Source organism: Dendrobates tinctorius, unplaced genomic scaffold (genome assembly GCF_039654945.1).
Source record: "Dendrobates tinctorius isolate UK_male_01 unplaced genomic scaffold, ASM3965494v1 ptg000020l, whole genome shotgun sequence".
In the NCBI taxonomy this organism is placed as follows: domain Eukaryota; kingdom Metazoa; phylum Chordata; class Amphibia; order Anura; family Dendrobatidae; genus Dendrobates; species Dendrobates tinctorius.
In genome coordinates, this window is record NW_027361688.1 from 45227880 (window position 1) to 45299968 (window position 72089).

A 72089-nucleotide genomic window follows, 5' to 3' on the forward strand; every position below is an offset into this window, starting at 1 on the left:
CTCAGTCCCATCAGTTGATCCCCTGATGTTTGTCCGGCAAGTTCGCCAGCTCTGTCCTCATTCCCACTACTGGTTATGCAGTCTTGGTTACAGGTACAGGTACCTGTAACTTTTCGGATTTTGGCGCGCACGGCGCACCGTCAAAGGTGCGCAGCGCAGTTCAAAGCGCAACTAGCGCACGGCCTGCGCACGATCTGCGCACCCTATGCTAAAGATAGGGTGCGCCGATCGCAGGCGCCGCTGTGCGCTAGGAGGCGGCGCTACAAGCAAGGGGCGGGCACGCCTGGCAGAGAGACGGCTTGGGGGTGGAGCCACCCCCGGCCGTGCATGCGCTTAAAAAGCGCTAATGTGAAACCAGCCTAATAAAGGGGTTTTCTCAAGAACAAGAATTCATTTTCATCAGTACATTTTGGAATAATAATGATTTCCACAATTGGATGTGTTTAAAAAAATCTTCCTGTGCTGAGATAATCCTATAAATGTGTCCCTGCTGTGTACTGTGTAATGGCTGTGTCTTACCGTGCAGGAACATGGTCTGATCATAACACAGCTCCTGGGCAAGGGAGGAAGCAAAAGAGTATACAGACAGGACACAATGGGATCTCAGATGATTCTTTTTGCGAGATGAAACATTTCCCTGCCTGTTTTTAAACAATGTTTTACACCAAAGAAACAATCATCTGTAATCCTTGCTGTCCTGCCTGTATACTCTTTTACATCCTCCCCTGCCAAGGAGATGTGGTATGATCACATCATGTCCGTGTAAGGTCAGACACGGCCACTACACAGCACACAGCAGGGACACATTTATAAGATTATCTCCGAACAGGAACATTTTATTTAAACACATCCAATTGTGAAAATCATTATTATTCAAAGATCTATTGATTAAAATGAACTTTTGTTTGTGGGAAAACCTCTTTAAAGCAGACGATGTCTAGACTATGGGGAGACTATGGGTCTTATTCCCTTTTTCACTGGTAGGAAAAACTATGTAAGACCTCCCTCCCTAGGAAAACTGAAATGATAGCAAACAAGAGGTGCAGAATGAACAGAATGAGCCCAAAAGACATGTTTAGAGTATAAAAAAAATATTTCCAGAATCCACCCCTTCCTCTGCCCTCAATCTACTAAAACTTTTGTACATGCTCTCATCATCTCCCGCCTTGACTACAGCAACACTCTCCTCTGTGGCCTCCATGCTAACTCTCTTGCACCACTCCAGTTTGTCCTCAACTCTGCTGCCCGACTAATCCACCTCTCTCCTCGCTACTCCCCTGTTTCTTCCTTCTGCAAATCCCTCCACTGGTTCCCAATTCCCAACGAATCCAGTTCAAACTACTAACACTGACCTACAAAGCCATCCACAACCTGTCCCCTCCCTGTATCTCTGAACTAATCTCCCAATATCTTCCCTCACATAATCGTCGATCCTCCCAAGACCTCCTACTCTCCTCCACACTTATTCGTTCCTCACACAACCGCCTCCAAGACTTCTCCCAAATATCCCCCATCCTCTGGAATTCCATGCCTCAACACGTCCGATTATCCACCACCCTCGAATCCTTCAAACGGAACCTGAAAACCTATCTTTTCAGAAAAGCTTATAGCCTGCAATAACCATTCTGCCGCCTCACCACCGCCTGAGCTGCCGCCTCATCACCACCAGAGCTGCTGCACCCCCGACCTTCTGTCTCTTCCCTACCATCCCGTAGAAGTAAGTCCGCAAGGACAGTGTCCTCTCCTCTCTGTACCAGTCTGTCATTGTAAATTTGTTTACTATTAACGATATCTATAACTTTGTATGTAACCCCCCTTCTCATGTACAGCACCATGGAATTAATGGTGCTATGTAAATAAATAAATAATAATAATAATAATAGGACAGGCAAACATTCATTGCTTGTGTCTTGGTGACAAAATTAGCTCATTTTGATTTTTGCAACTCTTTTTACAGTATTTACACCACTGTTATTTGAAATTATATTATGATTCTCTTTTGTAAAAGTTTCATTGTTAAATGTATCAGTTGTCATAAAAAATGCTAATTTTAAAAATAAATTTTGCTTTGATTGGAATATAAAAAACATAAAAAACCTGTTTCCAAACCAAGTCCTGTCAAACGCAGCTAATGCATCCTTCCTACCAGCGTTTGCTTGCTCAAACTGTTTCATGACTACATTTTCTCTGTTCCTAAGCGTACATTGGCCATGCAGCCTTTCTGGGCTGAAATCCACAATCACCTAACCAGGGAATTTTTGGCAAAGGACTACGAACACATCTTGGCATAAATAAATTGCTGCTTAGCTAATTAAAATAATGCAACTCAGCAGCAAACCGAATCGTCTTCACTTGATTTTGTGTTAAACAGCTGCGGGGTTCATCAGTTGCATTAGTAATTTATTTCTGCAAAACAGTTTTAACAGCCCAGAAAACACATCATTCAGTTACTTAAAACAGACTTCTTTTTTTATGTCCTCTGGATTAATTTGCTATGGTAATGTAATGTGTTCTATAAATAACAATACACATAAGGTGAACAGACTTTAAGTATTTTAGTCTGAAAGTTTATGTAAAGGGAAAAAAAAGGAAAAAAACAACTTCTGGGTCCTCGACAAACCATTTCCGATCATGCTATCATTCACTTCAGAGTACTTTTATAGATAATTTGATTTAATGACGTCAAGGCTTTTTTTTTAATTGAGGAGGAAAGTTACAAAGTTATATAATTCGACGGTATTTAGCCTTAACATTCTAGGCACATAGCCGTATTACTGGATTAGATCAGGATTTGTAAAAAGGAGAAAATAAAATACATAAACTGTGTGATGGGGCACTAAAGTGGTTCAGTGGTTATCACTGTTACTTTGCAGAACGAGCAATTCCCCTGAATATGCCAAACTTTACACGTTTCGATCAAACATGTTCTTAATCATAGTAGTTACCATACTTTGATTAAGAACATGATAGTTTGAAGCTAAGGTTGCACATATTCTCTGGAATTGCATTTGTTGCTTCTAATTTTTAACATTTTTTTCAATAAACAGTTGCTTTTAATTACCTCCCCAGGATCTGTTGTTGGATAACCTGTTTGAAATTGTTTTGCTCTGCTGCCGACACAGACAATTTTCTTTGCACTGCTGGTGGGACTACACCTTCACTTTTGGTGAGTTGGCTAACTTTTTTCTGTTGCTTTCCAACACTGAGGTCCTGGGTTTAAATACGACGAAGGACAACATCTGCAAGGGGCTTGTATGTTCTCACAAAACAGAAGAAAATCCAGCTCAATGAACTCGTGAACAAGCTTCTTTCTTTATTCACGGAAAGCTCCCAGAAGAGGATAAAACAGAATCAGCTATATAAATTGCATGGTAAGCGACATCAACGAGTTTCAGGTTGACTGCACAGCTGCAAAGCTTTGTCAATGGAATAGTGGTCGCAGCCAGGTACTGCACATTCACCCCATATTGATTTTAGCAGGGGGAAGACATGTAATATCCAGCCCACTATAGAGATGATGGAGCTGTGCTGTGCAACGCCACAACTGAGCAGTTCCTGCTCCCGTAGACAGCAGGAACAGCTGATTGGCAGGGGTGCCCAGTGTTGTATCCCCATCGATAACATTGATAAGTATATGCCATCTATGCCATCTATATGCCATCTACAGTATGTTAAAAACCAGGACAACCCATTTAACTAAAAGTAGAAATGCGAAAATCCATTAATTTAACATTTCCCACAATTCACGTATTTTAGTGAATCCAAATTTTTGGGGAATTTGATTTGTACTGGGTTTTTATGAACAAGAAATGGGTTAAAAACAGTACAATATCATACTCAACTAGCCCGTCACCTGTCCTTGCTACCAAAGCTTCACGCTGGACTTTCCATGGCTTACTAAGACACCTGCCCCCTTGCTAGACTCCTCTTTAGAGATGGGTGGACCCCTAGATATTCGGGTAAAGTCATTTTGGCCAAAGAGTTAAAAAAAAAGTTCGAGGTTCAGTAACTAGAACAGGACTCGAACCCGGAACCCATTAACTTGAATGGGCGGCCTGAACATCGGGTGTTTGCCATGTTGTCATGTGCATGACAGCGCATCAAACACTGCTTATGAACGATAGGAAAATCATTACCTCCGGTCAGACAGCGGTGATCGGAGGTAAAAGTTTACCTCCGGTCACTGTTGATGGCTGATGGGACTACTGCTCCCATCAGACTACGCCTTCTGCTGCTAATAACAGCGACAGCATGTGACAGTTGATGGGAGTATTCATCAGCAGGTGCCTGCAGCCTAAATATAGTTTTTTATTTAAAAATGGCTTGGGTAGCCCTTTATTCTTGATAACTAGCTAGGCAAAACTCACAGCTGGAGGCTGCAGCCCTCAGCTGTGAGCTTTAGCAAGGCTGGTTATCAAGAATGGAGGGGTCCCCACTCCAATTTTTTTAATTATTTAAATAATTAAATAAAAGGCTTGGGGTCCTCCCCATTTTTCCAACCAACCAAGCTAAAGCAGACAGCTGGGGGCTGGAGTTTTCAGACTGATAAGGAGCCATGGACATTGATCTCCCCATAGCCTAAAAATAGCAGCCCGCAGGCTCCCAGAAAATAGATGTGCCAATTCTTGAGCTTTGCCCGGCTCTTTCCACTTGCACTTTGGTCGTGGCATGTTCGGTTCATATTTGTGGTGTTGATGTTACCTTTGTATTGTTCAGTGACATCAATCTCAGGGCTCTCCATTTCTAGTAGTTGTATGATAAATAAACACGCAGCCAGTATAAAGTCTTTTTTTTTAAATAAAACAAAACACACTTTTACTTTTTAATTTAAAAATAACAAAGCGTTATACTCACCTAACACCCATTTCATTAAATCCCTCGTCTCCTGTAATAAAACAAAAATATAAAACAATCAATTCCCTCACCTGTTTGTCGTTCTGTCCCACACCATAATCCATTTCATAAGGTAAATAGTTTACAACCTGGATGGTGCCAAGATGCGATTGTACAGGCTGAGAACCACTGATGAATAAGTTGTTGTGAGCACCATGTCAGTTACTAGCAGTGACGTCATCGAGGCTACAGCAGGCTGTGCTCCCAGCTGGGCCCCTGAACTGCAGTGACATTGGTGAAATCCCCACTAGCACAAGGAGAAAAAAATCTCATGGTGCATTGTTCAGAGTTCATCGCAGTTCACTGCGAAAAAAATCTCATGGAGAACTGCAGTGAACTCTTTGAGCTCAGCGCTGCACCTTGTGACATTAACTAAATAAATAATTTTAAAAAATGACATGGGTTCCCCTGTATTTTTGATAACCAGCCAGGCAACCCTCAGCTGTCACCATTAGGAAGGTTGGATCCCCATGCCATGTTTAAAATATTTAAATAGATAAATAATAAAAAAAATGCATGGGATCCTCCAAACTTTTGACAACCAGCCAAGCTAAAGTAAACAGATGGGAGCTGATATTCTCAGGCTGGTAAGGGACCATGGATATTGACCCCCCCAGCCTTAAAATAGCAGCTGGCAGCCGCTCAGAAAAGGCGCATGTATTAGATTCGCTAATTCTGGAACTTTGTCTGGCTCTTCCCACTTGGTGGTGGCAAGTGTGGTTTAAATTTGTAGGGTAAATGTCAGCTTTGCTTTGTCTGGTGACTTCAAGCCCATGGATTAGTAATGGAGAGGGGTCAATAAGACACCTATCAATTACTAATCCTATAGTTGTAATGTAAATTAACACACATCCAGTGTAAAGTCTTTTAATTGAAAAAATTAAACAGACTCCTTTAATGATTGTAAAGTAAGCCATACTCACATTATCACCTAGTCTACAGAAGTCTGTCTCCTGTAATAAAACAAAAATAAAAAGCAACCATATCCCTCACCTGTTTGTCGTTCTGTCCCATGCCATAATCCATCCATGTCTGGTGATACATAGTTTTCTAGGCTGAGAACTATTGAGGAAAAAGTTGCTGCAAGCACAGTGTCAGTGACACTGAACTGCAGTGATCACTGCTAGCACAATGAGAAATAGTCTCATGGTGCAGCAGTGAGTTCATCTGGAGAAATTTGTCAATGGACAATACAGAGGTAACATCAACCCAACAAATATCAACCCCATTTTCCACCGCCACATGGCAAGTAGGAAGAGCCGGGCAAGGCGCCAGAAATGGCGCATCTGATAGATACTCCTTTTCTGGGCAGCTGCAGGTTGCTATTTTTAGGCTGAGGGGGCAATATCCATGTCACCTTACAGGCCTAAGAATACAACTCCACAGCTGTCTGCTTTAGCTTAGCTGGTTGTCAAAAATGGGAGGGGGCCCCCTTCCGATTTTTTAAATTATTTAAATAAATAATTCTTTGAGTTATTCTTGATAACCAGCCTTGCTAAAGCCGATAGCTAAGGGTTGCAGCTCCCAACTGTGAGGTTTGCCCAGTTGGCTATCAAAATTACAGGAAAACCCACTCTTTTTTTATTTATATATTTACAGCGTAGGCGCCGACTGATGGATACTCCTTTCAGCCGTCGCCTGCTCTCGCTGTTATTATTGGCAGCAGGCGTAAGCTGATGGGAGCAGTAGTCCCATGAGCTGACACCAGTGACCAGAGGTCAACTTTGTACCTTCGATCACCTGGGGGGCTCACGCTGTTATTGACAGCATGGGAAACCGCAGCTCTCTGAACAGAGGTAAGGATTTTACCGCTGATCAGAAGCAGTGCTTTCCATGCTGTGATGTACATATCATGTTCGGGGGGCCAAACCCGGACGATAACACAGACTTTCTGGTGAAGTCTGTGTGCGGAGTAACTGCCCGAACAGTAGGTGTATGGACGCTGAACTTTACTGTTCGGGTTCTCCCATCTCTACTCCTCTTCACTGTAAGGAAACACTTTTACAACCGGCTAGGCTTTAATGTATATTCTGCTGTTATTAACTTATAAAACGCATCTCCTCACACAGTCATGTGGGAGCAACACACGTTCATTCTTCATAAAAAGCATCATGGCCTATCCTGCGCCAAAAGCATCGGTAAAGAGTGACGAGGAGATTGGAGCCAAAGACTGTGCCTCTGAGGAGCTCTAAGGACATGGACAAGTGAGGGGTGAGGTAAGTATAATAATTTATTATTCTTCAACCCATTCCTGGCCCATGTATTTTTAGTGCTTTTTCTACATGCCAATCACTCTCATTCGATAAATCTCATGAAAATTTAATTTGAGTGAACCTTACGAATTTGAATTTTGACAGATTCACTCATCTCTATAAAAAGTAGAAAACACCATAAAACTGTTTGACAAACCTACAGTATGATTCAGCTAGCAGACAATAGAAGCTGTCTCTTGGAAGTGTCTACCAAGACGAATAACAATCTAAAACTTCTGATGTAGATGTAGACGCTCCGATGGATATGTAGATATGTAGACTTTCTCATGTATGTGTAGACATTCTGGTGTATCTATAGACTCTCTGATGCATATTTTCTTTCTAATTACATTTTAGTTATTGGGAGCAGAAACTTACTTTTCAAAAAAAAAAAAAAAAGAAACCAGAAACGAGCATTTAAATATATGTTTCATCCTTCCTGCCCTCTTCTAATGGTATGCCTTGGATGTTTGACTGCTGAATATGTTTCAGTTTAGTCTTTCAAACACTGTCAAGGATGTTCAGCAATTATATTACAGGTGCCCCCTGACTCAATAAGCATTTGTAACACTGAATCTCCAATTCTGAGCTGAAATTTTCCAGCATGAAATATGTCAAGAGCAAATATGTATTCATTGGCTGATGAATTGCCTGTCATCTTTGTTTTCATTTAATTAGCATTAGCTCTAGATTTTACAAGCAGAAATGTCTGGGATCCTTGAAATTTTAAGTTCCAAAAACAACTGCAATATCTACGACTGTGTCCTGCAAATGATGGCTTTTCCTCCGTCTTTAGTGATCTGTCACGTACTGTGCATATTATTTTACTTTTCCATGAATGTTATCAAATTTTACACTGCAGGTTTTCATCTATGAAGCTGGCAAGAAACCATTCGGCCTTCTTAGATACTGAGCTAAAAAACCTAACTTCAACAGAAGCAAAAGCCCATCTACAACTTTACAACTTTGCTTTCATGTCGTAAAGAAGTTGCATCTGATAGAAATTGCTTAATTAACGCCGAAAAAGATTTATATACTGTAAGGTAGCGCTGTCATTCGGGTAGGGGATACTCGCTTGGCAGCCAAATAACCAGATCCGGCACGAGTTTTCCATAAAACAATCACAGTCCATGCGGTTTATTTAGGCATCATATACCATGACCAGCAATATAAAGTTCATATCAACAGCATAGCGTCCATGACAGAGCTTCCCTCCGTTATCCCTGTGGTCACGCAGGTTGTGCACTGTTCCATATGCAGGCTCTTCAGCCTCACAGATACAGCCTCACCCCGTCAGGGTTTACCTCATGGCCGCTTCACCATGCTGCATATGTCCATTCCCTCCAGGGAACTATCAGGTACGTGCAGCCATTAACACAGCATTCACTTGCTGTCAGGAAGACAGCCCCATCTCTCTCAGATGGGACCTTCCAAAATGGACCAACCGGGTCACTGCATTCACCTCATGTGACCTACCCTGGCCACCTTATATGGTCCGTAGCCACGCCCACCGGGTCACATGGCTATGACCTCATCACAGGTCCTTCAACCACTCATACACACTTTACAATAGTGTTCTTAAACACACCCCCTGGGTGGGTTTGTAGGTATCTGGTCCTGCACGTCTCAACAGCTACCTGGAGACTTCTCCCTGACACATTGGAAGGAAAGATCAGCTCTGCTGATCAGCACATAAGCAAGCCTCCATCCCTGGGCCACCCACCTTGAGATACATAATGATCCTTTAGCACCCTGGTCCTGTTACCACTCTGGACAAGGCTATCCGTTCATCCTGGGACACCCACACAGCACCCCCTAGCGGACACAGTGGTCACTACACCACAATACCTTTCATACTTGCCACCTATTTGGACGAAAGTTGGATGAAGAGAGTTGACATTCTGGCTTGACTTTTTTAGCAGTTGTTAATTTGATTCGCTCCTAGATTCCATTTCATGTGTCAGTAAAAATATATGTTAGGCTATCGAAAAATATTAATATTTGAGAGTCTTCAGTGATTGATACCTTTTAATGGGTAACTGAAAAGATGGTAACAAAGAGCAAGCTTCGAGGCTACTCAGGTCTCTTCGTCAGGCTTAAAATAACACAATATCTGAAGAGTCCCATATTTATACACAACAGGACATAAAAGAGTGCAGAGTGCAGTAGTAAGACCAGAGACATGAAGCAGAACTATCAATATTGGAAAGGAACAAAACAGTTGTGGAAGTAAAATATTGGAGCAATTCATGGAAAAGGAGATTGAAGGTTTCATTGTCCTCTGATTCAGGTCTTGCTCAACGTAGTGATGCCCCCAAATGGTCTTTGGAGCACATTCCCTAATTGATGTAGGAAGATATATAGCCGTGCAACTTATCTCCTGTTTATCTCCTTCCCATATTGATAGTTCTGTTTCACATCTCATTACTGCTTTATGTCCTGTTGTGCATAAATATCTGACTCTTCAGTTTTTGTGTATGCCTGGTGAAGAGACCTGAGTAGTCACAAAAGGTGTTATCTGAGAATGCTTGTGTGCAAACCGAGTGTATTCGGCATGCTAGAATTATATGTTTAAGTCTCCGTGGCTGCATGTCTCATGACTGTTAGACAGCCACAACACTTGCAAGGATTGCCTAGCAAATAGGCAATCCCTGCATGTGTTGCGGCTGTTTAACAACCACGAGACATGCAGCTGTTTTGACTTGAACATATATTTTGAGTACACCAAAGACACTCGGTGAGCGAGCGAGCATGCTCACCTTAATGAGCACTTTCGCGCATCACTAATAGGCATTAAAAGATACAGTGAGGGAAATAATTATTTGAGCCCTTGCTGATTTGGTAAGTTTGCCCACTGACAAAGACATAAACAGTCGATAAATTTAAGGGTAGGTTAATTTTAACATTGAGAGATAGAGTATCAAAAAAAAATCCAGAAAATCACATTGTATAAATTATATAAATTTATTTGCATTTTGCAGTGAGAAATAAATATTTGATCCCCTACCAACCATTAAGAGTTCTGGCTCCTACAGACCAGGTAGATGCATTAAAGACAGCTGTCTTACATAGTCACCTTTATAAAAGACCTCTGTCCACAGACTCAATTAATCAGTCAGACTCTACCCTCTAAAACATGGGCAAGACCAAAGAGCTTTATAAGGATGTCAGGGATAAGATCATAGACCTGCACAAAGTTGGAATGGGCTACAAAACCATGCACAAGGCACTGAGTGAGTAGGAGACAACTGTTGGTGCAATAGTAAGAAAATAGAAGAAATACAAGATGACTGTCAATCGACATCGATCTGGGGTACCATGCAAAATCTCATCTCGTGGGGTATCCTTGATCATGAAGAAAGTGAAATATCATCCAAAAACTCCACAGGGGGAACTTTTTAATGATCTCAAGGCAGCTGGGACCACAGTCACCCATAAAACCATTGGTAACACATTACGCCATAAAGGTTTAAAATCCTGCAGTGCCCGCAGGGTCCCCCTGCTAAAGAAGGCACATGTGCAGGCTCATCTGAAGTTTGTCAGTGACCAACTGGATGATTCTGTGAGTGATTTGGAGAAGGTGTTGTGGTCAGATGATGCAAAAATTAAGCACTTTGGCATTAACTTAACTCACTGTGTTTGGAGGAAGAGAAATGCTGCCTTTGACCAAATGAACACCATCCTCACTGTCAAACATGCAGGTGGAAACATTATGTTTTGTGAATGTTTGTCTGCTAAGGGCACATGACTACTTTACCGCAGCAAAGGGAGAATGAATGGAGTCATGTACCGTAAAACCCTGAGTGAAAACCTCCTTCCCTCCGCCAGGACATAAAATACAGGTTGTAGCTGGGTCTTCCAGCAAGAAAATGATCCAAAACATACAGCCAAGACAACAAAGGAGTGGCTCAAAAAGAAGCACATTAAGGTCATGGTGTGGCCTAGCCAGTCTCCAGACCTTAGCCCATAGAAACCTTATGGAGGGAGTTTCCAAGTGACAGCCTCAAAATCTTAATGATTTAGATATGATCTGCAAAGAGGAGAGAGGAGCAAAATTCCTACTGACATGTGCGCAAACCTCATCATCAACTACAAAAAAGTCTGCTGTGCTTGCCAACAATGGTTTTGCCACCAAGTATTAAGTCTTGTTTGCCAGAGGGATCAAATACTTATTTCTCACTGCAAAATGCAAATAAATGTATATAATATAAACAATGTGATTTTCTGGATTTTATTTTTGATATTCTATTTCTTAATGTTAAAATTATTCTATCCTTAAAATTATAGACTGTTCATGTCTTAGTCAGTGGCAGTGACTCTCAAATTTTTATATTTTTCATTTTGTAAGTGTAATTCTAAATACTTGATTTGCCTAAAGGATAACCTAGCAAAAATATTCTTTTTCACAACTCTGCAAGGTGCCCTTCTTCTTTAAATTGACACCTGGGTGTTGCCATCTCCCTTCTCAGAGGGGCAGTATTACACATTCTGATAGTGTTCAATCGGTGCTGACAGTGTATGTAGAAACACGTCTTATTTACCCTAGAAGTTGTACCAATGAATTTTCAATTTTAGTCATTAATTTCCAGAAGGATTAACACAGTGATATCACAATGCAGTTAAAACACGTTCCAAAAATTATATTTCTTACAGATTATGGGCTTGATTCATAAGTTGCATTTCTTTTAAGCTCTATTTTTTTTGTCTACAGGTGTTTGCTGACATTTACTACACCAAATTCATCAAAATGTTGCACGCAATTCATAAATTTGGCCAAAAATAATAAAAAGAGAAAAAGTGCATCTTCCTTATCTCTGACCATTATTGTGACTCTTTGAGTAAAAAGTCACATCTTTTTCAATGACGTTGAAAGATGCAACTTTAAGGAAAAAGATGTATAAAACTACACCAAGGAGCCGAGTGGCGCCAAGTGTTGCAATTTTTTTTAAAAACACAAATATGTCTGGGATTACTAAACTCTACCAACTAAGCAGAAGACAAAAAAAATAACCGGGAGGCAACATATGAAATAGATTTCCAAAAATGCACAAGTGGAGTGATGAATTTGGAGTAAAAAAAAAAAGAAGCAAATCGAGAGAAACAAGTTATAAAACAGATGCAAAGGGGCCTACGAGTGTTCTATATAACAAAATTGTCAGGAATGAATGGAAGAACTTTTTTGTAATAGCATGGCTTGAAAGTCAAACATTTTGAGTATGTAATGGACATGAGTAGAGTGGAGCGAAACAGGTCGGTCAGATTCAAAAGTCGCCGACTTTCGCCAAAGTTGGGTTTCATGAAACGAAACCCGACCACAGTGTGAAGTCGGCCATGCGGTTGGCGACCCAAGCACCAAAGTCGGGTTTCGCCGAATGCTTGCATGTGACTTTTTTCAGCCAATGAGAGAGGCGGAGCAGAGCGTAGTGTAGTGTGTGTGGGAGTGGGAGAGAGAGGGAGAGAGAAGAGAGAGAGACGTTTTGCCGCCTCTAGGGTTAAAATTCATGCCAGGTGTGTTTACAGTCCTCCACTCACTGCTGACTTTTCTCCCCATTGACTTGCACTGGGTTTCATGTTTCACGACTTTTCCCGACTTTTCCCTATAGTCGGCCGATTTCATTCGACTCGACTTTTGAGAAAGTCGGGTTTCATGAAAACCGACTCGACCCTAAAAAAGGCAAAGTCGCTCATCTCTAGACATGAGGGTATTTTTACAAAAATCAACAGTTTTTGTTGTTTGTTCTTTGGTGGTCGGTCAAGAAAATGAAAATGAGATGAACTCAAAGTGGAAGAATTACTTCAAGGAAAGGCCATGTAGTAGGAAATGGATTGCACATGTTCTCATAAGGCAAATTCCATTGGAACTCTATGTCCTTTCATATAAGTTTTAAACCCATTGCTTTTCTGCTTGGATAAGGACTTTCAAAAAAAACTTGAGAGAAGACCTAAAACCTTGAACTATGACAAAATAGAGTCAAAGGACTTTACATGAGTTCAAACCCCTTTGGTGTTTCTCAGAACTATTCACATCACTATAGATTATCTGCCATTTATTTGATGTAACCTGGAAGTAACAGAATGTTACTATACTGGTGGAGCATGGATGGAATCCAATAGCTGGAGGAACTTGAGTAGGGAAAAGCAAACGGTAGTAGAAGTCTTTGGAGGTAGCAATAGGAGTTGTAGGAAACAATATGGAAAGGAGTGGGAACAGTCTGGGTAAGACAGTTCTCAGGAGCTGGAGACTGGAACTAGACTAAAAGTTAGGCACAGTACTCAAGCAGTGAGTGAGAGTTTCATGTGTCTCCAAGTAGGCCCAAACAAGAAACAAGGCAGCTTCAGAATCTGCCAGGAAGGGCTTAGTAAGGAAAGAATGCAGAACAAAACAGCAATCTTCAGTGGTAAGGAATGGAAATACAGCACATTTATCAAGGGGAATAATAGCAGTCACTAGTGGTCAATCCGTGGAAGGACAACAGAATCCTGCCACAGAATGAATGAAGCAGTGGTGAATGAGGTGTAGCCTTACTTCTGGAAATTGATGATGATCTGACATGAAATAAAGCACCAATGCAATCTTATCATATAGGTCCATGACTTGTCAGATGATCACTATCCTTGAATCTCCACTATTGTGCTGGCAAAAGCACATGAGATAGCTGTTAGCTGAGCTTTTGTTTGGCAGACAGCAATCTCTTCTGATTCCCCCGTATACATGAATGCTTGGCTTCAGCCTGGAGAGAGATCAGGTGTTGGGCAGCTGATTATCTGACCTGAAAACAGTATTCTAACATGTATGGGAGTATGATGAAAAGAAACATTCTTATCTGCCCTGAAAACAAAAGGATCTAGCTTCAAAAACGCCAATTTCCTGATCTTTCTACTGACATCATCAGTTGAATCAGAGTTAGGAAGCCCCAATTGACACCAGATGGTTCAAGTTCGGTGAAAATTGAGTTTGACCAGCATTGTTCTTATGTGTATGGGGCCTGAAAAATAGAACAAGAAATAGAATCACTCATAGAAATACAAAAGCGTTGGTCGTTTGGTAAGAACAATATAGAACCCAAATTTGACAATTCAAATCTTCCCTTTTGATAGAACTTTAAAAATATCACTTGTCTTTGCAAAAATTCAATTATGCAGTTTAATCCCCTTGACTTTATATAAATTGCTGACATTTTAACAGAATGTCAATGTTAGTCACTCCACTCACCGCTGACTAACTCATCATCAAATTACTCACTTTTTAATGATCACAGAGGTGTTAATGTTCTCCATACACTTTTCCTGTGATACTGATCAAGAAACTTTGAAGCTCATTTTAAACAGCTGGTGAATGATTTAAAGAGAATAGTTGCTGGGAACATCAGACTGGGATTTGCCACTGTTAGGGTATGTGCACACATTGCGGATTCTGCTGCGGATTTTTCCGTGTGGATTTTGCTAAATCCGCAGGTAAAATGACCAGCGTTTTACCTGCAGATTTAGTGCAGATTATCTGCGGATTTTCTGCAGTTTTTGTGCGGATTTCACCTGCGTTTTTACACCTGCAGAATCCTATAATGGAAGAGGTGTAAAAACGCTGCGGAATCCGCACAAAGAATTGACATGCTGAGGATTCAAAACCGCAGCAAATCTGAGCAGAAAAATCCGCAGCATGTGCACAGCATTTTTTATTTTACATTGAATATAATGGTACTGTAATTCGCAGGAGAATCTGCTGCAGATCCGCAGGACCAAATCCGCTGCACATCCGCAGCAGAATTCCTAACATGTGCAAAAACCCTTAGGCTGTGAGCCCACATTGCGTTTTTAATGCGTTTCCGCCTCGCTTTCGCCGCAGCGGAAACGCTTAAAAATGCTAATAAAACGCATCCCCGTGCAATCCTATGGTTGCTGTGCCCATGCTGTGGATTTTACCGCTGCGGAATCGCATAGTGGTAAAATCCGCAGCATGTCCTTTATTTCTGCGGAATCACGGCAATTCTGTCGCCATAGGATTGCATTGAAATGCTCACTTTGCGCATGTGGTTATGCCCACCATGCATAAAGTGAGCGCTTCATGTGTGGATGGTACCCAGGGTCTGGAGGAGAGGAGACTATGCGTACCCTGATTACCATATTCATGTTAAAAATAATAAAAAAAATTAAAAATAGAGGTATACTTACCCTCCGTCGGCCCCTGGAATCTTCCTGGCCCTCATGGCGCTGCCAGCAACTTCGTGAGACCGCTACTTCATCATAGGTCATTCGCGCGATGCATCCCTGTGAACGGAAGTTGCCGCCAGCGTCAATGAGACCCGGGAATACTCCAGAGGCCAACGGAGGGTAAATATATCTCTATTTTTTTTATTATTATTTTTAACATTCTATCTTTTACTATTGATGCTGCACAGGCAGCATCAATAGTAAAATGTTGGTCACACTTGTCAAGCGCTATGCTTGACAAGTGTGACCAACCTGTCAATCACTTTTCCAAGTGTTGCTTCAAATCGCTTGGAAAAGTGCTATCATTCTGCAAGCTAAAAACGCTTGAAAATCACTTGTGTTTAGCGGGAAAATGCATGCGAATTCCGCATGCATTTTACACATGATGGGGAGTTGCAGAAATGCTGCAGACATTTCTACAGCATTTCTGCAACGTGGGCACATAGCCTTAAAGGGAACTATCTCTGTGCTATCCACCCATTCTAAACTTTCAGAAAACTTTACTTACTTCTATAGCAACTCATGTAAAAATTTATCTGCTTGTTATGACATATACTAGAAGCGAAGCCCAATTTATGATTTAAGGTTTTTGTAAGTCACTTTACATTTTTGACTTTATACATTTTGAGTAATATAAAAAATTGTCTTTTTTTTCTGCCAAAAACCGTTTTTTATTTTACGTTTAAAAGCAAAAAATAGCAGATTTTGAAAAATAATTCTATTTTTAGACTGGTGTGTATAAATTCACTCATTGAAGTAGAGTTGCATCGGATTTTGTAACTTTTTCAAAATCTCACATTTGATGAGTCGAAACTTTCTGGAAAAGTCATATTGATATAAAACTCCCATCTGAACACAATTTGTACAGCAAAGTCATTTTCCACCTCCAAAGTCACTGGGTAAGTCTTTTCCTTCTGTAGAATGTAAGCTTTTATACTCAGCAGGGTCCTGTTTCTGTCTCTCCTGGAGATTGTAAGTTCTTATCATCAGTTGGATCCTATCTCTCATTCTCTTATGTAGAGTGTAAGCTCTTATGGTCAGCAGGGTCCCGTTACTATCTCTCCTGTAGAGTGTAAATTGTTATGGTCAGCGTGGTCCTCTTTCTTTGTCTTCTATAGAGTATAAACTCTTATGGTCAGTGCGGCCCTTAATCTTTCCTACAGAATATAGACTCTTATGGCCAGCGAGGTCCTCTTTCTTTGTCTTCTATAGAGTATTAACTCTTATGGTCAGTGTGGCCCTTAATCTTTCCTACAGAATGTAGACTCTTATGGCCAGCGAGGTCCTCTTTCTTTGTCTTCTATAGAGTATTAACTCTTATGGTTAGTGCGGCCCTTAATCTTTCCTACAGAATGTAGATTCTTATGGTCAGCGAGGTCCTCTTTCTATCTCTCTACTCCCCCACACATGTATTACTGAACAATTACAAGATTTCCAGTATTGAGTTTCGAGAAAATATATGCACTACAGATCAAATTTGTTGTGAAAGTTTATCTAAACTGGTGAATTTAAATACCCAAAGTTTTGCTCGTCTCTGCTAGTTATCTTAGTTCCTGCAGCATCTCAGAGTGAAACATACATAAATACATTAATGGAGCCAGTCTCAATAACTTGGATCCTTCATACTTTGCACACCAAGCTATCCTGTGAAAAACAAGTTGTACTAAGCATCCAGTTTTAGCTTCAATGACCATTTTGTGCTTCCAGAAAGAGGTGGAACTGTGCAAGGCTTTAGTCTTGCCAACATCCTAATTTAAGGGGGTATTGCTGAAGATGAGTGCATCATTTGAAATTCAAATTCAACCACTCTGCTGAATTTTGCTCATAAATATGATTTGCGGTGAATAAATTTGTGTGAATATCAATACTGAAAAGCTTGCAATTGCTTGGAAAATACACATGGGGAGAAGAGAGAGAACCCTGCTGACCATAAAAGCTTACACTTTACAGGAGGAAGAGAAAAAACTCTCAACAGTGTAAGAGTTTATGCTCCATGAGAGACAGAAAGTGAGAGAGAGAGGACTCCGCTAACCATAAAAGCTTATACTATACAGGAGAGAGAGAGGACACTGCTAACCATAAAAGCTTATACTATACAGGAGAGAGAGAGAGGACACAGCTAATGATAAAAGCTTATACTATACAGGAGAGAGAGAGAGGACTCCGCTAACCATAAAAGCTTATACTATACAGGAGAGAGAGATGACACTGCTAACCATAAAAGCTTATACTATACAGGAGAGAGAGAGGAGTCCGCTAACCATAAAAGCTTAAACTATACAGGAGAGAGAGAGAGAGAGAGGACACCACTAATGATAAAAGCTTATGCTATACAGGAGAGAGGAGTCCACTAACCATAAAAGCTTATACTATACAGGAGAGAGAGAGAGGACACCGCTAACGATAAAAGCTTATACTATACAGGAGAGAGAGGACACCGCTAACCATAAAAGCTTATACTATACAGGAGAGAGATTCATGTTGTATTTCCTGATGAAGAAGTCACTAGACTTTGAAACCCGTTTAAAAAGCCACCTTTCCTATGTTAATTACATCTGGACATACGATCATTCAGCAGTGCAGATTATATCCACATTAACCCGTTGATTTATATACAGGAGAGAGAGACATACCCAGTGACTTCGAAGATGGAAAATGTCTCTGATATATAAACCGTGCTCCACTGGCATCTCTGATGGCCCAGGTACTGAGCACCACTGTAAAAAGTATGGTAATACGTAAGATGTCATAGTTTCACGGCATAATGATGAACAAAAAATTATGTTAGCCCGCATTCTCATGCTTCAGCGTTGTGGAAAATGTTTCCTGGCAAGTTTTATTTTACAACCAAGCCACAAATATAACCTCGAAATGTTTGAATTCCCATGAAACAACTGAAACGTCCCCCAGGGCCGGGGGTACTCAGTACCGGGCCGGTCAGGCTCTTTTGCAAGGGAAGTGTGTCGCGGTGGTGATAGTGACCCGGTCCGTGGCCCTGGGTGTCCAATGTAAATGATGGAAGTTCACATGAAGGGGGAAGATGGTAGGATTATTAATAGGGGAAAAGGGGAATCGTGACGCCACCCGTGGTACTTGGCTAGGATATCTGACGCTGCGATGCAGACCTTCTGGGATGATGACTTAGCAGCTAAGATGGTGAAGCTCTCCACGGATAGAGCTGTGTCCCAGGGCAGTTGAGCCGGTGACTGATGGTAGTGTTTGCAGTGTGAGGCAGGCAGTGGTAAAATAACTCATAGGACACAGTTAGGTGCAGCTTCTGGGTTTTTACTCACAAGTTTCTTGTACACGTTGGTCCACTTAGTGCTGCGTCCTCCAAGGGAGGGGTCCGGCAAACTCCCAGGCAGATTGGGTACACCTTTCAGGACTCCTCCTTGTGTCTTCTCTCAAGGCCGTGTCTCTGCGCTGAATTCTCCTTACTTTCCCTGCCCTGCGCCTTCGCAAGTAGTGCCCCCAGCTGGCAGCCACGGATCTCCTCAGGCGACGTGGGTTAGGCCCCGATGTCCATTACTCATACCGTTGCCTTTTGGAGGGTGCTTGTGGCAGTGACAGAGGCACTTAAAGTTACCTCAGCCTCCGTCTTTCCATCTGAGTCCTGTAGTCCTCCACTAGCTTCAGGGGCCGGCTCCCTTGCTCTGGCCTGGTCCTTCCCTTCTAGAATGCGGGCACCACAGGTGGCCAGTCGCACTACCCGTGCCCCTAGGACCCATTCTTCCCAGTCCAGGAGCGTGGTTAAGATGTTTCTCTCTTTTCTACCCACAGTCCTATACAGCAATCCTGCTCTCTCACTGGTCCTGTCATCAACTGACTAGTTTCTGGAAGGATCTCTTTACCTCAGAACTAGCTCCTCCCCCCAACTGTCACCTTCCTCACTCTGATTGGATACCCAACTATCACTCCACTACCTAAGCTCCTCCCACTCTACCTACCTTCTACACTAACCCCCTCACACCCTTTCCTAGCCAGTCTGGGATGAGGCCATCCTCCCGAAAAGTGCGCCTGGGTGCCCTGATTAGCTAGTGTGTGTGTTGAGTACAGTGTTAGGACTCCTGGGTGGTAATCCCTCTTTACCTGAGGGTGGGATACCACACCTCTGGATGAGGTGCAGTACTTCTGTGGTGACCGGACCCTCAGGGGCGCCACACAACAAATTTCTGAAAATTTGGCTCGAAGTCGATCATCCACAAATCGATGCGCTCACCTCTAGGTATTGCCATTGTCATGCACTTAAAAGATAATTTGTAAAGGAGAACAAAACAGCTTATATTTTCTGCACTATTCTAGAGGACAACATCATTTACTCTATGTACCTAAAAGAACTGTACTTTTTGTCGCAAGCTTTATTTTTCTAACCTTTCAATGTATTTTTTACCTTGACATAAGAAGAACATTATTGTTTTGTTTTTTTTATCAGAATTCAATAGACTATCAGACTTTAGAATAAATGATTTGGATTATTCATTTGCTTTGGTTATAACTATATTTGTTGTATTATTCGCATTTCCTAACATTAAAAAGACAGCACAAGGTGATTCTCTAAAGGCCAACAAAATCACACTGTTCTGTTAAAAAAAATCCATAGTAGCAAATATTAGGCAATGTATTATCAGTTCTGAACATAACACGCCAAAACAGTATAACTACCTCCATAATATGTAACAGTTATCAGTGAGCAATACAAATGTTCAAATGACAGAGGATTGAAATCTTTTCATACAATGAAGAGGAAGGAAAGATAATCTCTGGCAAAGTACGTGGAGATAAAGACATATTGGAAGTTGCCAAGAATAAAACAAATTGTGGTGGCCCAGATGAGGAGATACGGAGGGAACTGGAGGATTTAAAGAAAAACATTGTTGATGTTGCAATACTGAGATTTACGTGTAAACGTTACAAGCAGCCATTTTCCAAGATGAAGATATTATAAGCATAATGTGCTAAAACGGAATTTCTCTCAAATTATTAATAAAGTATAAAAATTATTTTCATATTCAGAGCTTTGTTAATTTTTGGAAATCATTGTTTAGAGATAACTTGGACATGACAAAATGGATTTTTGAAGGTTGGATACGGACAAATTTGCTTGAGTAGAATTGAATTATACTCAAGTTTTCTAAAAATCTGCAATCTGGAGAATACAGTGGGGAAAACAGTATTTAGTCAGCCACCAATTATGCAAGTTCTCCCACTTAAAAAGATGAGAGAGGCCTGTAATTGACGTAACAGGTAGACCACAACTATGGGAGACAAAATGAGAAAACAAATCCAGAAAATCACCTTGTCTGATTTGGCAAGATGTATTTTGCAATTTATGGTGGAAAATAAGTATTTGGTCACCTAAAAACATGCAAGATTTCTGGCTCTCAAAGGCCTGTAACTTCTTCTTTAAGAGGCTCCTCTGTCTTACACTCATTACCTGTAATAATGTCACATGTTTGAACTTGTTATCAGTATAAAAGACATTTGTCCACAACCTCAAACAGTCACACGCCAAACTCCACTATGGTGAAGAACAAAGAGCTGTTGATGGACACCAGAATCAAAATTGTAGCCCTGCACCAGGCTGGGAAGACTGAATCTGCAATAGGCAAGCAGCTTGGTGTGATGAAATCAACTGTGGGAGCAATAATAAGAAAATGGAAGACATACAAGACCACTGATAATCTCCCTCGATCTGAGACTCCACGCAAGATCTCACCCCATGGGGTCAAAATGATCACAAGAACGGTGAGCAAAAATCCTAGAACCACACGGGGGGACCTAGTGAATTACCTGCATAGAGCTGGGACTACCGTAACAAAGGCTACCATCAGTAGCACACTACGCCACCAGGGACTCAGATCCTGCAGTGCTTGACGTGTCCCCCTGCTTAAGCCAGTACAGATCCAGGCCCGTCTGAAGTTTGCTAGAGATCCTTTGGATTATCCAGAAGATTATTGGGAGAATGTCATATCGTCTGATGAAACTAAAGTAGAACTATTTGGTAGAAACAAAACTCATTGTATTTGGAGGAGACAAAATGCTGAGTTGCATCCAAAGAACACCATACCTACTGTGAAGCATGGGGGTGGTAACATCATGCTTTTGGGCTGTTTCTCTGCAAATTGACCAGGAAGACTGATACGTGTACATGAAAGAATGGATGGGGCTATGTATCGTGAGATTTTGAGTGCAAACCTCCTTCCATCAGCAAGGGCATTGAAGACAAGACGTGGATGAGTCTTTCAGCATGATAATAATCCCAAGAACACCACCAGGGTAACAAAGGAGTGGTTTCATAAGAAGCATATGAAGGTCTTGGAGTGGCCAAGTCAGTCTTCAGATCTCAACCTCATAGAAAACCTTTGGAGGGATTTGAAAGTCCGTGTTGCCCAGCGACAGGCCTATAACATCACTGCTCTAGAGGAGATCTGCATGGAGGAATAGGTTAACATACTACCAACAGTGTGTGCCAACCTTGTGAACACTTACAGAAAACATTTGACCTCTGTCATTGCCAACAAAGGATATATAACAAAATATTGAGATGAACTTTTGTTAATGACCAAATGCTTATTTTCCACCATAATTTGAACAATAAATCTTGCAAAATCAGACAAGGTGATTTTCTGGATTTATTTTCTCATTTTGACTCTCATAGTTGTGGTCTACCTATGATGTCAATTACAGGCCTCTCTCATATTTTTAATTGGGAGAACTTGCACAATTGGTGGTTGACAAAATAATTTTTTCCCCACTGTATGTTGATTTTTTTTGTAATTTAGTAAAATGGTATTCAACTGTGGTTGCTATCTTGTTGAACAGTAGGGAGTCAGCAAAATATCTACATATATCATTGTCAGTGGCCGCTGTCCCTGAATTCCATAAGGCACTGCGGCAGCTTTATGTAATGGTGCTCGCTCTGTAGTAGCTGGGAGTGACACCAGGTGGCTCAGCGTCCCACATGACTGGCCCACTCCCCCATACGACACATCAGGATGGGAGGCAGAGCCAGCCATGCTACGGGCGCGTTGCCATGGAGACTCACAGCCCAGCTTCAGAGGAGAGCCCACACTGCAGTTTGAGTTGAATGGGGGGAGGGGCTGCATTTTCCAACTAAAAGTAGTTCACAATGGAAGTAGCAGCGAGTATTTGACCAGACCTCAATGTGGATGAGAGGACTGCAGGGTATATCTAAAATCCTCAGTGAATGGTTAAGGGGGCACTATCCTATAATACAATAGGTATCAAATACATATTACAAACAATCTACATAGATAATTGCCAGTGGCCACTGTCTCCGACTCCCATAAGGCACCGCGGCTGTGTCACTTGCACAGGCGCAGTTTGTGGTCTTGCGGCCTTGAACAGCGTCTACGCATGTGACATGTACGTCTCCGCTATTCGCACACAGATGCAGTAACAGCCGCATCATTACTATGCATGTGCGGGAATAGCAGTCTATGTCACTTGCACAGGTGCAGTTTATGGCCGCAGGCGCATGCGCAGGAACAGCCACAACTGCGCGCTCTACCCGCTATACCGGCTGTGGTGTAGTAACCACTGAGTCCGCTAGGGGGCACTGTGTGGATGTCCCAGGAGAAAGGATGAATGGCAAAATACGGAATGGCCGTTATGTATCCCAAAGTGGGTGGCTTTGGGATGGAGACTTATGTGTTGTTCAGCAATGATACTGCTGAGGTGTTGCTTCAATGTATAAGGGAGATGTCTCCAGGTAACTAGAGAGATGGGTGGACCTGGTTACCTACAAACCCACCCAGGGGTGTTTTTAAGAGTGTCATAATAAAGTATATGTGTGGCTGTGTGTAATAGGACCTTTAGTGAGATCATAGCCATGTGATCACCTGTGGGTGTGGTTATGGACCATATAAGGTACCTGAGGTCCGGTCACATGAGAGAGAGCGCATGGATCTGATTGGGCCATGTGGAAGGTCCTGGCAGGCCTAGGTGGAAGAAGGTGTGCTACCTTCCTAAAGACCACATGCTTAGGCTGCTGACCCGGGGAGGCCTATGTATATTGGCTGCATGTGAGGACGGATAAGCCTCCTGTGTTTGCTGAGGCTCCAGGACTGAGCCTGAAATAATGGACACGTATGCTTACTTTCGCCTGAGCTAAAGGCTATTCCTTGTGTTATGTGCTGCTTTATGGGTTATGAAGCAATAAATCCTGCAAACTTTTAAAAGGAACGTGCCTCCTGGTTGTCTCCTGTCGCACCTAAGCGAGTTGAATCCCTACACCGCGCATGCACGGTAATCACACGGCTGTTACTGTGCCTGTGTGGGGAATAGCGGTGAAGTCTATTCCCTGTAATTTCAAAGCATCGGGCCTATTTCTTGCATATATATATATATATATATATATATATATATAAATATATATATATATATATACGAAAAACATACTCACCTCACTGCTCAACTTTCCAGAAGTCTCCACTGTTTCCTGCCTACTATCCAGTGCTCCATGCCTCAGTCGCATCACATCTCCAGGCCAGTGTTTATTCTAGGCTGGACCTTCTTGATGCAAGTAGGCACTGGAGTTCACTTTGCTTGCCCCAGTCTAGAGTGAAAATTAGGTCAGAAATTAGATGTGATGTAGGCACAGAAGAGTGCGGGCAGGGAGCAGTAGGAGCAGAGCACCATGTGACCAATGTGACCGATGAGGTGAGTATAAGTATTATTTTTACATCTTGTATTTATTATGCTTCATGGTGTAGGTGAACCCAGAACATAATAAAGGACAATAAATTTGCAGATAATGAAATCTCTGAAAATCAAATTTTCTAGCCTTATCCGCTCCTCTCTCTTGATGGTATTTCAGACTTAGTGGCCAACTCTGCTCCTTGTTGCCATTAACTACATGTAACATGATTATTTTGCCACTTGAAGATTTTTTTCTCCTTAGGCCACATTCACACGTTCAGTATTTAGTCTGAATTTTACATAATTCAGGAGTGGGTGAAAAATACAGACGTGGTGCATGTGTTCCTATTATACGTGTCTTCTGATTGTTCCACTTCTAATTTTGACCTATAAATACTGCTGAAAAAAACGCACAAAATACGGAATATGTAAATATGACCTTATTTGGCTATATTTTAAGCTACTAAATACCTTGAAACATGCTATTGTACTAATACTGTCTATACAACATACTTGCCAATTTCGCCCAAATATCTTGGTGGCTTCCAGGCACAGGGGAGACCTTCTGTACTCCTAAAATAATTGACAGGTCTCGCTGTCACCCCTTAAACTTGGAAAACCAATGTTCCCTCTAAGCTTAGCTTCCCCTAAAGAAATGAGTTGTCACAACATGCTAATGAGGTCAGCGAGCCTAATTACAGATATGATTGTCTTCAGAGTTTGATATTATTTTATCTCCATAATTTCTATAGCTCACAGCTTAGAGGGAACCACAGGTAAACAGCCGACCACCCCAAATTTCCATCACTGTGCCAGAGCGCTTCAGTGTCTAGTGACACATTAAAGGAGCAGGGATTTTTACATGGCAATTGAGATGGTTGTCTTCTCCCATCTGATATGTTTATTATCACTCACGCAGGGCCGGACTGGGACTGAAAATCAGCCCTGGCACACAAACCAAAGCAGCCCACATGCAAATCGCTATTCTTAATGTATCTTCCATGCAACCTTTTCTGTACAGCTTGTAGGTGAGAACATTATGGCCTTTTTCACACTTCAGTTGCTTGACGTCAGTCAAAATCCGCCAGGTTTATGAAAAAACGGATCCGCCTTTTTTTTGGTGGATCCGTTTTTTTTTCCCATAGACTTGCATTAGCGGCGGATTATGACTGATGGTCATCCGTTGCATCTGTTTTTTTGACGGATCCGTTTGTTTTTTAGCATCCGCCGTCTGGAGTAGACGGACTAGGGAACTTTTTTTCAGCGGCGGACTCGCTATTTTAAACAGCACATGCCCGGAACATTTATTCTGTCATGCATTTTAACCCCAAACACCATTCTGTCAGCGGCGAATCTGTCTCTCTCTTCCGATGCATCCGTTTTTTGCATAGCGGAAGCGGATCCGTTTATTCACACTTTGGCGGTTTGCAACTGACGTCAAACAACTGAAGAGTGAAACAGGCCTAAGGGAGTTCAATAGGTGAAAAATGTATTTTTCTTTAAAATTTGGGAGATGCAGCATTCTGTGACTGCGCCCATGCCCCGTGACCCCGCTGGCAATTTTTGGTTTTGGAAGGTGGAATCATAATTAAGACGTCTTCAATGCCTTCCCTAGTTGCAGGAGGACCTAACGTCACTACATATTATTTATACACTCAGCCCATACTCCAACATTGTTAAAGGGGTTTTCCACCCAGTGCACGTTGTTAGCAGTGCAGCTTGCTGAACACTAACAGAGTATAATGTTGGGATTCGGCTTTACCAGGTGGTGCAGGCAGTTGTTAAATAACCATGACTTTGTGATTTGCCAACCACATTCTCAATACTTCTCCAATTCTCTTACTTTTCTATTGATGGAGGCAGATGAGAACTTGTTTGGCGCAGCGAAGGCTCGCTCACACTGGCGTATAATATGGCAGAGTGCTGTGTGATGTTTTATCAGATGCTATATTTATACACTCAGCCCAATATTATACTATGGGGCAGAGCAGATCTGCGTTATTTTCTTCAGTCCAAATAAGTCTGACATTTGCAGCATGCGGCGAGTGACTTCGGAATTTGGATCACCCGTACAAGTATATGGGTGCGTGAGACACATTGCACCATACTCTGACGTCATTCAACTACAGTCTGATTTAAGCTGATGTAGACAATGGAGAAGGGGCAACATGAAGTTCTCCGTCTCCTCCACACCTCTTGTACCATACTCTCATGTGAGAGAAGCAGATCACAGTAAACTGACACTGATCAGATGCAGATCAGAGTGTGACCAAAGTCATTACCATAATCCATCCAATTCTCGGGCAATCAGCAATCATGTGAACAAGCCCTTAATGTTATCACCACAAAGAAAATTAAAGCAGTTGTTGCCCTACTAAAAACGGACAGTCCTCCAGTCAGACCTCCACCAGGAGCTTATTTGGCCTAAAAGATCTGATTTATATAGGGACTGATTGTCCAGCACTTATAGAAATCATATGTTCTTGGCAAAATAAGCTCCTGGTGCAAAACCGATTGGAAGACTGGCCATTTTAGTAGGGAGAAAACATAATTATCATCAGCACCAAAAGTTAGCGATGAGCCAGGTTTGTACCAGAGCAAGGAAACATGAGTATTTAATGGGGTTGTCCACTACTTTAACACTGATGACCTGTCCTTAGGACTGATGATCAATGTCTGACTGGCGTTGCTGTGACACTTGGCACCATTGGCAAATCAGCTGTTCTCAGTGCCGGCAGGAACTGCTCAGTTACAGAACTGCACAGCAAAGCTCAATCTACTGTAAAGTGGCCACAACCGGGTTCTGCACATCCACCCTTTATTGATTTGAATAGGTCACGAATGTGCAGTACGCGGCCGTGGCCAGTATACAGTAGACAGCTGTGCCGTAACTGAGCAGTTCCTGCCATCACCGAGAACAGCCAATCGGCAGGGATGCCAGGTGTCACATCCACACAGATCAGACATTGATGAGATAAGGATAGGTCATCAATGTTAAAATAGTGGACATTCTCTTTAAATTTACTAAATTTGTCTCTGGGATGGGATAGAATCCTAACTAATCCAGTGACCCAGATTGCTGCAGATTGGTGCAGGCTGACTGATAGTCTGGAGCTACATGGGGTCCCAGAGAAAAAGTCCTAAAATCCCTGCAAATATTGTGATAGCCCCAGGTATAATGGCATCACATACAGTACGATGGCCCCACATATAATGGTATCACATACAGTACGATGGCCCCACATATAATGGCATCACATACAGTACAATGGCCCCACATATAATGGCATCACATATAGTACACTGGCCCCACCTGTATTCTCCCAAATAGTACACTGGCCACACCTGTAATCCCCCCATATAGTAAGCTGGCCCCACCTGTAGTCACCCATATAGTACGCTGGAGCCACCTGTCATCCCTCATAAAGTACACTGGCTCACCTGTGTCATCCTCCATATAGTACGCTGGCCCCACCTGTCATGCCCCATGCAGTACACTGGTCCCACCTGAAGTCCCCCATATAGTACAATGGTCCCACCTGTCATCCCCAATAAAGTACACTGGCCCCACCTGTGTCATCCCACATATAGTACACTGGCCCCATCTGTGTCATCCTCAATATATAGTACACTGGCCCCACCTGTGTCATCCACCATATAGTATGCTGGCCCCACCTGTCATGCCCCATGCAGTACACTGGCCCCACCTGAAGTCCCCCATATAGTACAATGGTCCCACCTGTCATCCCCAATAAAGTACACTGGCCCCACCTGTGTCATCCCACATATAGTACACTTGGCCCACCTGTGTCATCCCCCATATAGTACACTGGCCCCACCTGTGTCATCCCCCATATAGTACACTGGCCCCACCTGTGTCATCCCTCATATAGTACACTGCACCTTTGTCAACCCCCATATAGTACACTGGCCCCACCTGTGTCATCCCCCATATACTGCACTGCCCCACCTGTGTTATCCACCATATAGTACACTGGCCGCACCTGTGTCATCCTCCATCTAGTACACTGGCCCCACCTGTGTCATCCCCCATATAGTACACTGGCCCCACCTGTGTCATCCCCCATATAGTACACTGGCCCAACCTGTGTCATTCCCCATATAGTACGCTGGCCCCTGATGTAGTCCCCCACACAGTATAGTAGGCTGGCCCCATATGTCATCCCCAATACAGTACACTGGCCCCACATGTCATCCTCCATAAAGTACACTGGTCCCACATGTCATCCCCCATACAGTACACTGGCCCCACACGTCATCCCCCATACAGTACACTGGCCCCACATGTCATCCCCCATACAGTACACTGGCCCCACATGTCATCCCCAATATAGTACACTGGCCCCACATGTCATGCCCCATACAGTACACTGGCCCTGCATGTCATCCCCCATACAGTACACTGGCCCCACACGTCATCCCCCATACTGTACACTGGCCCCACATGTCATGCCCCATACAGTACACTGGCCCCACATGTCATGCCCCATACAGTTCACTGGCCCCACATGTCATGCCCCATACAGTACACTGACCCCACATGTCATCCCCCATACAGTACACTGGCCCCACATGTCATTCCCCATTCAGTACACTGGCCCCACATGTCATCCCCCATACAGTACAGTGGCCCCACATGTCATCCCCCATACCCCATATAGTACAGTGGCCCCACATGTGGTCCCCTACATAACACTATTTGAGTTATAAAAAAAAGAAAAAAAAAGACACTCGCCTTGTTCCCTGCTGCTCTGGCTGGGCCACGGCTGCAGCGTCACCAGGACCGTGGCTGCATCATCACCAGGGCCGCAGCTGCAGCGTCACCAGGGCCATGGCTGCGGCATTACCAGGACCGCGGCTGCAGCGTCACCAGGTTCACGGGCAGGACAGCAGAGTGTGCGCTCTCTGCCCACAGAACGCGCTGTCACAACAGAATCAGTGCATTCCTGGCTCCAGCCACATGTGCGCCGTGCCGCCCCCGTTTATGCAAAAGCAGGCACCTGACAAATTAAAGGGCCCAGCAGCCGTAAAAACTGGCTGGCGGCTGCCATACCACGTCCCGCCGGGCAAGTGCCCGGAAGGGCAGATTAGCAGTCCGGGCCTGCCACTAATGCGAATTCTACACATGCAGTCTTTCCTACAACAAATGGAGAAACTCCTCAGCTTGAAGAAGCTTATGAATCTGAGGTCCAATAAAGACTCCCTCCTTTATCGTTGCTTCATTCAACCTTGGAAATTTATTAGTGAGATACCTGAATGCTTTTGCATTTTTATCCATTGCTTTTACAAAGTTCTTCATTAAATCCAACTTGATATTCAACGGTGGTAAAAAAAATCTCATGTGGGTCAAATGCAGGACATTTTTACGCCCTTGCTAAAGTGAATATCAAAGAGGTCAGTCTCTTTCAATGTAGTGATATTCGGTTGTACGACTATTCTACTCACACAGAAAGCAGCAGTGCTTTGTGTATCCACCCTGGAAACCAAGTAAGAGGGCCAGCAACTTTAAGTCATCACAGAGGAGCCACAAATGTTGGTCATAGTTCAGGCACCTCATCAGCTGTTTCATGCTGTCATAGGTTTATTTCATATGGACTGCACAACCAACTGGAATTGGACCTAGTGCATTGCCATTGTACTGTAAAGTGTGTTCTTCTTTGAAACTGCTTTCCTAATGGGGGGCACCAAGCAGAAATAGCAATTGGTAGTGTGATCGGTTGGCTCTCTCCAGATCCATAGGACTGCAAAAGGCATAGATTGCCTCTCCCCATACACATCTATTTCAGCATATGTGTGGAGCCCAACACTTGTCTAAATCAATTCAGCTGCTGTCATATCATGGCAGTCAAGTTTCATCTTTGTGACACAAAAGTGATTTCTCCCCATATGTAGCAAAGACTATCTGCTTTGTTAATCCAAGAACAAGGCATATCTGAAAAAAAACCACATAGAAACATGTCAATATGCTAAAAACTGAGCTAAGAAATCATAAAACTGTATACCTTACACAGAGAGCATTTATAAAAGTAGGTGATGGAACTGTGATTAGGAATATGTCATCAGAGCTGAGTTGGCGTTTTTTGATAGGTCACCCTAAGATGATAGAATATTGAAGGCTCATTAGACTAAGTAGATGATGTAATAGACAAGTTACTAACAATGCAATAATGATGATGAAAGAATAAAGACGCAATTTTTCAATAAGCCTGCACGAAAGATGTCATAAGTAGTGTTGAGCATTCCGATACCGCAAGTATCGGGTATCGGCCGATACTTGCTGTATCGGAATTCCGATACCGACATCCGATATTTTTTCAATATCGGGCATCGGAATCGGAAGTTCAAAGTTGATTGACAGCCGAAATGACGTCATCATGATGCGCGGTGTGTGCGCATCATGATGCACCGTCATTTCAGGCCTTCCGGGGGTCTCTGCCGGCCTGCCGGGGGGCTGTGTGGACTGCCCGGGGTCTGTACCGGCCTGCCGGGGGGCTGTGCCGGCCTGCCGGTGGTCTGTGCACCCTGTGGGGGTCTGTACCGGCCTGCCGGGGGGCTGTGCCGGCCTGCCGGTGGTCTGTGCACGCTGTGGGGGTCTGTACCGGCCTGCCGGGGGGCTGTGCCGGCCTGCCGGGGGGCTGTGCTGATGTCCGGGGGTCTGTGCAGGCATGGTCCGATGGGACTACAAGTCCCATCGGGCGATGCCTGCTACCATGACAGTGATTGACACATTAGCCAATGATGGGACAGAAGTAGTCCCATCATCCGGCTAATGTGTTAAATGTTTTAAAAAAATATATATATATACTACATACATACTACATACATACTACATGCATGCTACATGCTACATACATACCACATATATACTACATGCATGCTACATACATACTACATGCTACATACATACTACATATATACTACATGCATGCTACATACATACTACATGCTACATACATACTACATATATACTACATGCATGCTACATACATACTACATGCTACATACATACTACATATATACTACATGCATGTTACATACATACTACATGCTACATACATACTACATATATACTACATGCATGCTACATACATACTACATGCTACATACATACTACATATATACTACATGCATGCTACATACATGCTACATACATACCACATACATACTACATACATACTACATGCATGCTACATACATACTACATGCTACATATATACTACATACATACTACATGCATGCTACATGCATGCTACATACATACTACATGCTACATACATACCACATATATACTACATGCATGCTACATACAGACTACATGTTACATACATACTACATATATACTACATGCATGCTACATACATACTACATGCTACATACATACTACATATATACTACATGCATGCTACATACATACTACATGCTACATACATACTACATATATACTACATGCATGCTACATACATACTACATGCTACATACATACTACATACATACTACATACATACTACATGCTACATGCATGCTACATACATACTACATACATACTACATACATACTACATACATACTACATGCATGCTACATACATACTACATGCTACATACATACCACATATATACTACATACATACTACATGCATGCTACATACATACTACATGCTACATACATACCACATATATACTACATACATATTACATGCATGCTACATACATACTACATGCTACATACATACCACATATATACTACATGCATGCTACATACATGCTACATGCTACATACATACTACATACATACTACATACATACTACATGCATGCTACATACATACTACATGCTACATACATACCACATATATACTACATACATACTACATACATGCTACATACATACTACATGCATGCTGCATACAATACATTCATACAATACATACATAGACATACAGTACATATAACATAGAGTAACATACTTACCAATACTTGTCACATTGTTCCCCAAAGCCATTGTCGTCTACGGAATAAATATTAACATAACAAACCACAAAAATACTCACCCATGATCCGAAGCAGTCCACGAGTGTGTCCCACGACGATCTTGGGTAGAGAACTGCAGCATCAGCTGATGCTGCCGCTCTCTACGGGCTGCAGGAATCCAATGACGGAAGGTAGGTATCCTTCCGCACTGTATTCCTCCGCCACTTAAAAAAAAAGTCCCTAGTCTCACTTTATGGTAAAAGCTGTGTGGGAAATTCCTACCTTCCGTCATTGGATTCCTGCAGCCCGTAGAGAGCGGCAGCATCAGCTGATGCTGCAGTTCTCTACCCAAGATCGTCATGGGACACACTCGTGGACTGCTTCGGATCATGGGTGAGTATTTTTGTGGTTTGTTATGTTAATATTTATTCCGTAGACGACAATGGCTTCGGGGAACAATGTGACAAGTATTGGTAAGTATGTTACCCTATGTTATATGTACTGTATGTCTATGTATGTATTGTATGAATGTATTGTATGTAGCATGCATGTAGTATGTATGTAGCATGTATGTAGTATGTATGTAGTATATATGTGGTATGTATGTAGCATGCATGTAGTATGTATGTAGTATGTATGTAGCATGTAGCATGTATGTAGCATGCATGTAATATATGTGGTATGTATGTAGCATGTAGTATGTATGTAGCATGCATGTAGTATGTATGTAGTATGTATGTAGTATGTATGTAGCATAAATGTAGCATGTAGTATGTATGTAGCATGCATGTAGTATATATGTAGTATGTATGTAGCATGTAGTATGTATGTAGTATATATGTGGTATGTATGTAGCATGTAGTATGTATGTAGCATGCATGTAGTATATATGTGGTATGTATGTAGCATGTAGTATGTATGTAGCATGCATGTAGTATGTATGTAGCATGTATGTAGTATGTATGTAGTATATATGTGGTATGTATGTAGCATGTAGTATGTATGTAGCATGCATGTAGTATGTATGTAGTATGTATGTAGCATGTAGTATGTATGTAGCATGCATGTAGTATGTATGTAGCATGCATGCAGTATGTATGTAGCATGCATGTAGTATATATGTAGTATGTATGTAGTATGTATGTAGCATGTAGTATGTATGATGCATATATGTAGTATGTATGTAGCATGTAGTATGTATGTAGCATGTATGTAGCATGTATGTAGCATGTAGCATGTATGTAGTATATATGTAGTATGCATGTATGTAGTATGTATGTAGCATGTAGCATGTATGTAGCATGCAAGTAGTAAGTATGTATGTAGTATTTTTTTTTTTTTTTTACATTTAAAACATTAGCCGGATGATGGGACTACTACTGTCCCATCATTGGCTAATGTGTCAATCACTGTCATGGTAGCAGGCATCGCCCGATGGGACTTGTAGTCCCATCGGACGATGCCTGCACAGACCCCCGGACATCAGCACAGCCCCCCGGCAGGCCGGTACAGACCCCCACAGGGTGCACAGACCCCTGGACATCAGCACAGCCCCCCGGCAGGCCGGTACAGACCCCCACAGGGTGCACAGACCCTGGGCAGTCCGCACAGCCCACCGGCAGGCCGGTACAGACCCCGGGCAGGCCGGCAGAGACCCCCGGAAGGCCCGTACAGACCCCCGAGAGGCTGTACAAGGGCAGGAAAGGGTTTTTCCAATTCCGATACCGGAAGTCTCATAGACTTGAATGGGACTTCCGGTATCGGCATCGGCGATACCGATACTTTTTTTAAAGATCGGCCGATCCATTCCGATCCGATATTTTGAAGTATCGGACGGTATCGCTCAACTCTAGTCATAAGTAATTGCAATCTCCTCTGGATCTTGAAAATTAGAGTCAATCAGTACATTTAAGCATCATATTCGTTTTCAGCAGCACAAAATTAGTTAGGTTCACCTATTGTTGTCTCTGAACCAATTTGGCTGTAGAACAGTGTACTATTATTGGTATCACATGATGGCCTTGATATTTTTCTTTTAGTTCTTTTATTGGCGTAAAGGAAAGGAAATGCCAATCTCCGCCGGGCCATTGGGAGGGCTGGAGCCAGACCGGGACTGAACAACAACCAAGGGATCAGTATTTAATTATCAAACAGCTACTAAACAGCTTTTGTTTTGCCTTTTAAGCATGTTATACTAGTACTCAAAGGATTACTATCAGTTTTAACCAGAGGCATAGCTAGGGGTTTGGTTCATGGGGGGGGAGAAACTTTGGAGGTTGCCCCTAACCAGGTAACCCTGATTACAACTATGGTGGTGTACACTGGATGTAGGAGAACCTCAGTAGATGACCCTACTACTACTAAAAAAAAACTCTATACAAAGACCAACACAGGTAATACTGTCATATAATGAATACAGTGAGGAAAATAAGTCTGTAATCCCTTGCTGATTTTGTATGTTTGCCAACTCACAAGGACATGAACAGACTATAATTTTAAGGGTAGGTTAATTTTAGCACTGAGAGATAAAATATCAAAAATGAAATCCAGAAAATCACATTGTTTAAATTATATAAATGTATTTGCAATTTGCAGTGAGAAATAAGTATTTGATCCCTCTGGCAAACAAGACAATGCTTGGTGGCAAAACCCTAGTTGGCAAGCACAGCAGTCAGATGTTTTTTGTAGTTGATGATGAGGGTTGTGCACATGTCAGGAGGAATTTTGGCCCACTCCTCTTTGCAGATCATCTCTAAATCATTACGATTTTGACGCTGTCGCTTGACAACTCGGAGCTTCATCTATCTCCATAAATTTTCTATGGGATTAAGGTCTGGAGACTGGCTAGGCCACTCCATGACCCTAATGTGCTTCTTTTTGAGCCACTCTTTTGTTGCCTTGACTGTATGTTTTGGGTCATTGTCTTGCTGGAAGACCCAGCCACGACCCATGTTTAATGTCCTGGTGGAGGGAAGGAGGTTGTCACTCAGGATTTTACGGTACATGCCTCTATCCATTCTCCTATTGATGCGGTGAAGTAGTCCTGTGCACATAGCAGAGAAGCACCCCCAAAATATAATGTTTCCACCTCAATACTTGACAGTGTGTTCTTTGGGTCATAGGCAGCGTTTCTCTTCAACCAAACACTGCAAGTCGAGTTAATGCCAAAGACCTAATTTTTTGTCTCAACTGACCAAAGCACCTTCTCCCAGTCTCTCACAGAATCATCCAGGTGTTCATTGGCAAACTTCAGACGGGCCTGCACATGTGCCTTCTTGAGCAGGGGACATTGCGGGCACTGCAGGATTTGAAACCTTTACGGCATAATGTGTTACCAATGATTTTCTTGGTGACTGTGGTCCCAGCTGCCTTGAGATCAATAACAAGTTCCCCCCGTGTAATTTTAGGCTGATCTCTCACCTTTCTCATGATTAAGGATACCCCACAAGGTGAGATTTTGCATAGTGCCCCAGATCGATGTCGATTGATGGTTATTTTGTATTTCTTCCATTTTCTTACTATTGCACCAACAGTTGTCTCCTTCTCACCCAGCGTCTTACTTCTGTTTTTTTAGCCCCTTTCAGCTTTTTGCAGGCCTATGATCTTGTCCCTGACATCCTTATAAAGCTCTTTGGTATTGCCCATGTTGTAGAGATTAAAGCCTGACTGATTGAGTCTGTGGACAGGAGTCTTTTATAAAGGTGACTATGTAAGACAGCTGTCTTTAATGCAAGTAACGAGTTGATTTGGAGTGTCTAACAGGTGTGTAAGTGCCAGAACTCTTAATGGTTGGAAGGGCATCAAATACTTATTTCTCACTGCAAAATGCAAATAAAATTATGTAATTTATACAATGTGATTTTCTGGATTTTATTTTTGATATTCTGTCTGTCAGTGTTAAAATTAACTGACCCTTAAAAATACAGACTGTTTATGTCTTTGTCAGTGGGCAAACTTACAAAATCAGCAAGGGATCAAATACTTATTTCCCCCACTGTATATAGTGGTAGTTACCAGTACCAGTCCTGCAGAACATATAAAGGGATTACAGTACAGTTATTGATGCTGAGTTACAGCTGACGTTCTTTCTGCTGGAGTCCTTTACTTTTTCCATATTTTCCATCGGGCCCAGACCAACATAACAACTGCTCTAGCCAGTACTCGGCTGCAGAGATTACAACAAAAATACATATGATTTCTCACATTTCAGGCACCATCCACATCTAACCCTGACCTGCACAAACTCCTTATCCTGCTGATAACCCAATGCTGAGCCACTGCTGCCGTATGTGTCACTATTTATGCACCTGTTTGGTACTGTGTGTCCTCTAATATTCCTCCAAGCAGATGACAATTATTCTCTTACATTGGACGATTTAGTGAACATGTTACACATCACACTTCTCTCATGACATGACTTTAGTATCATCATTATTACATGGGGTTTTCACTGCTGCCATTTCCCAAACATCAGTTAATAAATGGAATAACATGACAACTTCCCAGAATTACACTCATTGGAATAAAGAGGGAAACTACAAAGATAGAGATAAAAGTCATACACTGTATCTCCTTATAACATTACTAGAATGCGCTGTCCCTTTAAATTTAGCGCCGCATGCATCATGTGTCTCAACCATCCACCAATCACATCGCAGGATTTGAATTCAAAGAAAGAAAAAAAACGTCAGTTGGTGCCAGTCTGCGATTGCTCTATTAGAGAAGAGACCGGCTCCTTATTGATTCCTAGAAGCGACACTTTGCATTTACAGTATACCCGGATCGTTACCTGCTGATTGGGAGAGAATCATTGTGTGAGGAGTAAACTGCCGATTTATCTCATCCCGGATACTGACAGTTGGGATCTATACTGAAAGCAACACATAGAAAAAAGGAAATGATTTCACCATAAAAGCCCAAATATAGATAACGGGGTGATAACGGATAAATGGGATAAAATATAGTGATATTGAGTAAATATTTAAAATGTGGATAATGTGTAAGTATTAATCTGAAAAATACGGGGCCACATATTTCTCCTAGAAATTCCCAGATCCAATATTTATAAGTGTATGGCCATTATTAGCCTGTATATAATAGTTATATAATACATATAGTGGAGATATGGAGAATATTTTACTGGATCATCAGTTACTATACAGGGAGGTAGCGGATATATGCAGAGGTTTATATGGCGGGTCACAGTGCAGTCAGGATAATGTAGATATGTGTGGTCTTTTCTTACCATAGGGCATAAAATCAATCTGGTTAGACATAGATGACCGATTATATATATATATATATATATATATATATATATATATTTTTTTTTTTTTTCTTAAAGCACCACTCCAGCGGTTCTCTTTCTTTTTAGTGCACCGCTGGAGTGGTGCCTTATATGTAATTCTCCTGGCCCCTGTCTCATCCTCATCTGTCGCTACTTTAATCCTTTTCCATAGTTGATCCTATCAGTCTCTGATGAGAAGTGACCTACCATCAGCTCCAGTGTTTCATGGAACGGCGCAGAGGTCACTTTTCAATACATCTGTATGAGAGCCTAGTTCTGGCGCTCTTAGACTTGCCTTGAGCTCTTGTGACGTAACTTCTCACTTGCAGCCAGTCAGAAGTTATGGGCATGAGATGGCGCCACAGGAGCGGAGCACCGTCGGCATAAGAACGTGGTCAGGGAGTTTACATTTAAAGCGCCACTCCAGCAGTACAAACAAAACGCTAGAGTGGTGCTTTAAGAAGAAAATAGGGTTTGCTTTGTTTACTAGCTACAGCGCCACTTCTGCCAGTGGGTCATGTTGGGTATTACAACTAAATACCAATCAAGTCAATAAAGCTGCAATACTGCAACACATGCAATGCAGGCTGTGATAGTTACGTTTTGGGTTACACATTAGGTTGATAGCATTACTCTACTAGAGATCCTATAGAAAGCGCCATCCTCTGCATATTCAGGTTTTCCTTTTTCTGTATGGTAGTTTCCAGGAAGAAGAGTAAAAATGGCCATGAGGAAGCGGAAGAGAGAACTGATCGCCCAGTATGAAGAGGAGTGGTAAGTAGATGAGGTTCCATCACTGCGGTCATCACAATCCATACACTTACACCGGAAAGTCCATAGTGACCCTTACACATCACCACTACACATATGTATCCCATGTACAGCTCCAAACTAATGTCAAATCCCCATGAGGAGAACACCCATCAGGATGTCAGTGACTTATGTGTAGCCGCAGTACAGCCATGAGTGTGAGGCCTAATACTATAATATCTACCTCTTCTACTACAGTTCACTGTCTGCGGCCCAGCAAGAGGCCAAGAGGAGGAAGACAGAAGAGGAAATCCCCCAGCCGGAAGAGTGGGCAGCTTTCACTGCACTCCTTGGTAAGACTCATTGCACCTTCCAAGGTTTCCAGATACACAGTGTTAGATTATATGACACGTATTGTTATATTAATCTATTTTATGTGTATTATGGAAGATAAACATGTAGGGAAGTGTTCTCCCTGCTCCTCTTATAATTACACCTAGTATGATACAGCAGGCAGGAGCGGTCGCTATGTGGTGAGCAGTATCGGGGCTTTGGTGTCTCCTCAATACTGATGGCATCTCTTTAGGACAATTCTTCAGTATCTGATCAGTGGATGTCGGGTGCCAAATCTCCACCAATCTGATACTGATGAGCGATCCTGAGGATAAGCCATCATTGATGAAGAGCCCTACAACCCCATTAATTTAGAATTAATAGCATTAAAAAGGTTTTCATTACAAAGTTCATAGTGAAATAATTCTTTTTCCCTCATTTTTGTAGAAGAAGAACACATCAGATGTTTTCTAGCCAGGGACAACTGTCTTAAGATTTCGGACAAGGTATTATTGTAGTGAAGGATAAGAAATCATCCAGGTCTGAGAAGATCCATCATAGGGAAATAAAGGGCTTATTCTTATGTAATAGTGGCCAGATATGAGCAAACCTAGGAATCTACTGACAGATATGTGCTGTGTTATATATCCCTCTAACTCTGCTTCTCCTCCCTCCAGTATCGCCTCGCCATGGTCGCCGCTTACTTCAGGAGAGCAGGACTGCCGTCTTCAGAATATGGAACCTTCTTCTTTCCAGCTCTGTGACTCTCTTTTATTATTACACATTCACGTCTATAAATAACATTGTTTTATTTTATTGTAAAACCAAAATCCCTTTTCTGACACTCGGCTAAATACATGATAATGGCATTTGTTGTTGTGGTTTGTATTTTCTTCTGAAGTGGATTGTAATTTATTTGGTTTCATTTCTCTTCCCTCCAAGGTTTTTAGCCAACCAGTTTGAGCAAGAAGAGGTGCGATATCGACAGGAGATCTACCGCTGGGCCCTTGGACGGAAGTGGAGGATGAAGAAGGACCGACTGCTACAATGCCGCAATGTTCTGCTCACCAGGATGGGATTCCGGGCTTGGGTGGATCGGGACACGAGTGATCTGGTTAGCAATATAAATAATAGTGTAAAGCTGATCTGTAAACAGATATCACAATATAAACAGTATGCTTAAATAAATCCCTTAGACCTGATGAAGCGCTTGTACTTACTCTGTAAAGCCACGTCAAAATGGTCGTGTAATTCTGATATTAGGCAGAGCATTTTATGAGTGCAGCCATAGCTGGACTCATGAAATGCTTGTTTTAATATCAAGCAATACAACTTTAATAAGTGATTATAAAGTCATCCTGCCATGCATTTTCAGTCATCACTCCAGTATCATCAGGTCTAAAATATATGCAAATTGGATTATGATTAATGGTGACATATGCCCTTTACACTCTGATTATAATCACTTATTTTATTCTAGATCATGGCAGAAGACTCTGACCACTGGGCATGGAAGAGAGAGAGGGCTATCCACTGATGCCTGGAAACCGGTGAAGAACATGGCTGGAAGGGGAACATGGCTGCCAGTCCTAGAAGAACAGCTAGAAGACGTGATGGATGAAGAACTGGAGAAAGTAGAGATGTACAGTATGATGGTATGGTGTATTAAAAAGACATAGCTGTTACAGGGTATATATACTAGATTCCTTGCTATTGCGTTGATCCAGGGAACTAGTCTGATTGCCGTATGTGGAGTCGGGAAGGAATTTTTTTCCCCAATGTGAAGCTTACTGTTTGCCGCATGGGATTTTTTTTGCCTTCCTCTGGATCAACATGTTAGGGCAAGTTAGGATAGGATATGGGTTGAACTAGATGGACTTAAAGTCTCCCTTCAACCTTAATAACTATGTTACTATGCTTAATAGTCACACACAGAAAAAGAACATCCCACTGTACATAGACAACATACAGACACCCCATAGACTGTACTCATAGACACACTATATACTTGACATATAATTGTTATTTTTTTCACACATGTATTTTATAGTGGTAACCTCCCTTAGTATGCCTAGAGGAAGGGCAGTAGTACAGCAGCCATGGTTTCCCTATAGGTTTCCACCACTGGGGTTTTTTCCTGTCCTGAGTGTTGCTGTATGCTCTTTGTGAGTGATGGAAGGTAACCAGCACATAATAAAGAATAAATAATAATAATATAATTTAATATAATATATAATATAATAAATATATAATATAAATATAATATGTTAAATATATAATATATTAATATATATTAAATATAGATAATACAATAAATATATAATATATAAATGTAATGTAATATAATAAATATATAATATAAATATAATGTTAAATATATAATATATTAATATATATGCTAAACATATAATATAATAAATATATAATATATAAATATAATAAATAATATATAATAAAACATATCATAAATATAATAAATATATAATATAAATATAATATGTTAAATCTATGATATATTAATATATATATATTAAATATAGATAATAAAATAATTCTATAATATATAAATATAATACAGTATAATAAATCTATAATATAAATATAATGTTAAATATATAATATATGAATATATATTAAATATATATAATATAATGAATATATAATATATGAATATAATATAATAAATAATATATAATAAAGCATATAATAAACTTCCCACTATTTAATCTTTCCATGATGTGTCTGAGTCTTTATTTTATACTTTTATGCGTGGACAGGACTGCCGTCAGAGCATTACTGCCCTCACTGTTGTGAGGGACCCAGTGAGCAGAAGCACAAGAGGGGGACCCGGATTCAGTCTGTGTCCCTCCTTGTGCTTTTGCTCACTTCCATGTAATCTTGCTCTGGCTCTTCCAGGCATGATTTCATCACGAAGATTTAGCCTTCATAATACAGAGACAGAGTACAAGACAGAGTACAACAGCGCCTAAGCGTTCACCCTCTGCTCCTCAGACTCTCTATCTGCACAGTGACTGCCTCTAGGCAAAAGATGAAGATGGTGGTAGTAGATGGAGCATTTAGCACAGTCATGAAGCTGCCATAACAACTTTAAACTGAATTCTTTTTACCGACATCTCCCACTGTAAAATGTGGCCTGTTTTTTAAACAAAAGCAACAAAGTGTTATATATAACTGGAGTAACAGACAGGAAAATACTGGAATACCGGCCTAAAATACCCAAATTTTAATTACACGGACGTATGACACGTGTCACAGATATACCACACTGTAAAATATATATATATATTTATTGGATGCAAAAGAGTGCTGGATATAACGAGAGTGACAGACTGGCAAAAAAAGGGAATTTAGGCCAAAAATGCCTCAATTTTTGAGACACGGATGTATGAGGCGTGTCACAGATATAGCCCACTGTAAAATGTGGGCTATTTTTTAAAATAATGCAACATAGTGCTGTAACTAAGTCCAGTGACACCCCTGACAAAAAAAGAAAACAGACATAAACTGGCCAAACTTTGAGCACACACAGATATGAGATGGCACACAGATACCACACCGAAAAATGTGTGGCCTGTTTTTTTAAATTTTTTGGCTAATTAGTGCTGTATATAAGTACAGTGCCAGACAGCAAAAAAAAATGCATTTATTGCTAAAAAGACCAGAATTCTTAGCAGACGGATGGATGAGGCGTGTCACAGATGTACCACACTGTAAAATATGTGGCCTGTCTGTATTTTTTGGGGGGTTCAGCAAAATATTGTCAAGAAATTGTGTAGGAATGTTGCTGAAAGACCCGGTCTGCGGGGCGCAAAGGACAGGATTCTATTGATGCAAAAAATTCTTCATTTATTAAAAACAATATGAACAAAAGAGTCCACAATGCGTTTCAACGGAGTATATCCGTCTTCCTCAGGTGGCATCTGAGGAAGACGGCAGAGTCTTTCATACAGTGCCTGCAGCCGTTGCACTGATGTGTATACAGCGACGTACACTACCCTGCCTGTCTAACACTGGAACCTATATACTCCAGAATTAGTCCTTAGAAGGACTGTTGGTTTAGCTGAATTTGAGTTGTTTAGGATGGTAGACCCCACACTCACTAATAAATCCCCAATTCTGACCCTATCAAGGCAGCAGCTCTCCCTACACTATCTCAATCCAGAGCTGAATACAACGAGCAGGGCGTCGTCCGGTCTCTTATACCCCTGATGATGCTGTGTGGCCAGCCAATCACTGCACGACCACAACAAAGATGGTTGTAGTGTTTCATTGCCTGGCAGACAATCCCTGTATCATGATTGGTTCTGTAAAGTCCACCAAAAAAGCTGGGTGGAGACCTGAGTTCCCACCTAGTAATCCCGGAAATGCTCGGTGCTCCCCGAGTACACAGAGTACAGTGATACTCAGGCGAGTTCCGAGTAGTGGCGAACACATTCGCTCATCACTACTCTGGACCATAGACTTGGCCAAAGGTTCACCCTCCAACAAGACAATGACCCTAAGCACACAGCTAAAATAACAAAGGAGTGGCTTCAGAACAACTCTTGTCTGGCCCAGCCAGAACCCTGGCCTAAACCCGATTGAGCATCTCTGGAGAGACCTGAAAATGGCTGTCCACCAACGCTCACCATCTAACCTGACGGAACTGGAGAGGATCTATAAGGAAGAATGGCAGAGGATCCCCAAATCCAGGTGTGAAAAACATCATTCCCAAGAACACTAATTCAAAAAGGGTGCTTCTACTCAATACTGAGCAAAGGGTGTGAATACTTATGACCATGTGATATTTCAGTTTTTCTTTTTAGATAAATTTGCAAGAATTCCTACATTTCTGTTTTTTTTTCTGTCAAGATGGGGTGCAGGGTGTACATTAATGAGAAAAAAAAAGTAACTTTTTTGAATTTACCAAATGGCTGAAATAAAACAAAGAGTGAAAAATTCAAAGGGGTACGAATACTTTCTGTACCCACTGTATACCTACCTATTCTTTGTGTATTTACTGTATGTAATCCATCCCTTATATCCTGTCGGCTCCTACTATGATTTCACACTACAGTACGTGGCTGCTGAATTTACAGCTTTTATTCTATCTATCTATCTATCTATCTATCTATCTTTCTATCTATCTATCATCTACTTTAAAATACTTTATTGTCAGCACAATTATTTTCCTGCGCTGTTACCGACTTTTTCCGATTTTAAGAAAAATGCTCGAGTTACCATTCACCAATCCGAACGTACCATATTCGTGCCAAATTTATGTTTGGCGATCGTTTTCCAAACATATTCTCTCATCTCTAATGTGGATATTGTGTCAATGAGATGCGATTTTAATCTATATTACACTTTTATATACAGTAGTGCTTTATAATTGAGGAGATAAAAAATAAGTGAAATGACGAGCCATAGAAGCAAATTACCAAACAATGAGACAAAAGAACGTGGTACATCCAGTAGGTACAGTATATGGTTCAGTTCTAAACTACCAAAGGAGCATCCACTTATGGAGGCAAGAGGACGATATAGAACACTAAATTAACTTATCACAAGCTACTGAGCCGATATGGATATAAACTATGCAATGATATAACTATGGCAGGCAATTCAGGGAAGGTTGGACTGGAGATATTTGGAATAAGGTCAGGCTTGTGTAAGGTCCATAGATAATAGGTAGATGACATCAGTGTCCTAGTGTGGGTTGCTAGCGCATGGGGCTAGGCAAGTATTCTGACCTATCCTATCCCCTAACCTATCTCATATCCCTTCCACGAATCCAACATTTGAAACCCTTAGTCCCTATGAACATGGGTTGTATTTTAAGAAAATATTGATTTATTAAAGTAAGGCCATGTTCACATTTCTGTATATTCCATTTGCCTGTCACATTTAGAGAAAGAAACGGAATTCATGTATACATTTACATCACTTGTGCAAAGGCCCCATTGATTATGTTCTACATATTTTCAAATCTCGTCAGGTACAGTTATGAGATGAGCCATTTCTTAATAATTTTGACATGCTGAATCAAAATCTGACTATAAAAATTTTTAGTTGGCTTTTGGTTGTATCAAAGAATTTTCCCTTTAGGCTAAGTTCACACGTACCGGTTCCATTCCGCGGGAAAATCGCATTTTAAATTCCCGCGATTTTCCCGCAGAAAAACTAGCATTTTGCAAGCGTAATTAGCTTGCAAAATGCTAGCGTTTTCCAAGCAATCTGTAGCATCGCTTGGAGAACTGATTGACAGGTTGGCCACACTCGTCAAACATAGTGTTTGACAAGTGTGACCAACTTTTTACTACTGAGGCCGCCTATGCAGCATCAGTAGGAAAAGATAAAACGTAAAAAAAAAAAAAAAAAAGGTGTTATTCTTACCTTCCGATGTCCCGCGCAGCCGTTCCCAGTAATCCTTTGCGAAAATGCCCGCGATAACGTACGTTCTCGCGGGATCACGACATCTCGTGGCAATTCGCGATGACGTCGCACGAATGACCGCGAGACTTCGCGATCCCACGAGAACGGCCGCCATCGCGGGCATTTTCGCAAAGGATTACTGGGAACGAGAGCGTGGAGAGAGGTGGGAAGGCTGCGCGGGACGTTGGAAGGTAAGAATAACAATATTTTTTATTTTAAATTCTATTTTTTACAGGGAAATGGTACCCAAAGCCCGGAGGACAGTCTCCTCTCCTCCGGACTGTGGGTACCATCCGCAAATGTTCTGCTTACTTTCTGCATGGTGTGCACAGCCACATGCGGGAAGTAAGCGGAACAATGCATTCCTATGGGTGCGGGATCGCCACGATTCCGCAAAATTAGTGAGCATGCTGCGGTTTTTACTGCGAAGCGATTCTGCCGCGGTAAAAACCGCAGCATTAGCACAGCATTGCGGAATCCCATAGGAATGCATGGGATGCTTATTTTTCGCGGCAAAATCGCGCGGTTAAAACCGCCGTGGAAACGCGAAAAAAATGCAACGTGTGAACTCAGCCTTACTGCTACATATCATTAATGCATAAAACTTTAATTACTTTGAAACATGCAAGGAGTTTGTATGTCCTCCCCGTGTTTGCGTGGGTTTCCTCCGGGTACTCCGGTTTCCTCCCACATTCCAAAGACATACTGATAGGGAATTTAGATTGTGAGCCCCATCGGGGACAGTGATGATAATGTGTGCAAACTGTAAAGCGCTATATAAAAATAAAGATTATTATTTTTATTATTATTATTTTTGCAAATATAAAGATTGTGCCCTGGCACACAAACCAAAGCAGCCTACATGCAAATCGCTATTTTTAAATAGTAAATAAATGTATCTTCCATGTACAGCTTGTAGGTGAGAACAGTAAGGGAGTTCAATTGGTGAAAAATTACTTTTGCTTTAAAAGTTGGGCGATACAGCATTCTGTGACTGCGCCTATGCCCTGTGACCCTGCTTGGCAATTTTTGGTTTTGGATGGGGGAATCTTAAGACGACTTCAATGCCTTCCCTAGATGCAGGAGGGCCTAACGTCACTACATATTACACTGTGTTCCAAATTATTATGCAAATTATATTTTTCTCTGATTTTCCTAAATAGTCCATGCAAATGACAGTCAGTCTAATAAAAGTCATCACCCGTTAGAGTATACATCGAATTTTATTGAAGAAACCTCCCAATGATAACAGTATAATCTCCAAAATGAATAAAAACTCAAATTGCACTGTTTCAAATTATTACGCACATTAGAATTTCTAAACATTTGATCTGTTTTAAAGAACTAAAAATGCTCATTTGTGGAATTTGCAGCATTAGGAGGTCACATTCACCGAACAAAAAAGCTATTTAACTCCAAAACATCCTAACAGGCCAAGTTACATGTTAACATGGGAACCCTTCTTTGATATCACCTTCACAATTCTTGCATCCTTTGAACTTGTGAGTTTTTTGGAGAGTTTCTGCTTGTATTTCTTTGCATGAAGTCAGAATAGCCTCCCAGAGCTGCTGTTTTGATGTGAACTGCCTTCCACCATCATAGATCTTTTGTTTGATGATACTCCAAAGGTTCTCTATAGGGTTGAGGTCAGGGGAAGATGGTGGCCAAACCAAGAGTTTATCTCCTTTTATGCCCAAAGCAGTCAATGACTCAGAGGTATTCTTTGCAGCATGAGATGGTGCATTGTCATGCATGAAGAGGATTTTGCTCCTGAATGCACATTTCTGCTTTTTATACCATGGAAGACAGCTGTCAGTCAGAAACTCTATATACTTTGCAGAGGTCATTTTCACACCTTCAGGAACCTTAAAGGGCCCTACCAGCTGTTTCCCCATGATTCCAGCCCAAAGCATGACTCCTCCACTTCCTTGCTGACGTCGCAGCCTTGTTGGGACATGGTGGGCATCCACCAACCATCCACTACTCCATCCATCTGGACCATCCAGGGTTGCTCGACACTCATCAGTAAACAAGACTGTTTGAAAATTAGTCTTCATGTATGTCTGGGCCCACTGCAACCATTTCTGCTTGTGAACACTGTTTAGGGGTGGCCGAATAGTAGATTTATGCACCACAGCAAGCCTTTGAAGGAACCTACACCTTGAGGTTCGAGGGACTCCAGAGGCACCAGCAGCTTTAAATATCTGTTTGCTGGTTTGTAATGGCTTTTTAGCAGCTGCTCTCTTAATCCGATGAACTTGCATGGCAGAAATCTTCCTCATTCTGCCTTTATCAGCACAAACATGTCTGTGCTCACAATCAACCACAAATCTCTTAGGCCTCTTTCACACATCAGGTTTTCTGCTTCAGGCGCGATCCGGCGCTTTTGACTAAAACCGGATCCGTCGAAATGCAATGCCGGATCCGGTTTCCCCCCCATTGACTTGCATTAGAGCCGGATCAAGCCGGATGGCCATGCGTTTCATCCGATTTTCGCCGGATCCGGCAATGTGACGCGATCCGGCGTCTGGAAAAAACGGTGACTGTAACGTTTTTTGTATCCGTCGAAAAAGCCGGACACGCCGGATCCGGCGTGTCCGGCTTTTTCATACAATGAAAGCCTATGAGCGCCGCAATGCGCCGGATCCGGTTTCTTTGGTCTGAGCATGCTCAGTAGCTCTGCCCACAGGACATATATAAAAGCAAGACAATGGGACCCTCAGCCACACCCAACATGCCACCCAAGCCAAGAACCAGGAGCAGGAGAAGGCAGCAGACATCTGCAGCAGCAGCACCATCAGCACCACCCCAAATGGAGCAGCATGCTGAACAACGGGAGGGAGTCCAGCAGCAGATGAGAGACGGTAATTATCAAATCCCCCATTCCTCCAAACTAGGGCTATGGAATATCAAAATATTCATTGGCCCTTTGTTTCTCTTTATTCAACAGCCGCCCAATAGATGCAGCAGCAGCAGCAATGGCAGCAGCAGAAACACCACCCACAGCCATGGAGTCTGGCCATGAGGAAGACAGCACATCTTCTGGGAGCCCTCCCTCGCATCGTCAGCGTTTGACGGTAAGTTTTTATTTCCAAAACCCATCATCTCTGTAATATATGTGTATTCATTGCCTTTTATTTCAAAACAGGATTCACAAGATGAAGAGGAGCTCCCAGAAGAAGAAGGAAGGGGTGGACAGACACTTGGAGTGGGCTCACAATTGGTAAGTTTTTTGCATCAAACGCAGAAACACAACATCACACTACACACAACACATAGAAAACAATGTTCTGCAGACCACACACAGCAAACAAATGCCTACATCCAAAGACATAACATTTTTTGTTTTCTTCTCTAGTCTTCCCAATCTGGTGCTCGGCCAAGACGTCCTCGCAGTGCCTCCCAGGGTCGTCGGCGACAGCAACGCGGCGGTCACCAGCGTGTAAGTATAAATATTTTTGCTTTGTTTTTTTTGCACTTTTTATTTCATTTCTTTTGTTGAGGCTAATTATGTTATTTTTGTCTTTTTCTTTAACAGCCTTCACAGCGTGCTCTCGACTCTGACGGTGAGGATGGAGGGATTGATGTGGACCGCCTCATCGATCTCGTCAGAGAAAGGGAGCCGCTCTGGAATATGGCTGACCGCCGCCACGCTGACCTGATCGTTACCCGACGACTCTGGGAGGAAATCTGTTCGCTCCTTGTGGACCGCTGGGAGGACCTCGAAGCTCGGGCCCAGATTAAAGAGCGTAATTATATACAGTACCGGTTGCTTGATTTAAACCAGTGTTTCCCGAATTCCAGTCCTCGTGGTCCCCACGGATCATGTGTTCAGGATTTCTATTTACTTTGGAAATCCTGAAAACATGACCCCTGGGGACCATGAGGACTGGAGTTTGGGAAACACTGATGTTGTATACTAACCACTTTGTCCTTTCTCGTTTCAGGGGAGAGAATTGTGAAGCGGTGGCGGTCTGTGAGGGATCGTTTCAAGAAGGAGTTCAATAAAGAGATGCGGGCCCCGAGTGGATCTGGAGGACGCAGGAGCAAGTACAAGTACGCACGAGCCCTGTCGTTCCTCCGGGAGACAATGCTCACCAGAAGGTAAATATTACACACCACATGTGACAAAAAAATGTTTAGATGTAACTTTTTTTTTTCAGCCAGGGCCATACCATGTCACTATTTTAATTTTTTTTTTTCTCTTTATTCCACAGCACGGTGAGCAGCACTCGGGAGCCTGCACGATTGGACCCTTCTGAGGCGATTCCTGAGGAGACCGGCACCGAGGGACACTTCGACCGCCCCGGTACATCTGCACCTTCCCAGCCTTCCCACACATTCGACCCATCTGTCCCATCCACCAGCACAGGAGCATCGTGGCCGCCTACATTACATGAAGCTGCTGGTGAGGAGATCGCTTTCCCTTTACCCCACCCTTCTGCCCCTGCCACCTCTAGTACACCTGCGGGTACTGGGCGGCAGCGGCAGAGGGGTCAGGAAAAGACTTATGCGCCAGAGTTCTTGCATCTGAATGCATCTTTCCAGAACTGTCTAAAAGTCTTGTCAGAGCAAATCTCCGCAGGCTATCAGCAGATCAACTCCAGCATTCTGGAGGTGAAGACACTTCTGCAAACCATGCATTCAGAAGCAAGATCTTCGCCAAACCACACCTTTTTCAGGTCTGTTGTGGAGCGCATGGAAACGCTCTCTCCTGCCCAGCAGATGCATGTAATGCATTCATGCCACGCTGCTCTCCAGCAAGTTACCTCCCAACCTCCTCCTCCCACCACAGTAGTTCCTCCACCTGCACCCCCTCCAGCCACTTTCCATCCTCCCCCTCCTATTACATCTACACCCCCTCCAGCCACTTTCCATCCTCCCCCTCCTATTACATCTACACCCCCTCCAGCCACTTTCCATCCTCCCCCTCCTATTACATACCATCCACCTCCCCAGCACCATCCACCTCCCCAGCACCATCCACCTTCCACCTCCCCAGCACCAGCAACCTCCCCAGCACCAGCAACCTCCCCAGTACCATCCACCTCCCCAGTACCAGCAACCTCCCCAGTACCAGCAACCTCCCCAGTACCAGCAACCTCCCCAGTACCTGCAAACTCCCCAGTACCAGCAACCTCCCCAGTACCAGACATCTCCCCACTTCCAGCAACCTGCCCCGTACCAGACATCTCCCCACTTCCAGCAACCTGCCCCGTACCAGACATCTCCCCACTTCCAGCAACCTGCCCCGTACCAGACATCTCCCCACTTCCAGCAACCTGCCCCGTACCAAACTCCTTCCCCATACAACTTGCCATCAACATCATCTGCTCCTACAGTCCCTGCCCAACCCTCCACTCCACCACCCACCACCTCTTCTGCTTCCCACATGTCCACCCATTCTGTATTTTTTTCCACACCTTCACCTCTAACTGTTCCTTACCCACCACGATCCCAGTCCTCTCTCCACACTCCCAGTGTCGAAGTGTCCCGCAGCCCCTACAGCAGTATTTCCACCACACACTACACAGATTTATAATGTGTGTATTTAAATAAAAATGACCAGTTTTATGGTTTCAAAGCTTTATTAAACAAGTTTATTAAAATTTTAAAAAAGTTTACTAAAAAAAACATTTTTCAATAAAAGTTAAATTATTTTACACTGGTTGTCTGTCATTTCTTTCTGCGGCGAAAAAGGTTAAATACAGGGTATTTAAAAGGTGAAATGGTATTCAAAACTAGGTATATAACTGTGGATAAAATTTTAGCTTTTTGCCACAGTTGTGTTCCTGGTTGTGTTTGAAGCAAAGTATTTCACCTAAAAAGTTGTGTTTATTGTTGGTGATTTCCTAACAATGTACACAACTTTTGTTAAAAGGTGAAATACTTTGCATAAAACACAACCAGGTACACACCTGTGGCCTAAAGCTAAAAATAGAGACCATGACAAGATAGCCAACTTTGGTTGGCAAAGGTATATACTGTTGGTACAGAAGGTACACAAGTTTGGTTGGGCACAAATCTTTCACACTCTGTCATCCTGCCAGTGTACTCTGCCTTGAGGTGACATAAAGTATAGTGCAAAATTGTCCCTCATTACTGAAACCGTCACAGAACTTCTAGTGGTAATGTCATGGTAATCTTGCAAGGTGGTTTCTTCAGAGGTGTCCTCAATGGAAATGGGTTCCTTGCAGATAACAAAATTGTGGAGTACCACGCACGCTTTGATCACCTCGTCCACAGTTTCTGTCTTTGAGGTTGATCGCAGTCAATAGGACCCGCCATTTGGCTGTCAGAATACCAAAGGTACATTCAACCATTCTTCTTGCTCTTGTGAGGCGGTAATTAAAAATGTGTTTTGTTCTTGACAATCCTCTGCTAGAGTACGGTTTCAAAAGGTGTTCTGACAGCTGGAAGGCTTCATCCCCTACACAGACAAATGGCATAGGTGGACCAGATGTTTGCGGCAGCGGTCTAGGTGGTGGGAACTGGAAGGTGTTTCCATACAGTTTACGCCCCATGGCAGACAGTTTGAAAACTTGAGAGTCATTGGAGCGGCCATAGGCCCCAATATCAACCGCAATAAATTTGTATTCCGCGTCAGCGATGGCCATGAGGACAATTGAAAAATATTTCTTGTAATTGAAATATTCCGATCCCGATCCAGCTGGCTTTACAATGCGGATATGTTTCCCGTCCACAGCGCCCAAGCAGTTGGGAAACTGACATATCTGTTGAAACTTGTCAGCAATTTCAATCCACCTCTCTGTTGTGGGCTCTGGTAAAAACTCTTCAGCTAAGGAGTCCCACAGTGCACGGCATGTGTACTTCACTATTCCAGATATGGTGGAAATCCCGAGTCTGTACTGGAAATGCAGTGACGAAAGGGATTCTCCAGTTGCAAGAAATCTGTGGGGAATTAAAAAACAATAAATTAGTTTTAAATCACAGCATTACATACCAAAACTGAGCTATAACACTTGGAGATACAAACTACCACCAACAAGATTGCAGTGAAAGTGTGCTCTGATGCGATCACATCCAATAAATGTGGCTTACCTTAAAGTCACCATCAGACGCTCTGTGGGTGAAACAGAGAAGCGGCAATAGGTGTCCGCTTTTCTTATGAGGTGTGCAATGCGCTCCACCAAGTAATCAAAATTCTCCATTTTCATCCTAACATATCCAAAAAATTTATCCGGGTTTCGTCGAAGGTCCATGCAGAGTGTAGAATAGACCCCACGCGTCATTCTCTTGGCTGTGATGGGGTGGATCCACAAACGTCGTCTACGATGCCTGATGCGCTGCTGTCTTGCTCTCTCCTTCTCCAGAACAATCACCCTCAAACGATTCGCCTCCGCTATAAAATCCGCCAAATTCTTCAAAATATTTCCATGACAACATCCATCTTCGCCAGTAACTTGCTCTTCTCTCCAACCTGCACTTTCTCCTCTACAACCTGTCAAAGAAGGGCTGTAGGAACATGCTATATATAGTTTTCCAGTAGCCAATCCCGTTCGGAAGGCCACAAGGGTCAATTTTAAAAACCGGATCCGGCGTAATCCGTCAAAAAACGGATAGAAAAACGGATGAACCAGATGAGACGGATCCGGTTTTGTCTGTCAAGAAAAAGACGGATCCGGCAGAAAACCGGATCCGTCACATCCGGTTTTACTAAACATTTGCCGGATCGCGCCTGACGCCGAAAACCTGAAGTGTGAAAGTAGCCTTAACAGTACGATGGTCACGTTTAAATTTTTGGGAAATATCTAATGTTTTCATCTCTTGACCAAGGCATTGCACTATTTGATGCTTTTCAGCAGCAGAGAGATCATTTTTCTTTCCTAAATTCCTTGAAACCTGTGCCCTGCTTAATAATGTGGAACATCATTCTTAAGTAGTTTTCCTTTAATTGGGCTCACCTGGTAAACTAATTATCACAGGCGTTTGAGTTTGATTTCAGTGATCCAAAGAGCCCTGATACACAATACCATCTATGAGTTTATTTGAAAAACAAAAAATTATATCTTTATGACACTTAAATCCAATTTGCATAATAATTTGGAACACAGTGTATTTATACACTCAGCCAGGTACGGTCTGGGGCTGAAATTCAGCCCTGACATTTGAAATCACACAGGCCCATACTGTCCCCATCCCCAGCACCAGTTGGAATATATTACCCTGGATGCAGGAAAGCAAGTTTTACTACAAGACCAATATTTCTAATGATAAGTAAGTAAGTGATGAAGTCAGCTGCTATGTAGTTCATCACAACTCAACAGTATGGGTGTCTTGAGAACAATGATTCTGTTAACAACGTAGCAACCAAGCGGCCAACGACCAGACAGGCCCTTCTGGCATTTGCCAGAATTACCAGATGGCCAGTCCGGCCCTGCACTCATGTCTATGTATATGTTTCTGTAATACTTGATGTTCACAATATTTGAAAACTTAAAAACTCATTAACCTCAGTTCCAAATGCACAACTACGGTAAATATTTTTGTTCAGTATGCTCTAATGATGGAAAGAGTCAAACTGCCGACAGCATTATGTGATTTCCAGTCTAATTTTAGTGTAAGTGAGAAATTCTGGTGCAAGTGGAATTTTTCATCAATTTCAATACAGCCCTTTGATGTAAAGCACAAAGCAGAACAGATGGGTTAGGGGTTAGTAGCAGAGAGGTAATAATAAGCAACAAGCTGGTAAGGGTATGCATATGCTTTCGGCATGGAGCATATTATAAAATGTAAATCTCACTCTAAACATAAGTGGGGTCTTCTCATCTTAAGCATTTACAAATTATCCTCCATACAATAAATGCTTCAATTGTGAGTAACCCATCTCTATGACGTTCACATTTAGGAAAAATTGTGACCTATCACTTGTCACTGCAGTCTCCTTACATATTAATGAGGAGGTAGTCACTCTTTAAGTCTATGGGACGTACAAAAAGATGTGAGCCCTGGAGCAATCTCAACATTGAAGCATGAAACAGACATTGGCCAGGAATCAGTGAAAAGGCATCATGGACCTCCTCTCTCCAAATTCAGCCACTTTATCCCTTTTTTTTGGCTCGGCTTGACATTTTCCAAGATGATCATCTTGTTATATTCTGTTAGGAGTTTTTTATTCTACAAGTTTGTCCACCCAATGGTTGTGAACAATCACTGGATTAGAAGTCCTCGCTGAAAGTGAAGAGGCTGGAGATGCAGAAGGAGAGGACAGCATGAGGTGTTAGCTTTTTTTTTTTTTTTTTTTCTACATCTTACATTTAAGGAGAATCTGTCACCTATTTTTTTGACTATCAGCTGCCGGCACTGCCATCAGGGGCTTATCTACAGCATTCTGTAATGCTGTAGATAAGCCCCGATGTAACCTGAAAGAGAAGAAAAATGAGTTATATAATAATCACCCAGGGGTGGTCCGGGTCCGGTTTGGGTCCGGAGGGTGTCGCGGTCCGGTCCAGTGCCTCCCATCTTCTAATGATGACGTCCTTTTCTTTGCTTCCCGTCGCGGCTCATGCGCAGGTGCACTGCTCTGTGATCAGGAGCCGCGACGGGAAGCAAAGAAGAGGATGTCATCGTTAGAAGATGGGAGGCGCTGGCCCGAATCGCGACACCCTCCGGACCCGAACCGCCCCTGGGTGAGTATAATATAACTCATTTTTCTTCTCTTTCAGGTTACATCGGGGGCTTACCTACAGCATTACAGAATGCTGTAGATAAGCCCCTGATGGCCGTGCCAGCAGCTGATAGTCGAAAAAATAGGTGACAGATTCCCTTTACTATGCTTCAAGGTCAAGAGAGACCTCAGAGCAAGAGAGTGAGGAGTTTTATTTCAAATAAATGAGTCTGTGTATTAATTTCAAATAAAGGACTTTTTGTGGGCTGTGTCTTCTCTATTAAAATATGACTATAGAGTTAGTAATGGGGAAGTCTCATAGATGCCTCCCCATTACTAACATGTGGTCTTGATGTCAGCTGACATTACAAAGCTAACATCAACCTCACAAATTTTACCCCACTTGCCACCGCACAAGGGAAAGTGGGCAAAAAAGGGCAAAGAGCAAGAATTGGTGCATCGAATAGATGTGCTTTTTGGTGGGGCAGCTGTGGGCTATTTTTTTAAGCTGGGGTGGCCAGTATCCATGTCCTCTTATGAGTCTGAGCATAGCATCCCCAAGCTGTCTGCTTTAGCTTAGCTGGTTGTCATAAATGGGGGACCCTACTCCATGTTTTTAAATTATTTATTTAAATAATTAGAAAAGATGGCATGGAACCCTCTATTCTTGATAACCAGCCATGATCAAGCTGACAGCTGAGGGTTGCAGTCTGCAGCTCTCAGTTTTCCCTGTGCTGGTTTATCAAAAATAGAAGGTACCCCACATCATTTTTCTTTTTATTTATTTACTAAATAGAGGCCCGATGCTATCGCATCGGGAGGGCGGTAATATCACGATGGGGGCAGGCTTTGCAAAGTTGAGAAGCTCTCCCCCCATGTGCTCACCCACCTATCCACTCTCTCATTTCCCATGTGCTGACTTCTCCCGTCTGTGCTCTGTTCTTTGACCTGTCTATCCCATGTGCTATTCCCCTTGTCTGCTGTCTCCCTCATTCCTGTGCTATGTTCTCCCCTCATGTGCTGTCCCATTTGAGCTGTCTCCCCCCTGTGCTCTGTCTCTCTCACCCCTGTGCACTTTCTCTCTTCCCCATCTGCTATCTTCTCCTCTCATGTCATCTCATCTTTGACCTGTGTACCCCATGTGCTCTGCCCCTTGTATGCTCTCTCTCTCCACCACTGAGCTGTCTTTTTCCCTCATGTGTTCTCTCATTTGAGCTGTCTCCCCCATGTTTATCCTTTTTCCTATGTGCACTCACCCCTCCCCCTGTGTTAAAATGAAAGTAAAGTAGGCAAAGGTAACATTTTATTAACATGGAAAACATCTGCAGCCGGGATCAGCCGAATGATTCACTGTGCCTGCACGGAATTCGCGCAGGCACAGTAAATCGCACCACCTCCATCTTTGTGCAGACAGATAGCGGCGGTCACATTAAAACTGCGCATGTGCTCCTCTTGTTCAAAGATGGTGGCGGTCAGTGAATCATTCGTCTGATCCCCGAGGTGGCATGTTTGTGTTCCGCTGATGGTACCGCGCAAGAGGCTACGTACAGCGTATACAGTGTGTGTGTGTGGTGCATTCGGCATATACAGTGTGTGTGTGTGTGGTGCGTACGGCGTATACAGTGTGTGTGTGTATGTGTGTGTGGTGCGTACGGCATATTCAGTGTGTGTGTGGTGCGACGGTGTTCCGCTGATGGTACCGCGCAAGAGGCTACGTACAGCGTATACAGTGTGTGTGTGTGGTGCATTCGGCATATACAGTGTGTGTGTGTGTGGTGCGTACGGCGTATACAGTGTGTGTGTGTATGTGTGTGTGGTGCGTACGGCATATTCAGTGTGTGTGTGGTGCGACGGTGTTCCGCTGATGGTACCGCGCAAGAGGCTACGTACAGCGTATACAGTGTGTGTGTGTGGTGTATTCGGCATATATAGTGTGTGTGTGTAGTGCGTACGGCGTATACAGTGTGTGTGTGTGTGTGTGTGTGGTGCGTACGGCATATTCAGTGTGTGTGTGGTGCGACGGTGTTCTGCTGGTGGTACTGCGCATGAGGCTGATACCACCAGCAGTTTCCATATTGAAACACCCATCACTTGGGTGTCCCAATATGACAGTCGGTGAACTTCCGCCGCTTAGAATTCTTGGATCTGGACACATCTGGACGGAATAGGATGTGAAGACATTACAAGGTAAGTATATATTAGATAGCATAGGAGCAGGTTGATAAATACTCATCATTATTTCAAATAATGGATTTTATTCCAGCTGTGCCTTTTACAGTCTAACTATGGGGTTAGTAGTTCAGGTCCCCTTCCGGTAATAATGGCTCTAATTCTAGGCTTTTCCTGATATAATGTCCCCCTTCGTGTGCCCCTTCTTGTTGTAATGTCCCTAGCTCTTGGTATAATGTCCCCCTTCCTTGTATATTGTCTCAATCATGACCCCTTCTTGTTATAATGTCCCTTGCTCTTGTTATAATGTCCGTCTTATTGGTATATTGTCCCTATTCATGGACCCCTTCCTAGCATAATGTCCCCCATCCTAAGCCCCTTCCAACGATAATGTCCCCCATCCTGGGCTCCTTCCTGGTATAATACCCCCTGTCCTGGGCCCCTTCCAGTTTAATGTTTCCAACCCTGGTACTTTCCTGCAATAATGTACCAAATTCTGATATAATGTCCACCATCATGGGCCCCTTCCTGGTATAATGTCCATCATCATGTTACCCTTTCTGGTATAATGACCCTACATTCTGTGCCCCATTCTGGTATAATGACCCAGTTCCTGGGCCCCTTTCTTGTACAATTTCTACTTCCTGAGCCCACTTTATGGTGTAATGTTCACTATGCCAGTGTTTTTTAACATATTAGCAAGAATAAATAACTCTTTTATAGCATGCAGATGACTTTGGCATGTCCGACATGGGCAACACATGATGTCACTGACATGCCCTAATCGTAACGTACATGCCGACATTAACTGCCGGCCTCTGATTGGCTGGTGGTGTGTATGGCAATGCAGAGAGTCTGTAGGTCTCTACACCATAAAGCACTTCCTAGGATGAACATCCAGCTGAAATAGAATCTGGCATCAGTGGCCCCCTTCCTCCACTGGCCCGGTTATGGTCGAAGCCCCTGTAGCCACGATCGTTATGCCCCTGACTGCTACCTCTCCATTTACACCAAAGAAGCATGCTGACAGGTTTATGAGTGAGGGTAGATCCCAGGTCCCAGATTGACATCAAACATTATGGCATGTCCTGTGGATATACCATCGATGACTAAGATGAGAATACTGCTTTAAACTGTTGCCTGTAAGTTCCTTTCATCAGTCGTGCTGCGTTTCTTTTCAAGCACTGTCTTCTTCCCTTTCCTTTCTCTATGCAATTATTATTCCCTTCAGAAAGCCTATCTTATTACTACTGCGATACAAATTGTTTTTGAAGCCATCCGCTGCTTATGCAACGTATTGATTCGGAAAGCATATTTCAGCCATTTTCTTGATAAAAGGGACACAAATGACACTTAGATTGACAAATGTGCAAAATAAGACAGCTTATTAAAGAAAGACGCACTGATAGAATTACATCTCTTCCTCTTAAGCCGGTTAGGATTAGTAATATAGGGGAAATATGGAGTGCATGTTGTCATAATCAAGTAACTGGACATTTTTATGGATTGTCTCGGGCCGGCTTTATGATGATATGTTTCCACGAAATCCCAGGCTTTAAGGTTTTAAATCAAGCAACATCTTGGGGTTAAGTTATCTAATGGTAACTCCAGTTTTATAGGTCTTGTTGTCATAGTGATAATAATGAATATAATTCTTAAGGCCTTAACTTGAGGTATATAGTAGACGACAGTGGCGCTCCTATTGTTAGTCTCCCTCTACATGAGGAATTAGATAGCTCTCTAATCATGAGAGATGGACTGCCTGGGTATATCCCGAAGGCCCTTCATTAGTATCCTATTGCAGTGTGTAGGTCTAGGCTCCTCAGCTCAGCTCCTCCGGGGAATTTTGGCAGTACACTTTTCAGGATTACATTGAATTTTACCTTAAGAGAAGCTGGCACCATCAATTTCGATAGGTTATTTAGTTGATTAGATGGTAGTTAACCCTGTAGTTGCTCCAATATAGTATTAATAATATACGTGTCATTATTATTCCAGACGTCTGGCTAGGCACATAGAGAGGTAAGCCACTAGCGTTAGGGTCCATCGAATAAGTTCACCTTGTCGCTGGTTGATGGCTTATATATTTATTGATCAAAAAATGTTAACCCATTTTGTGGGAAGCAAAACTGCAATTCATATATTCATTAATTGCTTTGTGCACGCTCAATTTATTAATATATATATATATATATATATATATATATATATATATATATATATATATATTGCAAGGTAGCGCTTGTCATTCAGGTAGGGGATACTCGCTAGGCAGCCGATAACTCAGGTCTGGCACAGGTTTCTCAACATAAACTCAGTCCATTCGGTTTATTATGCAGCATAAACCAAAGCAATATCTAACAAAGTTCATATCAAATCATCATAGCGTCCATGACAGAGTTCCACTCTGTTAACCCTGTGGTCACACAGGCTATATCCGGTACGCAGGCTCTCTAGCCTCACAGTCATATCCCCCGTTCCGGGTTGCCTCATGGCTGCTTCTCAGTGCAGACATTCATTCCCTCCAGGGAACTATCAGACACACGTCTCCACGTGCACTCAGAAAGGCAGACACATCTTCCTCAGTCGGCCTCACGTCAGCCAGACGAGACCTTCCATATGGACCAACCGGGTCCAAGCATTCACTCATGTGACCTACGCTGGCCACCTTATATGGTCCGTATCCAATCCCACCGGATCACATGGCTATGACCTCATCACAGGTCCTTCAACCACTCATGCACATACCTTACTATGGCATTTTAGACACCCACCCCTAGGTGGGTCTGTAGGTGATTGATCCCACCCGTCTCATCAATCACCTGAAGTCTTCTCCCTAACATATTGAAACAAAAGATCAGCACTGCTGATCAGCACATAATCAAGCCTTCATCCCAAGGCCACCCACCTTGGGATACATAACGGTCCTTTAGGACCCTGCTCCTATTACCACTCTGGACATGGCTATCCGCCCACCCTGGGACACCCACAGAGCGCCCCCTAGCGGACACAGTGGTCACTACACCCCAATATATATATATATATGTTTATATATTTGCCATGTCCAACAAACAAATATGCATTGATTTAAAATTAAGGGAGTACTAGCCTAGTCCTGTCTATGTCTGCAATAATATTCCAATAGTCACGGGCTTTTAAGAACCATACATGGTCTCTGCTTTCTTACTTCTAGATCCAAAAATAACCTTAATGCCAATTCAAGAGGACATGTCACCAAGTCAAAAGTGAACAGTTTGTGTTCTTGTTATATTCCCTTTGCTCCCCTGAGTAATTAATTGTTTTGATTTTGTTTTGTTTTTTTAAGATTCATCATATATAGGCAATGAGCTTAATGGTCTTTTAAAAGGCAACCTTCTTGGTGGCTGCAAACATTCCTGCATGGAGCAACAATGGTAGATGATTGGTATGCAGTGAGCTTACATTGGGAACACTTTACACAGCCTGCTAACATATTCTCTAGATCGCTCCTGATAAAGCACTAAACTCTTATTTTAGGTGCTCAGAAAAGTCCCTCTCTGTCACAAAAATACACTACAATTGCAAGTTTGAAATTTGAACCCAGGACCCCGGCGCTGCAGTGCTAACCACTGAGCTACCGTGCTGCCCAACTAGCTATCTCACTGCCTCTGTGGTGGCAAAATTCTTCCTTTATAGTCATCAGCATACTTCACCTACCTTGGTTGATGCGCTCTATAATCACTGGTTATACCTCAATATACCTCAATGCTCTTCTTCAGTATGGATATCCTCATTATCTCTTTAAAATAGCATGCCAAACCTATGCAAAAAAAAAAAAAAGTAAATTGAGCCCAAGAGTAGGTGCACATGACCATTTTCTCTCCATCATCAATTATTTTGATGAGACTCTGATCAGAGTTTGATCAGAGTGGTATCAGTTTTTCTCGGACGTGGAGAGAAAAAAAAAGTTTCTCCACCCTCTATTCTGAAAATCAGACAGGACTCATGTCATGCTAATGCAGTCCTATTTTTTTCACAGACCCATAAACTTGCTGATTTTGATCCCACTTTTCGATCAAAATTGGTCATGTCTCCACTTTTTTCCTTGGACCAAAAGGTCCAAGGAAAATCAAACAAATGTACAGGCCCCATCAAATATCATGAATATGAGTTCTATCCATGAAAACCATGGAAAGCACTCATCTGATGTAATCGGTTGTGTGCACGAGCCTTAAGGCCAACTCTGATTGCTGGTAAACCAGTAGTATCCAAAATAAAGAATTAAGAAAAAAATTCATCTCTGCAACACCTGTATTTTATAAATATTTTTTGATTTGTATCTTTCATGAGTCATATATCATAGTAAAAAATAAATGAATTAACCCTTCACATCTTTATGTTCAGTATCTGCAGCTTTAACTTGGCATTAATAAGACTGACAGCCTTGTAGCCCGCGGTGGAGTGTGATAGCTCTCTGATATACATCACATTCAGATTAGGGCAGGAATTAAAGTGTGCAATACATGAGGATTTGTCATCACTGACACCTTAACACATGAAACGGCTTGAGAGATGCTTCTGCCTTTTATTTTCATAATCTGTTTTATAACCGTTGTACCTAGGAATTTGAACACAGTCAGGGCTTTTCCCTCTCGCTGTCTTCCTTTTCAGATTAAAGAGACCTTTGTCCCTCTGGAATCCCCTAATAGCTTGATCTAGTAACGCTACAGGCTCACTCCTAACAATTCCTACGAGGAAAGGCCTTAGTTGAACATGATGCCTTTTGGGAGCTTGCATGGCTGCAAGGTGTAAAGCATAATACAATTTTTCCTTTTGTCTTTTTTTACGATAGCTGTTTAATTGCTGTGTGGTCTATTCTTTTGTGCTTCGTTATCCATCTTCATGTTCCCCCTTGGATTTTTTTTTGTAAAATGAGACTCTTTTAAAGTATTTTTCTTTTTATTCTGTACTGAATATAAATTCCAGTGCTACAAATAACTGAATATAGGATTTTTTTTCTATTGTGTTTTATCGTATTTGTTATTACGTGCTGGATGACTTTGAACCTAAAGAGCTTTGCTAAGTGTCCGAAGGTTTCAAAGGTGCTAAACATATGGAGGACAATGAAAAACACCATAAGTTACACCAAGTTTAACATTGGTCAAGGACATTTAAACTTCTGCACTTAAATGAACTAACAGCTTGAAATAATCAACTACTTTATTAATATATTGCTACTCAACTGTGTTGGATCCAACATAGGGGTGCGACTTCCTCCTCAGTTTGTCAACTTTCTCTTTTCTTTAGCACAGCAAATTGCTATCCCTCTTCTGACATCACAAACATTGACAATATAATCATCCTAAGAATTGAAAAAGTTGGGATCTACGCTGCTAAAAGGCGTGCTTCCCTATAAACTACTGACACACACAGTTTTTCTATGTCTCTTGACAACTCTGCAATACCACTGATTAGCTTTGCTTTGGAATTTGTGACTAACCCAGCTCTGCTAGTTATAGGTAATTTTTCTATTCTAGCCCATTTTGTCTTAGTCTCTATGACAAGCCCAGCTCCGCTACGTCTGATGATTTGTTGGGTAGCTTTCATACCACGACCAGCTCTGCATTGAACTTTACAACAAACTCAGCTCTACTTATGTTGCTGAGTCAACTCGTACGATATTGATATGCAGCACTACATTGGACACTGTGATAAACTCATGCTTGCTGTATCTCAGAGTTAACTCTGCCATGACCCTAAAGGTTCTGCATTGGACTCTGTGATAAATTCAGCTTTCTATATCATTGTGTCAACTATGCCATGTCATTGTGCAACTCAGCTTTGCTTCACTTGTTGCTCATTGTTGAGCCTCCTCTGCTTGCTTGTGGATTACAACTCTATTACAAATATTACCAAACATGCCAAGTCTGGCTTGTCACTCTCAACAAGGAGAAAAATTACCCCTTAGATGTCAGTCTTAATCCTCTCACCTAACCAAATCAGAGCTTATGCTTTGAACTGATGAGGGGCAATAGCCAAAAACACTGTCTGCAATTTAAGATTCTGGTTTTGCTTTTATCCTAAGTCATATGGTAAGGCTCATTAAAGGGAATCTTTCACCCCCTTGGACATAACTAACCTAGTAATATGGGCATACAGGTTGCAAAAAGGCTTAAAATAGTCATATCGGTATGCCTAATAACTGTCTTGTTGTGCGGAAATCATCTTTTAATCCTTTATGTTAAAGCATTCTTCCAGGCTCTGGGGTATGAGACAGCTGGAAGAAAACTCTGCCTCCTGTCATTCACTAGTTTACCTGTCTCTTTCCATCAACGTCACAGTGTCCTGTAATGTCTAGTGGTTGTCCCATGCCTGTGCCATGTAATTTCCATATTCCACGTTACTTTTCCGCCCTTCGATAGGCATTGACTTCTTGTTTCTTCTGTGTAGATATTGGCAAAGTTTCTTCTTTCATTTTTTCTTTTACACCTAATATTTATTATGCGCAGAGATATGAAGAGACCCCAGAGCATAATATGAAACATTTGGTTTACATCAAACAACTTCATACGGGTGAAATGTCACTGCCAAATTCGAATGAACTACTGAAGTTGAATGTCAGCAGTTGTTCTGATCTCTAAGGCCTCTTTCACACATCAGGTTTTCGCCGTCAGACGCGATCCGGCGCTTTTGACAAAAACCGGATCCGGCGAAATGCAATGCCGGATCCGGTTTCCCCCCCATTGACTTGCATTAGAGCCAGATCGAGCCAGATGGCCATGCATTTCATCCGATTTTCGCCGGATCCGGCAATGTGACGCGATCCGGCGCCTGGAAAAAACGGCTACTGTAACGTTTTTTGTCTCCGGCGAAAAAGCTGGACATGGCGTGTCCGGCTTTTTCATACAATGAAAGCCTATGAGCGCCGCAATGCGCCTGATCTGGCGACAGCCGGATCCGGTGGCCGGATCCTTTTTTTTGGTCTGAGCATGCTCAGTAGCTCTGCCCACAAGACATATATAAAAGCAAGACAGTGGGACCCTCAGCCACACCCAACATGCCACCCAAGCCAAGAACCAGGAGCAGGAGAAGGCAGCAGACATCTGCAGCAGCACCATCAGCACCACCCCAAATGGAGCAGCATGCTGAACAACGGGAGGGGAGTCCAGCAGCAGATGAGAGACGGTAATTATCAAATCCCCCATTCCTCCAAACTAGGGCTATGGAATATGAAGATATTCATTGGCCCTTTGTTTCTCTTTATTCAACAGCCACCCAATAGATGCAGCAGCAGCAGTAGCAGCAATGGCAGCAGCTGGAACACCACCCACAGCCATGGAGTCTGGCCAGCAGGAAGACAGCACATCTTCTTCTGGGAGCCCTCCCTCGCATCGTCAGCGTTTGATGGTAAGTTTTTATTTCCAAAATCCATCATCTCTGTAATATATGTCTATTCATTGCCTTTTATTTCAAAACAGGAATCACAAGATGAAGAGGAGCTCCCAGAAGAAGAAGGAAGAGGTGGACAGACACTTGGAGTGGGCTCACAATTGGTAAGTTTTTTGCATCAAACGCAGAAACACAACATCACACTACACACAACACATAGAAAACAATGTTCTGCAGACCACACACAGCAAACAAATGCCTACATCCAAAGACATAACATTTTTTGTTTTCTTCTCTAGTCTTCCCAATCTGGTGCTCGGCCAAGAGGTCCTCGCAGTGCCTCCCAGGGTCGTCGGCGACAGCAACGCGGCGGTCACCAGCGTGTAAGTATAAATATTTTTGCTTTGTTTTTTTGCACTTTTTATTTCATTTCTTTTGTTGAGGCTAATTATGTTATTTTTGTCTTTTTCTTTAACAGCCTTCACAGCGTGCTCCCGACTCTGACGGTGAGGATGGAGGAATCGATGTGGACCACCTCATCGATCTCGTCAGAGAAAGGGAGCCGCTCTGGAATATGGCTGACCGCCGCCACGCTGACCTTATCGTTACCCGACGACTCTGGGAGGAAATCTGTTCGCTCCTTGTGGACCGCTGGGAGGACCTCGAAGCTCGGGCCCAGATTAAAGAGCGTAAGTATATACAGTACCGGTTGCTTGATTTAAACCAGTGTTTCCTGAACTCCAGTCCTCGTGGTCCCCACGGATCATGTGTTCAGGATTTCTATTTACTTTGGAAATCCTGAAAACATGACCCCTGGGGACCATGAGGACTGGAGTTTGTGAAACACTGATGTTGTATACTAACCACTCCTTTCTCGTTTCAGGGGAGAGAATTGTGAAGCGGTGGCGGTCTGTGAGGGATCGTTTTAAGAAGGAGTTCAATAAAGAGATGCGGGCCCCGAGTGGATCTGGAGGACGCAGGAGCAAGTACAAGTACGCACGAGCCCTGTCGTTCCTCCGGGATACAATGCTCACCAGAAGGTAAATATTACACACCACATGTGACAAAAAAATGTTTAGATGTAACTTTTTTTTTTCAGCCAGGGCCATACCATGTCACTATTTTAATTGTTTTTTTTTTCTCTTTATTCCACAGCACGGTGAGCAGCACTCGGGAGCTTGCACGATTGGACCCTTCTGAGGCGATCCCTGAGGAGACCGGCACCGAGGGACACTTCGACCGCCCCGGTACATCTGCACCTTCCCAGCCTTCCCACACATTCGACCCATCTGTCCCATCCACCAGCACAGGAGCATCGTGGCCGCCTACATTACATGAAGCTGCTGGTGAGGAGATCGCTTTCCCTTTACCCCACCCTTCTGCCCCTGCCACCTCTAGTACACCTGCGGGTACTGGGCGGCAGCGGCAGAGGGGTCAGGAAAAGAGTTATGCGCCAGAGTTCTTGCATCTGAATGCATCTTTCCAGAACTGTCTAAAAGTCTTGTCAGAGCAAATCTCCACAGGCTTTCAGCAGATCAACTCCAGCATTCTGGAGGTGAAGACACTTCTGCAAACCATGCATTCAGAAGCAAGATCTTCGCCAAACCACACCTTTTTCAGGTCTGTTGTGGAGTGCATGGCAACACTATCTCCTACCCAGCAGATGCATGTAATGCATTCGTGCCACGGTGCTCTACAGCAGGTTACCTCCCAACCTCCACCTCCCACCACTGTAGTTCCTCCACCTGCACCCCCTCCAGCCACTTTCCATCCTCCCCCTCCTATTACATCTGCACCCCCTCCAGCCACTTTCCATCCTCCCCCTCCTATTACATACCAGCAACCTCCCCAGTACCAGCAACCTCCCCAGTACCAGACATCTCCCCACTTCCAGCAACCTGCCCCGTACCAAACTCCTTCCCCGTACCAAACTCCTTCCCCGTACCAAACTCCTTCCCCATACAACTTTCCATCAACATCATCTGCTCCTACAGTCCCTGCCCAACCCTCCACTCCACCGCCCACCACCTCTTCTGCCTCCCACATGTCCACCCATTCTGTAGCTTTTTCCACACCATCACCTCTAACTGTTCCTTCCCCACCACGATCCCAGTCCTCTCTCCACACTCCCATTGTCGAAGTGTCCCGCAGCCCCTCCAGCAGTATTTCCACCCCACACTACACAGATTTATGATGTGTTTTGTAATAAAAATGCCCAGTTGGTTTCAAACCTTTATTAAAAATTTTTTTTAACTTTAAAAACAGTTTACAAAAAAAAAATATTTTAAATAAAAGTTAAATTATTGTTTACACTGGTTGTCTGTCATTTCTTTCTGCGGCGAAATATGTTTAAAAAAAAGGTTAAATACAGGGTATTTAAAAGGTAAAAAGGTATTCAAAACCAGGTATATAACTTTGGGTAAATTTTAGCTTTTTGCCACAGTTGTGTTCCTGGTTGTGTTTGAAGCAAAGTATTTCACCTAAAAAGTTGTGTTTATTGTTGGTGATTTCCTAACAATGTACACAACTTTTGTTAAAAGGTGAAATACTTTGCATAAAACACAACCAGGTACACACCTGTGGCCTAAAGCTAAAAATAGAGACCATGACAAGATAGCCAACTTTGGTTGGCAAAGGTATATACTGTTGGTACAGAAGGTACACAAGTTTGGTTAGGGCACAAATCTTTCACACTCTGTCATCCTGCCAGTGTACTCTGCCTTGAGGTGACATAAAGTATAGTGCAAAATTGTCCCTCATTACTGAAACCGTCACAGAACTTCTAGTGGTAATGTCATGGTAATCTTGCAAGGTGGTTTCTTCAGAGGTGTCCTCAATGGAAATGGGTTCCTTGCAGATAACAAAATTGTGGAGTACCACGCAAGCTTTGATCACCTCGTCAACAGTTTCTGTCTTGAGGTTGATCGCAGTCAAAAGGACCTGCCATTTGGCTGTCAGAATACCAAAGGTACATTCAACCATTCTTCTTGCTCTTGTGAGGCGGTAATTAAAAATGCGTTTTGGTCTTGTCAATCCTCTGCTAGAGTACGGTTTCAAAAGGTGTTCTGACAGCTGGAAGGCTTCATCCCCTACACAGACAAATGGCATAGGTGGACCAGATGTTTGCGGCAGCGGTCTAGGTAGTGGGAACTGGAAGGTGTTTCCATACAGTTTACGCCCCATGGCAGACAGTTTGAAAACTTGAGAGTCATTGGAGCGGCCATAGGCCCCAATATCAACCGCAATAAATTTGTATTCCGCGTCAGCGATGGCCATGAGGACAATTGAAAAATATTTCTTGTAATTGAAATATTCCGATCCCGATCCAGCTGGCTTTACAATGCGGATATGTTTCCCGTCCACAGCGCCCAAGCAGTTGGGAAACTGACATATCTGTTGAAACTTGTCAGCAATTTCAATCCACCTCTCTGTTGTGGGCTCTGGTAAAAACTCTTCAGCTAAGGAGTCCCACAGTGCACGGCATGTGTACTTCACTATTCCAGATATGGTGGAAATCCCGAGTCTGTACTGGAAATGCAGTGACGAAAGGGATTCTCCAGTTGCAAGAAATCTGTGGGGAATTAAAAAACAATAAATTAGTTTTAAATCACAGCATTACATACCAAAACTCAGCTATAACACTTGGAGATACAAACTACCACCAACAAGATTGCTGTGAAAGTGTGCTCTGATGCGATCACATCCAATAAATGTGTCTTACCTTAAAGTCACCATCAGACGCTCTGCGGGTGAAACAGAGAAGCGGCAATAGGTGTCCGCTTTTCTTATGAGGTGTGCAATGCGCTCCACCAAGTAATCAAAATTCTCCATTTTCATCCGAACATATCCAAAAAATTTATCCGGGTTTCGTCGAAGGTCCATGCAGAGTGTAGAATAGACCCCACGCGTCATTCTCTTGGCTGTGATGGGGTGGATCCACAAACGTCGTCTACGATGCCTGATGCGCTGCTGTCTCGCTCTCTCCGTCTCCAGAACAATCACCCTCAAACGATTCGCCTCTGCTATAAAATCCGCCACATTTTTCAAAATATTTCCAATGACAACATCCATCTTCGCCAGTAACTTGCTCTTCTCTCCAACCTGCACTTTCTCCTCTACAACCTGTCAAAGAAGGGCTGTAGGAACACGCTATATATAGTTTTCCAGTAGCCAATCCCGTTCGGAAGGCCACAAGGGTCAATTTTAAAAACCGGATCCGGCGTAATCCGTCGAAAAACGGATGAACCGGATGAGACGGATCCGGTTTTGTCTGTCAAGAACAAGACGGATCCGGCAGAAAACCGGATCCATCACATCATGTTTTACAAAACATTTGCCGGATCCGGCGTTCCGGCACGATGCCGGATCGCGCCTGACGCCGAAAACCTGATGTGTGAAAGTAGCCTTAGGGCTTGTGGAGATGACCGTATTTTCGGTTCAAGTGCGATCCAACTGAACACAGAATTGCACCCAGGTCAAAGTTATCCTATTGGGCCATGCACATGCCCGATTTTTTTCCTGGGGCTGAGAAAACAAATAGTAGAATGCATGACTTGTAAACAATTATCGAATCACATGTAGAAGAGAGATGGGATGAAGCTTGTGTGGGTACTAGCCTGTTGCGCTATCTTCAGTTGTTATGTGCGGAGGCTGACCAGAATACTGACAAGCATGTTGGAGCTGATATTTCACAACTGGCCTCTGCTGCTCACAAAGCCTTGACAGCATGTGCAATATGGAGTTCCAGAATGTGGTCATGTCAAACACCAGTCGGCAAGCTGGCGCTTGCATGCACTGCTGCAGCACTGCCAGAGTGGTGGCAGCTGTAGCTGACTGGCGGAAATGGCCGCTGACACTAAGTTCCTTGACCAGAAACTCTGGCAAATATAGGTTGGTTTTTATAAACTGATCAACTATCAAGTTGAGCATTTGGGTCAGGCATGATACGAGTGTGAGCTTGTCAAGCTTCACTGCCGCCACCAGGTAATGACTAGAGTTGAGCGAAACGGGTCGAAAAAATTCAAAAGTCGCCGACTTTTGGCAAAGTCGGGTTTCATGAAACGAAACCCGACCCTAGGATGAGGTCGGCCACGAGGTCGGCGACTTACGCGCCAAAGTCGCGTTTCAAAAGTTTGTTTTGCGCTCTTTTTCAGCCAATCAGGATCCACGGACACTGTGGGCAACGTGATGACATAGGCACGGGTCACCACCATCTTTCAGAAGGGCATGCAAGTGATTGGCTTGCTTTGGTGGGTGTCACAGGGGGTATAAAAGGGCGTGCACGCCGACCGCCATCTTACTTCTGCCGATCTTAGTATAGGGAGAGGTTGCTGCTGATTCTGTAGGGAGAGCGTTAGGCAGGGAAGAAGACAAAAAAACTGCTTCTGCTGCTAGCGATTTGGCCTGCACAACACACCAGTCACTGTGTGTGCAGTGCAAGGGGAGGCTATATAGTGGTGTATCAGTGGTGTTGGTTGTTGGGCTGCCTTCTAAGGCTTCCTGACAGGCTGGCATTGCTGTTTACCCACTGCTCCGCAAACTGCTTTTTTAAAAGCAATCCAATTTTTTTTTTTTGTCCTGCTGAGAAGAAAAAAAAACTGCTTCTGCTGCTAGCAATTTGGCCTGCACAACACACCAGTCACTGTGTGTGCAGTGCAAGGGGAGGCTATATAGTGGTGTATCAGTGGTGTTGGTTGTTGGGCTGCCTTCTAAGGCTTCCTGACAGGCTGGCATTGCTGTTTACCCACTGCTCCGCAAACTGCTTTTTTAAAAGCAATCCAATCTCCCTTATCCTCTAGTCACTTTTGTCACAGCTGTGCCATCGAGCCTGTCACATAGCGCTCAGATATTCATTGGGCCTCACACAATCCAAAAGTGTCCAGTGTCCAAAAGTGTGTGCAGAGATTCAAAATCTCCCTTATCCTCTAGTCACTTTTGTCACAGCTGTGCCATCGAGCCTGTCACACAGCGCTCAGATATCAGTGGGCCTCACACAATCCAAAAGTGTCCACTGTCCACAAGTGTGTGCAGAAATTCAAAATCTCCCTTATCCTCTAGTCACTTTTGTCACAGCAGTGCCATCGAGCCTGTCACATAGCGCTCAGATATCAGTGGGCCTCACACAATCCAAAAGTGTCCACTGTCCACAAGTGTGTGCAGAAATTCAAAATCTCCCTTATCCTCTAGTCACTTTTGTCACAGCTGTGCCATCGAGCCTGTCACATAGCGCTCAGATATCAGTGGGCCTCACACAATCCAAAAGTGTCCACTGTCCACAAGTGTGTGCAGAAATTCAAAATCTCCCTTATCCTCTAGTCACTTTTGTCACAGCTGTGCCATCGAGCCTGTCACATAGCGCTCAGATATCAGTGGGCCTCACACAATCCAAAAGTGTCCACTGTCCACAAGTGTGTGCAGAAATTCAAAATCTCCCTTATCCTCTAGTCACTTTTGTCACAGCTGTGCCATCGAGCCTGTCACATAGCGCTCAGATATCAGTGGGTCTAACACAATCCAAAAGTGTCCACTGTCCACAAGTGTGTGCAGAAATTCAAAATCTCCCTTATCCTCTAGTCACTTTTGTCACAGCAGTGCCATCGAGCCTGTCACATAGCGCTCAGATATCAGTGGGCCTCACACAATCCAAAAGTGTCCACTGTCCACAAGTGTGTGCAGAAATTCAAAATCTCCCTTATCCTCTAGTCACTTTTGTCACAGCTGTGCCATCGAGCCTGTCACATAGCGCTCAGATATCAGTGGGCCTCACACAATCCAAAAGTGTCCAGTGTCCAAAAGTGTGTGCAGATATTCAAAATCTCCCTTATCCTCTAGTCACTTTTGTCACAGCAGTGCCATCGAGCCTGTCACATAGCGCTCAGATATCAGTGGGCCTCACACAATCCAAACGTGTCCAGTGTCCAAAAGTGTGTGCAGATATTCAAAATCTCCCTTATCCTCTAGTCACTTTTGTCACAGCAGTGCCATCGAGCCTGTCACATAGCGCTCAGATATCAGTGGGCCTCACACAATCCAAAAGTGTCCACTGTCCACAAGTGTGTGCATAAATTCAAAATCTCCCTTATCCTCTAGTCACTTTTGTCACAGCTGTGCCATCGAGCCTGTCACATAGCGCTCAGATATCAGTGGGCCTCACACAATCCAAAAGTGTCCAGTGTCCAAAAGTGTGTGCAGATATTCAAAATCTCCCTTATCCTCTAGTCACTTTTGTCACAGCTGTGCCATCGAGCCTGTCACATAGCGCTCAGATATCAGTGGGCCTTACACAATCCAAAAGTGTCCAGTGTCCAAAAGTGTGTGCAGATATTCAAAATCTCCCTTATCCTCTAGTCACTTTTGTCACAGCAGTGCCATCGAGCCTGTCACATAGCGCTCAGATATCAGTGGGCCTCACACAATCCAAAAGTGTCCAGTGTCCAAAAGTGTGTGCAGATATTCAAAATCTCCCTTATCCTCTAGTCACTTTTGTCACAGCAGTGCCATCGAGCCTGTCACATAGCGCGCAGATATCAGTGGGCCTCACACAATCCAAAAGTGTCCAGTGTCCAAAAGTGTGTGCAGAAATTCAAAATCTCCCTTATCCTCTAGTCACTTTTGTCACAGCTGTGCCATCGAGCCTGTCACATAGCGCTCAGATATCAGTGGGCCTCACACAATCCAAAAGTGTCCAGTGTCCAAAAGTGTGTGCAGATATTCAAAATCTCCCTTATCCTCTAGTCACTTTTGTCACAGCAGTGCCATCGAGCCTGTCACATAGCGCTCAGATATCAGTGGGCCTCACACAATCCAAACGTGTCCACTGTCCACAAGTGTGTGCAGAAATTCAAAATCTCCCTTATCCTCTAGTCACTTTTGTCACAGCTGTGCCATCGAGCCTGTCACATAGCGCTCAGATATCAGTGGGCCTCACACAATCCAAAAGTGTCCAGTGTCCAAAAGTGTGTGCAGATATTCAAAATCTCCCTTATCCTCTAGTCACTTTTGTCACAGCAGTGCCATCGAGCCTGTCACATAGCGCTCAGATATCAGTGGGCCTCACACAATCCAAAAGTGTCCAGTGTCCAAAAGTGTGTGCAGATATTCAAAATCTCCCTTATCC